Source organism: Lagopus muta, chromosome 5 (assembly GCF_023343835.1).
Source record: "Lagopus muta isolate bLagMut1 chromosome 5, bLagMut1 primary, whole genome shotgun sequence".
Lineage (NCBI taxonomy): Eukaryota > Metazoa > Chordata > Aves > Galliformes > Phasianidae > Lagopus > Lagopus muta.
Window position 1 is genome coordinate 34,325,818 of NC_064437.1, and position 69,809 is coordinate 34,395,626.

A 69,809-nucleotide genomic window follows, 5' to 3' on the forward strand; every position below is an offset into this window, starting at 1 on the left:
CTCAGATTCCACTGAAAAAACCAAGCAAGCAATAACTAAGCTTTCTGTTTAGCTTTCATCAGAATTCACATACACATCTGCTCTGTAGCAACAGCTCCACAAATAAACTGCATTTCCAGTGCTATGTTGTCCCTGGTCTTTACCCATGTTAAATGCCAGGTGACCAAAAACCAGGGCTTTCTGCTCTTTATGCTTAGTTCTTTGTATCTTTGGGTTTCCAGTGTACCCACGGGCATTACTGATGTGTAAGGACATGTCAAAGAAGGAGCACTTGCAGAAGGAAGTGAAGAGGAAGCAGGAACAAATAATTTTATATTTCATTATAAGAATAAATTACAAAAATCAGTTGATCGTATCTTTGTTCATATTTGAGTTGCTACATATTTGGATGATGAGCTAAATTTTTGGTAGTGGTGGTAACAGCCAAATCTGCCTCAGTGTAGACTGGGTTTGGAAATATGGTAATGGAAGGGAGACCAGGGAGGATGACTAGCCAGGAGCTGCAGATATCTTGGTCTAGGCCCAGGAAATGCCCCAGCACAGTTGTACTGACACCAAAGCATCTTAGCCAGTCTGCCCTGCGCTCAGTCCAAAGCCCTAGAGCTCCACTCTAATGCAGCTGCCCAGAGAGGTTGTGGATGCCCCATCCCTGGAGGTGTTCAAGGCCGGGTTGGATGGGGCCCTGGGCAGCCTGATCTGGTATTAAATGGGGAGGTTGGTGGCCCTGCATGTGGCAGGGGGGTGGAAATTCATGATCCTTAAGGTCCTTCCAATGCAGGCCATTCTGTGATTCTGGATCTCAGGTGCTTTTGTATTCCTCCTCTGAAGTTCAATTACAGTTTGCAGTAACCTCTACCTAAGAAGACATGGTGGAAATTTCTGATAATTTAGGGTGATCCCATTTCTCACATTTTGTGCCAGGCTGAAATGTTGCAATTTTCCTGCTCTTTTATCTAGCTACAGCAAGAATACAGGGCACTTTTAGAGTGCTATAAATGCTCTGAACTGTGCCTGATTGTATACACTTCTGTGGGACATCCTCAGGCTTGTAAATACAAAGGGAAAGATATTTGAGCTGTTCCCCCAGCAAACTGCAGAGCTTCATATCCTTAGCTCATGTGAGCTGCAGCTCCCTAAACACCTGTATGCACAGTCTGATTTTACCCCCGAACACACAGGCACGTGAACAGAGTTGTTTCCTATAGCCATAGCTGCTGTGACTTGCATAATTTTAATGGTCACCAAAGCAACAACAGTGATAAACTGACAACTGTGAAAGCAACTAGAAGCATAACTCTTCCTCCATAAAAATGATCCATCTTTACAGAAGATGATTTCTAAGAACAATTACTGCGCTTAACTAATGAATGCATCAATTAAGAGGCTGTAATTCCCTTATAATTACGGTAAGACAAATTTAAGGCATAAAAATATAATCTGCATTCTTTGAAATGCCCCTGCTGTGAGCTATGCAACTAGATTTAGTGTATGCATCTGTACCCAAGAGCTGAGGTCAAGTGGTGACTGTGATCTCAAATCTTTTAACTAAATACAAGCTGTATGTTCATAGCTCTTAGGAGGGATTTTACTGCTCTGCTTTTCCTGTTGAAATACTCACATCCAACCACAGCCAGCCACTTGGTCTGTGGTACAAGCATGCCATGCCTGCTAGTCCCTCCTGCTAATAACCACATATTAGACAGTCTGCCTCCTTGTCGTGGTTGAAGGTGTCTATGCCTTGCTTAGCAAGCTCTTTGAGGAAGGTGTCCAGCTGCTCGTGCTCACTGTAGGCTAATGTGTGCAGACAGCTGCTATTGTCGGGGAAATAGGCAGATTCAGCTCCACTCACTGCTTTCTCTGAGGCTGGAAAGATCAAAACCAGAAAAAACAGCTGAATTATGCAGCTAAACCCAGGTGTGTTTATCCTGATTTTAAATAGTCACCAGCATTCCCATTTTCCAGGCTAGAAGCTTCAACTTGGAATAAAAGTGACTGCAGAACTGTGTTTTTTTTTTAAGCCTTAGGAAATAAACTGTTCAAGTAACAACAGCAGTCCACAGTAAAGTACTTATAATTAAACATACAGGAGAAAGGTTGGTCTTTTGCTGTATGTGTGTGCATGAATATTTATTTTTAAATTATGGCAATAGCAGATTCAGACAGCTGTTTCGGGTCACAGACTGCTTGCTGGATGCAGTGGAAGTGTACTTAGAACCCTTGGGCTGCCACATGATGAGATAATACTGCTGGCTAGGAACAGCTGCTGGCTTTTATGGTTTGTACACACAGCGAGTGGTGCAGGTGGTGGCCAGTTCTGCTGAGGCACTTTGGGTACAGTTGCAAGATAAACTGCCCTTTTGTGCTGCTGCTGCCAGTCCAGCTGGTCACACAATCACTGCGCCTCACAGCATTTGTGTCAAGATGCACCATCCCACAAACTTAATGGGTACAAGTGCTTTTTGCTAGTCCAAGCTTAAATAGCAGCGCTCACCAGCACAGACCTTTGTGGTGGTTTTAAAACAAGCAAGATTTCTGGTCCTGTAGACTAGAGGCCAGTCCAGCATCAGCTCTCAGAGTCTCACAAGTGCCAGCGAGGTTCTTCCTCTTTCTCACCCTTTTTTTCCATCCCTGAGTCCCCCACACCCATACTAAGATGTTTGAGGGCTACTCACATTCACAGACAGCCAGTGTCTGCCCTCCAGTCAGCTGAGTCGTCCAGGTGAACCCAGTGCTACTACCACAGCTTTCATACAGCCTGCTTCTTCTGAGGAATGAGAAATCGTAACCCTTGGGGAAGAGGGATGGGATAAACACAATTCAGCCTGTATCACAGTAACCATAAGTGCAGAAACATTCAGCCAGCAAAGTTCAATACAAACACTACAACTTCTCGCTATCATAAAGGGGAAAAAAAAGTGTAATGAGGAAATAATGCACCACACCACAATAAGCATCTGTAAATTAATGAATAAAGCCAGCAAGCTAGTAGCAGTGAACTGTGACTATTACCTTGTTGCACATGGGTTTGCAGTACTCAGTGCTTCCAATAGTGATGCACACTATCCCACCATTCTTAGGGGCGATAGGCTGCGGGCACTGAGGCAGATGCTTGCAAACTTTCACGTGAGTTTAAAAAAAGGAAAGAAAAAGAAAGAAAAAAGAAGTGAAAATGGGTAGACCAGTCTCTTCCCAAGCAAACTAAATGCATAGTCATTGACCTGGTGCAGGTGATAACTTCCCCATTACCTGACGTGGGCAAAGCAGGCTTTTTTGTTTGCTTAAAAGCATTCTTTTTTTTTTTTTTTTGGCAATGCCCAATTTTTCCATCACTTGTTGCTGTGAGAACAAAGTGCCTGGCAGCAGAAGTTACGCTTTAGAAGTGGGTCAAAGAGGCCTTTGCATTCACAGCATCAACATTCAGCGCTGTTGGAGTTAGAACTACTCAAGCATGTCCCAGAACAAGACTGAGGTGCCCATTCCCAGGTCCAGCACCACCGCAGGGCTTCCCTGCCTCCCAGATGCAGTGGCAAGCATCCTTGCTCTCTAGATTCCTGCTGTGATTCCTTTTCTTTTTAATTTTTTCCCTAAAAAAATGCAGGGACTTAGCTCATGCTGAATGCAGTTCAAAAATATATATATCCTGTGGCATCTTTGCTGCTGCTTCATTCAACACCCAAAGAAGAGAAGTGTGGCTGCAGTAGGGGTCTCACATTTGCCTTGCAAAGGTTGCAGAAGAGTAAGACTGTCTTTCAGTATCCAGATAAAGCGATTGAGTGAATCTCGTCCATCTTTTTTGGCCATTTCAGGAAGGCATGTTGAATATTTCTATGGAGTTAGAAGGGAAAAAACAATACATTGAGTAGGAAAAGCCTTGGAATAAATTTAAGAATAGATAGGGTTCTTCATACTGGGACTGAGAAAACACATCTTTGTAAACAGTTGTATGTACCTCCTTTCTGCATAATACATTGGTTTGTTACTCCTGTTTGTGAATGCTAGTGTCTCACAGAGTTCCTCTTTGTGTAAGTAAACATAGGCATTTGTGAAATCTCAATCACAGAATCACAGAATGGCCCGGGTTGGAAGGGACCTCAAGGATCATGAATCTCCAACCCCCCACCACAGGCAAGGCCACCAACCTCCCCACTAGACCAGGCTGCCCAGGGCCCCCATCCAACCTGGCCTTGAACACCTCCAGGGACGGGGTGAAAGTGTAAACAAAGAAGTATCTGTAGTTTTATCTAGCTGTTGTTCTATGTAAGCATGAATGTATCTTTCACTCCACATGTATGTGCATGTGTGGATAGAGAAAAACTGTGGGAAACTCCTCAGGTGACTGCCATCTCTATAACAGACCCCGGTTAGTGTGTACTTAGACATAAGAAAAAGTCCAGCTCAGCCCTCTGTGTCAGCCCTCAGCACTTGTCAACAACTGGTAACCGAGCTTTCAGAGACATCAGTGGAAGTGATGGGCATAGGTCATACATTAAAGAAATACTCTTTCTACCATTTCTACCAAGGTTAACTGGCTGGTCACTCCATTGTGACATACTTGTCCCACACAGGGTAAGGCACAAAGTCACAAAGCAGAGGCTTTCAGTGGCTTTATTTGCATTTAAACTATTTAACACTATTTAAGGGTTGAAAACATTGCACAAGAGGTAAAAGAGATGGTTGTTTATGTGCAAGCTCCTTTGTGTATGCAGAGCAAAGTAAAACTGGAAAACACATCTATAAGGCTATTTTTTGACTAGCAGTAGTAGGATCAAAGACACAGCAGGTCAGTGCCTGCACTCATACTCTGCTCCTTCTTCTCCTCCCCTGCTGTCATGCACAGGAGCACAGAATCACAGAAACACAGAATGGCTCAGGTTGGAAGGAACCTCAAGGATCATGAATCTCCAGCCCCCCTGTCACAGAGCAGCTGAAGGAGACAACAGCAGAGCTCTTCCACAAGATCATCCTGCTTCATGTGCCTGCCCCACAGGGCCCTGTTGCCCCAGCCAGCAGCAGAAGGGATCTGTGTAACTGCCCTGGTTTAGTCCTCTTACCTGAAGGCTTTGAGTCACATTATCTATGGTTGTACTGTCGCAGTCACTCTGACTGGCAAAAGCTCCAGTTTCAGACAAATCTGAAAGACATACAGAGATGTATATAGTTAGTTGGTTAATGAACCCTTATGGCACCCACATAAACCCCAAACTTCATATAACAGTACTTGCTTATGAGAATCGTGCCACTGAGCTGCAGTCTTAGTGCTGCCTTGTATACCTGAGGCAACTGGGTATTAAGTGGGACTAAACTGCACAGTCAGCAATCTAATTGCATATTGGTGGCTACTCAGGGCTGTGTTCCCAAGTAGAATATTTCCTTGCTGTAAGATAGTCAGTTTTTAAGTAATTATTATTCACATCAAAAAACAATATTACCTCACCTGAAAGAAACCCTGCTAAACTTACAAAAAACAGCATTCTCCAGAATGGGCAGGAGCTAAACGGCATTTTTGCTGCAGGAGATCAGGGGCTGGCTACCTACTGCTGGTGGAGCCTGGAAGATTAAGTGCTGGAACCAGACAGACCGCTACATGTAAATAGGTGTCTGGTTGTTTGCACTGTGCCTATCACCAGCACCTGGTTTGGATACAGTATTGCCCAACTTGCCAGGAAGCCACTAGGCAATTTGCAGAGTGCTTTGAGGAGGATAAGGGGAGGGTCTTGTTACCACACTGAGATGGGCTGGCTTTGGATTAATTACTGTTGTATTGTAAACATGGTTAGCACATGCTTTCCTGCTCTTGCTCTCTTCCTCTCTAACTCTATTGCTATATCTGTCTCCTGAGTTAGTTTGTCTGTCTCACGTACACATTCATTTAGAAGACATAATTGTACTGAAGGACCTCAGCCTTGTATCTCACTCTGAAAGAGAAAGCTCAGGACAGCAGATAATGGCTAAATAGACTTGGATCGAGGAGCTGTGCAATGTTATCTGGTAGCATCCAGAGTTTAGCTACTTAGTAAGGAAGGCTTCCAGTTTCCATATGGTTTCCATTTCAGGTTATTAAATACAAACTAAACAAAGTGGAGACCCAGGCAGAAGAAAAAAAAAACACAAAATCCTGAGAACATGAACCTATTCTCCAAGTATACCATATCAGTAGCATGGTATTTCTAGATGTAGTTTGCATTTTTTTAAATAGGTCCATGAATTTCATTCACCCTTACGTCCATTCACAGGAGATGCCAATTAATTAGCAAAATTACTGCTCAAGTTTAATCATTTCTACCTTTTACTAGCAGAGTATTTCAGTAATCCAGATACTGCTGACGTGCTGGGAGTGATTGGCTGACTGCCCCATTTGCAGGGGTCAGGTCTCAGTGCCCAGCCTCTTACCGAATGCACAGGCCTGTGCCAACCCCGTGGGGCCCACCAGCAGCACATCCCAGCACCTCAAACATCAGGTCTGTTCTTTGGCCTCTGATAGTATGTAGCCAACCTACAGCTCACATTTTGTGCTTTACATCACCTATCCTAGGGTACGTGCATGCATTTTAAGAAAATAACAACCCCTCCATACACATCACCACCACCAAATTCCTTAATGGTTCTTCCTTTTACTGTTTGTGTAGCACAGTTCAATTTTTTTCTGCAGATATTTGTTTTGGTTGAGACATAGATGTTCTGCTTTCATGCCAGGTTGCAAAACATATTTATTTATGCAGCAGTCTTTCAGGTGTCTTTGTATTTATTTTGCTTCCTTGTTTGCTTCTCTTAGTTTCAGTATAACCCATTATGAGATCCTGAAGCTGTGAAGCCAATGGCAGGGCCTCTGCTGTGCTGACAAAATATGCTTCCTTGTCCTTGTCTTGGAGAGGTCTCAATAAAGGGATGCAGGTAACTGCAACCCACTTCCACAAAACAGTTCTATGTCAGCATGAATGGTGACAGCCTTCTTAATCATAAAAATAATCCTGTATACATTCCTGTGAGCTCATTAGCCAAACAACTTTTTAATACCAAAAAAAGCCAAAGTTTGTGTTTCTAGGCAGACCAATAGGACCTAGCCCCAAACAGTTTACGTTTTTGAGGCTTACACACACACAGCGATCTTGTTCCTTCTGTGATCAGCAATATGCAGCTAGGAAATCACTTTTGCCAATTATTTAAGGTGCATCTGTACATTAAGGTATTTGTCTGCCAGAACATGTTCACGGGTCTAATGAAGTCCATTGATGAACAATGTAAGGAGGTAGGATGCTACACACAAACCTACTACTTACTCTGCTCAACTCACAGTTCACCTAGCACATTAGCATGATGAGTAAAGCTGAAAAGCTTCTGGCTTGAGCAGACGTAGTTTTGTTTGTGACAGACCGAAAGAAGAGAATAAATGACAGCTTTTCTTAAACAATCATCACAGTCATGCATTCTCTACCTCAACATCTGTTTGGATGACAATCTGCAATGAAAGTCAATCTGGAGAAAAATATGGGGTAGCAGGACTTGTCCAGGGCAGACTATCTAACAGGCTGCCGTTTAAAGCATAAAACTAGAGTTTAGTGACTCCTGGAGCCATATGCAGGTGAACCTTGTACCGTAGCATTAAGTTCGTCCTTGTTGCCTGTTGACAAACAAAACTTTTCACAGAGGATAAAGAGGATAAAGGTCCCACATCCTCCTGAACTAAAAAGCCTGGGATTAATTTGTGGTCCTTTGCAAACAATTTACTTACTTCTTTACTTTATAGAACGGTATAATGCGATCGCACAGCAACAACATCCTTGTCATCAGTTTCAATCACAACTAACCCATCATACTCACCAGGTACCCAGAAATGGTACAAGGCAAAGCAGCCACCATCTTCAGCAGCAGCGAGGGTGCAAGTACCCAGATTTAACAGCTGAGTACCTGCACAAATGCCGACATGCTTTCTACACAGACTTGCTCCCTTAGCTGCAGAGGGACGCACAGCCATCTAGTGGTTAGTTCTTTGATGAGAGACTGCTGGATAGGCCAGTGGTACAAATTTTAACCACGTAGTATATGTGTTTTTCTGATGTTCTGCAGTTCTCTGCATTTTTTATTTTATTTCAAATTTAGATAAAATATAATACGCTGTGCAATAAACCTAACATTTGGGAGCAAATATTACTTTAGAGAATACTGTCAAGGGCAAACTTAAGAGTTTAATACCTTTTCAAGTTTCTATTAATGAGAAGGACTAAACAATAATCACGAATGTGGTGAAATATAAATTCATATCACAATTCCAAAAGCTATTAAAATTTAATCACGTTAATAAACAAAAATCCTACAAGAGTATTAAAGGCTAAGTGGAGAGGACTATTATACTATAATGTTAGAAAACAGGAAGAGACACCCTCACATGCATGGTAGGAAAAAGCTTTTTATTGTATGATTGTTTTATAGGAGAACACGTTTCAAAAACACAGGTAATTGAAACACAACAGTAACAGCACATACTTGGTGAAGAAGATTTAAATATTATGTACCTGGTAACATCTTCCACTAAAGAGGCCAAGATACAGTTATGTGATATCCAGCCTTCTCCCATCAAAGCAACCCCTAGCTGTACGCAGTGCTAACTCCAGTAAGGAAATTGGACCCCAGAATTTCCCATTGTCTAATTAGAGGTAAGAGATCTGCTGATCCTTAGTCAGTTGGGAAAGTCATCCATTCCTTTGCCCATGAAAGGTTTGAGGTTCAGCCATTGGTTTGAGTACCTGAGTCATACTTGACCTTTATCAAAGGAACCAATGGAGCAGCAATAAAAAGTAAACTGTGTTTTGTTGTCTTATGTTGATTAAAAACAAGATTCTGTCTTGTATATTTTAGATAATGAAGGACACCGAGGGCTAAAAAAAAAAAAAAATCAATCTCCAAGAAAATATCCTTTCCTTTCTTTCCATTTAAAATCTAAAATTCCTTTGGTTAAATACAAAGCTGTCAAATCTGATTTTTGGAAGCATCCTCATCTTAGTGAACTTCTCTTCCTTTTTGTTTTTAAAAATAGATGGCAAGGGTCAAAACACAAGCTTTTTAGGCACCTCCCATGAGAATTCGTTTCTTCCAAAGTGACCATAACATGCAGTCTTCTGGTAAATGGGCTTTTTTAGATCCAAATCCCTGTGTGAATAATTAGAAAAAAACAAAAAACAAAATCACCATATAATATTCATAGCATTTATGAATAAAATCTTGACATAGATATCCAATTCATAACCTTCACCTAGGAAGCATATTCTAAAGATGTAAACATATCAGTGATTGTGTCCAAATGTAAACTGAGTCACAGAATCACAGAACTCCAGATGTGATCTTGCCAGGGCAGAGTAGAGGCAGGAGAGCACCTCCCTTAACCTGCTGGCAACACTCAGCATAATGTACCCAAACCATACAGCTGACAACAAAACATACATGTGAACTCCTTAGGGCTACAGGAAATGTTCTTTTTATTGAGAATAATGAGTTTTAATAGAAAAGAAGAAGTACATTCCACTCATTTCATAAAATTAAACCTATTTCTTTTTCATAGCAAAATAAGATAAAAAAATATTTTATATTGTAGAAGAAATGTTAAATCACAGCTTGAGACAGTGATGGAGCACCTGGTGTGAAGGCAGGGCCAACTCAGAGAAGCTCAGGTGCGCTCAATGCAGCTGAGTGACCAGGATCCACCCTTCACAGACCTCATTTTAGGGTTGGCAGGGGAAGCAAAGGGATTTTGTTAGAGCTCCCTATGTATTTGAAGTTTTGCAAAGGTAAGTAGCTTGCTGCTTGCTTTTTTTTTTTTTTTTTTTTTTTTTTTTTTTTTTTTTTTTTTTTTTTTTTTTTCTCCCCGCGCTTCTCTGTCCATTTGTGTCATGTTTCAGTATTTTCTCTTTTGCTGTAGCCTGGTGTTTTGCTTTTGTTCTGTTGTTGCTATGCTTTCCGTCATGTTATAGCTTTATGTATATCAATTCCATTTAGTATATTTGGTCAAAGGCTGGAAGTATATGAAACTTGTAAACAACATCTGTCATTTAAAAATACATGGCATGCTGGTGCTACATCAAAGCTATCAACTGTGCAGTCTGACAAAAGGTCTCTTTAGAAGTGCACAGAACAATTCTGAGCTGGCTTAGTAGGATTGTTATCACACTGCTATATCTTACAGTTCTGCAAGAAAGCAGTTCTAGGGTGTGATCATCAAGGTGTTTCCATATCTCTCTGCTTTCTTACCTGACAATGACTCCAGGCCGCAGATCAAAGTTTTTGTGCACGATGTCCAGCAGCTCTTTCTCTGTTTTTTGGGAGGTTCCATAAGTGAATAGTGAGATTGAGAGTGGTTGAGCTACTCCAATGGCGTAAGAAACCTATGGGAAAAAAGTACACCATAGTTAACAAATAAGCATGGTGCTTCAGTGGGCAAGAGTATGCAGAAATCCAAGTATTTTTTTCAAGACCATTCTTATGAAGACTATGCCTGGTATTGGCACTACCTGTATTTGTAGAGGAAAATAATCTTTGTAAACATTGAAGCTTCTGGATAATTTTTTTCCCTGTTACCTATGCTTGTCCCCATGACAGTAAGCATCAAAGTTAAGCTCAGTGAATGTCTGGAAAAGAAAGTCAAGAAAATAGAAGCTAAGCAAAAAGGGCCAGCTTCAAGGAGCTGTAATGTGTCTAACAGGAAGCCTTTCTACTCCCCCAGTCCATCACCAAGACAGCTTCTAGTACAGTGTCTTGTATGATGTTTATTTGAGGTAAAGCTGGAAAGGAACAAACTTTTAGGGAAGAGCACCAGTAAGAACAAACCATACCTGAACCAGAACACGACGACAGAGACCAGCTTTCACAAGAGACTTGGCCACCCAACGGGCTGCATATGCAGCTGATCGGTCCACCTTTGTGTAGTCTTTTCCAGAGAAAGCACCGCCTCCATGGGCTCCCCAACCACCATACGTATCCACAATGATCTTTCGACCAGTAACACCAGCATCACCCTGAATCAGTAAAAGAATTGGGCCACTTTACAAGGCATTTTATTATAACTCTGAAACAAGGCTATGCAGTCTTCAGAAGACTATAATGTATGAGGAAGTTCTCAGTTGTGGATTACTGTGTGATAGCTGAAGGGGTGAGCTCATCTCACTGTGTTGCAACAGAGGCTATAAATGTTTTTTAAAGGCAGATTCGTAAGACAACCCTGTCGTGAATGGTGTTTGGTGATCAGACAAAACATAACACACCTAGGTAGCTAGAGCATTCAGTGCTTGTTTCAAAAGTGTAGGAACAACATGGGAACCTTGGTTTAAATGTGACCTGTTTACAAGATTCAAACTGAATACGGAGTATTGCTCACAAAGTACACACCTGAACCACTGAGAGACTTTATGCTAGGTTAAAAATATACATATAAATAGACCAGTTTTTCATGTTTTTGGACAAAATCTGAAGTTGTGTGACTAATATGCAGTATAATTATTATTTACTGTTGCAAGGTATGCCTATGCAACCTTATACACCATTACACGGAGGCTGACAGTCAACATTTCTGATGCAGTATCATTACACAAACTGTCAGGCAGTTATGTGCTAGAAACACATGTCCAGCTTCACATTATCTGTACATTTATTTGAACTGTACATAACGGGTATGGAAAAATAGGCGGTTAAAGCTATCTTGATTGCATACTTACAAGTACTTGGGATTTTTATTCAATCTCAATTTACGGATCTTTTGCTGACCAGTTGTCTGACCCCAAACCTAATAAATGTTTGAACATCTGACATTCAGCCTTCACCTGTATGGGCAGGCTTGAAATTCTTTTTGTAGAAAATATCATGCTAGTGAAATTCAACTGCTGGAATGTTTGCATAGCAAACAAGTGGAAGGCCAGAGTTGTTCTTAGAAAGACTAAACATACACATATAAGAAAACCTTTGGCACTATTTTTCCCACTCTGTTAAGAATTTAATATGAAGGAACCTTTTGGGTTTCCTATAATTTGACTAAAACCTTAATTTCTGACAGCACAGACTGGCGCAGTGAGAACACCTTACATGCCATGATGAGTTGACTGCAGAAATGACAGAGGAAGAGAAATGGACTGGTAAAAAGTATAATTCGAAAAACTTGTTTTTCAAGAGGCTGCGAGTGTGCTAATACAGCCTGCAAGAGACTTTAAGGAGAGCTGCAATGTCCTCACATCACCATCAGGTGATGCTGTTGGGAAAACTGTGACGCCTGTGAAAACAAGCACAGAGTTCAAGCTATCACTGGACTTGGAAACAATGGGAAAATCCCAAGTGAGATTTAATTTCCATCCTTAGATAAACTGAGGTGAAGTTGAAGACAGAATTCCTTAGCTTGCTTTGTTAAAAACAAAACTTACTGGAACCTGGAAAGCTGAAGATGTAACAGAAAGGGAAATATTTATTTTTTTTATTGCCACAACACTATCATAAATTGCACAAGCCCACTGATGATAGCGATTGTAAGGCCACAGACATGCAAGCAGACTGACCCATACTAAGTAAGCTTAGCCTTGGTTCAAAAAGCTGCAAACACACACTGCAACATACGTGTTTGTATGTGCAAACATTAGGAAAAAAAAAAAGTTTCTAACAAGAGATTGCTGGCTGGCTTAGAAGTACTAATAATACATTTTTAAATGAGTACAGCTGAGTGCACACTTCAAGATTTTGTATGTGTGGTTGTCATTTAGCTTGTAGCTATGATTGCTGTACATGTTGTTTTTTTTTTCCTCCTTGTTACAGTTCAGTCCATTTGTCTGTAGCCTAAAACATCAACAATACACTATTACAGTGATATGATCGATTCAGCTACACACTAAGACTGTGCAACAATGATTAACTTCAACATTTTCCTGCGTGTTCTAATGTGAAGACGTAGAGCCACAGAAATACCTCTGGCAAACTCCAGTAGGTGAATGAATTTGAATGATAACAACCACAAAAGTTTATTTGGAGTTGCTGCGAACTTGAATCTAATTTCAGGAAGGGGCTTTGAAATTTTGCTGTGACAAAGGCAAAAACTTAGAGCATGCTGTGAAATTGTTTTAAAACCTTAATCTCAAAAATCCTAGTCCTACAGAGTGTGAAATTTCTGACTTATACAAGTGTGAGATTAAATTATCCCTCCTAGTTCCCATGTTGTCCAGATAAAGCAAAAGCAATATTAGCCTTCTCACGAGAACAGCTTGCCATAGAATCATAGAATGGCCTGGGTTAAAAAGGACCACAATGGCCATCTGGTTCCAACCCCCTGCTATGTGCAGGGTCACCAACCAGCAGACCAGGCTGCTCAGGGCCACATCCAGCCTGGTCTTGAATGCCTCCAGGGATGGGGCATCCACCACCTTTTGAGAACAGATGAGCACCTCAGCTCTCACTGGTGTGGGACAGAATTATATAGGTCTGAAGATCACGTTCGTTGTAAAAGATGTGAACCTACTGTTGTCCATCTCTTTCTGAGGCATGCTTTCCATGAGAATGGTTTGTTTGTCTCATACAGTGTTGGATTCAGACCTAAGAAACCCAGAGCTGGACTTGTATGTTTGATATTAATTTGACTCAGCTTATCTGCTGAAGTTACATCACAGAGAATGATGCAACCATGCCCTCAAAGCTTACTTTGGAATACAGCACACAAAACCCTGAGTGCCTCTCCCACGTACAGCCACAGTTAGAACTTCCACTAGTCTGCTTGCTTCTCACAACTTAAGAGTGGTTGTGCAGGGCTGGCTGAGCATCTCTGTTAAGGCACACAAACACTGGGGATGACAAGCTGATAGAAGCATCAAAGTAAATGCAAACCTGAGGCCCTCCAATAACAAAACGTCCACTAGGCTGAAGGTGATAAATAGTTTTCTCATCCAAATATTTTGCAGGGACAACAGCTTTAATCACACAGTCCTTCAGGGTTTTGCGCATATCCTCCAGCGAAATGGTTTCATCGTGCTGTACTGAGATCACAATGGTGTGAACACGCACTGGTATGACTGCTCCATTCTCCTGAATGTACTGAACAGTGACCTGAGCAAAGCAGGGAGAAGGAAATAAACAACAAAAAAAACATTTATTCCCTTGTACATAGTTAAGTGTTTCTGGCAGTCTGATGCAAGCTAACCATTTTCTGACAATCAAGCAGGCTATCGTAAGCAGTGGAAACTCTTTCCCTGCTAATTGTAGCTTATTCAGTAGCAGCCTTGGTACTCTGAGTGCCTTTTATTTTTTCTTTAAAATTATATAATGTTTTAGAGAAGTGAAATGGGATGATTTTCAAGGACAATCAGTAACTGATTGGATTGCTACTCTGTTGGTAAAGGAGAAAAACCAGAATGGCAGCATCTTTTACCTGTGTCTTGGAGTCAGGCCTCAGCCAAGAAAGCTCCCCGCTGCGCCTCAGCTCTGCTAACCTGGCATTCAGTTTATGAGCAAGAATAATTGTTAGAGGCATACATTCCTCTGTTTCATCTGTTGCATAACCAAACATCAAACCCTACAGGAGGAGAGAAGAGACTTCAATCACTGTTGAAAAGCGCCAGAACCGAAGGCAACGAGATTTTCTCTGAAACAAAGAGCAAACAGCACCCTCACGTTTACTTTCTACTATTTAACGTTGCAATCTAAGAAGCCTATATTCAGATCAGGTTCCAACATGCTACAGTGAACAACCACGTTCAAGAAACAAACCACGTTCCAAGGATTCTTCGCAGAAGTCCTGAAGGTTTACATGTTCAGTTGGAAACCCAGACAAAAATAAGAAAGTTTGGGTGAAAAAAAAAAAAAAAAAAATCATTGGAAAAAAAGATCTGTTTGAGCTGAACAATTTCAGCACTGCTCTGTCACACGAAAGATGTTTTTACTACTCTGTAAAGACTGTAGAGGCTTAGACTGTCACTAACTCATACCGAAGCTCACATCTGACTTCTCAGAGGAATGCAATTTGAATGGTACAAAAAAGAAGTACGATTCAACAGCTATGGCACCCGAGTCAGATTTGCACTGCAGCATAGCATGCTTCTAGTAACAGCTTCTACTGTTGTTCAGCCCCAGTCCCTGTGTCACAGCACCATTTGTGAAGTAGGGTCAGTAGTGTTTTCTTTCTCCTCACACAGCATATGTTGTGATACAAAAATAACGGCTGGTAGCTATTCAGATACAATGGGAAAGGAGGCCATGAAAGTGCTAAAGAAAGCCAGAAATCTTTTTTGTCTTTTGTAGTCCTTTGTCCCCATGACAGCATAAAAGCGTTTCAATTTTTGTCCGCAAGGTGTGTTTTTTGTTTTTTGTTTTTTTTTTTTTAAACAATATTAGCTTGGCTCCTGGACTCTGATATCCTCATTTATGGTTCTCAACAGCATCGTTATAAACTAGATATTACTACTAATGATAACTACTGTAAATGTTGAACTCATTCATACAGGCATCCGTCAGATTATGGAGTTTTTATGTTAGCCTGTTTCTCTTGGGAACACACTGTAATTATCTGCACATGTTATTTAGCTCACAGAAATGGAGCTTGGACAACTTTAATTACGTGGAATACCTATTATAATAAAACAGATCTCTGCCTCTGGGAAATAAGGGAGAATTAAAAGTACTCTGGCATATTTGCCTTCATTTTACTAATGCTGCAGACAGTTGAAACATTGCCTAATTTTTTGCTGCGTAAAATCTCAAGAGCTTTGTGAAAGTGCTAAGGTCCTTTGTTTATTTCATCTTACAAAACAAGTCTGGCTGCAAGATGAATGGTCAGAGGCATCCAAAGCCAGTCAAAAAAATACAAGAAACATAAGCAAAAATCTTTGTGAGGATCTACAGACTGCATCCTCACTACTACAAACTGACATAACTCTCCTGGCTTATGTGGACTGCCATAATAAAATCCAGCAAAAAGCCTGCCTGCAAAATACTTCCAACTGACTCAATAAGCATATGTTTTTTTATTCTGGGCTAGACCAGGCTAGAAATGTGCAAGTCTTCAGATGGGTTTTGTTTTAAAAAACACAGTAATGATATGAGGTAATCTCTTTCCATTCAAACGTTTTGGATATATCAGGTGTGATGTCACATCTACCTGATCTCCAGCACCAACATCCTCTTCATCCCTGTGTAAATGAACTCCCTGGGCAATATCAGGTGATTGCTGTTCCAGAGCCACTAAAACATTGCAAGTCTTGTAGTCAAAACCTAGTTGAAAAAAAAATAAATAAATAGAATAGTGACAAATAATTTTTTGTCTGTCACAGTTTTGTGGAGACAGGACTTGGACTCGATAGACAGTAATACAGAAGCAAGAGAACAGAATTTTCATTCTGAAGGATATCACGTTTAGAATTCATCATCTAACTGCTATTTCTTGATAAATGTTTGTCGATAGACCTTAACTTTGTGGCAGAGGTGGTAGGTTAGGCAGGATTGCCTCTATTGATTGTTACTGTTTGTTTTCTCTTGCATTGGCACCCTCTGCCAGTTAGGAACTGGAGATAAGTTGTAAAAGAAAAATAAATAAATGATAAGCCTCTCCCAAACAAACAGTATTCAAAACCTCTGTATAAATTCCTATGAGCTGATGTTTTCAGCAATTGAAGAACTTGCTTTCTGATATACACGTAATACATGCAAAGCAGTGTTATGTACCTAACTCTCTTGTAGGATTTCATATGAGAGAAAAAACAGATTTGAGTCTCACAGAACATCTGGAAATGGGAGATTACTTTACATTACATTCAAAGACCAAAAGGAAGATTTAAAAAAGAAATGTGAAGAATTATATACAATGGTAGGAAAGTTTTCCACCTTTCCCTGGGGTATATTAAGAATAATTTGTATTTCTCCAAATTTAGCATTTCCTAGAAGGGTAATTACTGCTATCATTCAGTTAATAAATCACATACACATGTCCATATGCATATGAGTCACTTAAAGAATCCTCACCACTCTCTTTTAGATAGGCTATAATGAGATGAACACTATATGTCAGTATACAATTTTTTTTATCTTTACTTCCATATAGCAACTGTTTTTCTCTGCATCTGCCCTTATAATTTTGGCAGTTAAAAATCAGATTTATGAACTAATCAATTAGCCAGTATATTCTGAGAATCCTGCTGCTGTGTTGTGAAGGAGGCAACCTGCAGATGTGCTGCTGTGATTCTTTCCTACAACAATCTCCCTGGAAATTATACAGCTATAAAAAGATTGCAGCTAACAACAGTTTTTAAATAAAAACCTAGGAAAGGTACAATTATTGTAACAGTATTCTTGGAATATCTGTATCATATTAAGAGATTCGTGGCAAATCCAGTAGTGGAATATGTCCTGTGTTTACATTGTTTTGTCTTTTTTATCATTTTACAAAACACAGATCTGCCCTGGACTGCATGTTCCTCAGTGTGGCCATATGTTCAGATGCTTTGCACTGTGAGAGTCTCCCAATAATTCTGGATGCTGCCGTAGTAGATACATGTAATAATAAACCTAAGTTTCTTCTTCCTTATTTTCCCCACCAAGACACATCTACCAGCTTGTCACATAGCAGGTTCAAGTTCTCACAAGTTTACGTTAGTGGTAGATTCTGTGGCTCGGGTTCACAGTTCAAAGTATATTCTGCCCACTCCCTTTCAGTTTTAACAAACATACAGTGTTTTTTTCTACTTACTGGGATAAAGCCAGAAAGTGTTTCACGTAGCACCACGTAAGCAGCTTTCACACAGGATATCGAGTTTTTATCAGGCTTGCTAAAGCCCACATAAAGAAGTGCTAACAGACCTGGTTTGCAGTTGCTTACTGCTTGCTCTTCAAGGATTTCAGGAGTTTTTCCACCAACCTTTAGCTGAGTCATCATAGCCAATGTGTCTAATTGCATCTCGGACAACCCTCTGGTAATCCACAATAGCATGAGATGTGATTTCCCCACAGAGCAACACCATTCCTGTTTTACATACTGTCTCTGAAAACAGAGATGAAAACGGCATTACAGTAGCAGAATAATCAGCCCAATAAGACAAATAACTATGTCTGTGATTATGGTGATTTAGAGAAATCTACCAGATATATACCATCTTCGTATTTTTATGCATTTTTTTTGCAATATTTATCTCCTTCTACAACCAATTTCTTTACCATGTGTGGGAAAGCATGAAAAAGTCAATTACGTCCAACTCAAAAACGTGAAACTCAAGCATTCAGCATAACTGAGTTATATGTAGAGATGTTCAGGGAAATGTAGTATTAAACCAGGATTTCCATGTCCACTTAATCACTCTAAGACACACAATGAGGTTAAATAATTCTCATCAGTGACCAACTGTTCTGAGAACTTGCCTCCAGCTCAAGGAGAAAGACTTTAAAGCTGAGGTTTAGTTAAAAGAACTGAGAAAATTAGCTGAGGAATGATGGTACAACTCTTTCTGAACAGATAATAAGCAGTCATGGGGACTAAGACTTGAAAATTAGTACTTTATTAAATATAATAAATGTACTGTTTAGAAAGGCATTCAAATATTGAATGATGAAATCCAATGCATTTTTTCTCAGAATTTTCAGTCCACACAGAAAATTAACTATTCTACCCTTCTGAAAGTAACTACCTACAGCTGCTTCAGCCTTTTTAAGAACTTCTGCTGTTTCTCCTCATCTCTCACTCTCTTGAAGACTATATTCTTCATACAGTTTTTGAGAGTAAAATGATTTAGCACGTGACACCAAGCTCTTTGCCAACATATTAACAGTAAAAGAACAGTGGCTGAAAGCAATGCAGCAAACGACTTACCACAAGCAACTTTGGCATTTGGATCCTGTTTGAGATGGGCATCTAATACAGCATCGCTGATTTGATCACAGATTTTATCTGCAAGGCATTAAAACTGTTGTTCAAAACAGGAATCTCAGTACAAAACACAGACCCTTTGCATCTGTTTGGATAGACAGGAATTCTTACATTGCTTATTGAAGTATTTAAGCAAACTAGATAGAAAGTCACATGCAATATCATGACAGCAAGACAAATAGATAGATCAAACAAGGAATGTACTTACTAGTATTAAACTGCTACTACTTATAACTTAAAATCACTGAGAAACAATTGTGTTATGCATAGAGTTCTGATATGAGTTACCTGAGAGGCTAAGAGGTTTTACTGCTTGCCTCTTCTCCGCCATCACAACCATTACAGCACGCAGTCCACAGCAGCAGTATGATAAAAAGGTGATATTATACCACTAACTTCCATCTCACCAGCAGAAAGTTACAATGTACCTGAATAAGGCCGCTGATAAAGCCCGATGAAGAGTTTAGATCACAGATTAGATAACTAATATGCCAGTTATTGCACGTATTAATCGCTTCAATATGGAAAGAATGAATACAAAAGATGATTAGTAAAGGTAAGCTGCATTTGAACATTCTGCCTCTCAGGAATGGAGCATGTATTACTAAATTTGGGACAATTATTACCACACAGGAATCAGACACTATTCTTGTAATTTATTTAGAAGTCCAAATGAGCTTTGCTTAGGAAGATTAGGGACAAAAGTAGCAAGACTTTGATTAAAATGCTTGCTCTCTTCAAATTTTCCATTTTTTACTAGACAATAAAGCCATATTTTCAAGCATTAAAGCAAAAATTATAGATGAAGATAGTTGTTTTTTAATACCTAGGTGCAACAACAGAGTAACTGAGACAGGATGACCTTCTTAGTGCAGGTCCAGAGCCCTGCAGCAAACTCCAAGTATTAAGAAACCTGTAAAGTCTTTTTTCACCACAGAAAGTTTATATGGGAGGAAAAACATTTCTCCCTGTTCTTGTCTCACATGAAGCATATCTTCATCTGCATTAGATGACAACGTCCCATATTAGTTAAAGCTCATTGTATGTGACATACTGCTTATTGAATGCAATCTTCCCCAAAAACTCAAGAAGAACACAAGTAATCCCTATGGCTAATTCATCCTCATTTCAATAGCAGCACCCAGCCAGTACAAAGAGCTTGACATAGATTTTGTGGGTTGAAATTGATTTCTGAACTAGAACTCCCCTGAAATGTCTCAAGGGATCATTAGCTATAGTAGGCAGACTGAGAAAAATGTCTCAAAATCAGGAAAAAAATATCTTACAGGATGAAATCATTCAAGCTCAACTTAGTTCTGAAAGGCTGAAGGAAAGGTAAGCTACCCCAGGAAATCCTAGTGGGTATTGCATGGGGCTCTAAAATCCTGAAAGGTACTATGCTGAGGAGAGTTTCTGTCCGATGGATGACAATGTGAGTAGATTTGACAGCTGGAGATTGGAGAAAAACAGATAAAGACTGAAAAAGTCAAATCTTAAGGGTAAGGAACCACTAAAGCCATTCCTATAGAGCTGTGTAGTATGAATGGTTCCTTCAAGACTGGTTAAAAATTGAACATCTTTTTAAAAGGCAGAAATGGAATTCAACCATGGTTTGTTTAGTTGCGTTTGAAGACTTGTTGGATGAAACTTCATTACCTGTGTAAAATTTCTACCAGAAATCCCCTCTGACGCACGTGAGAATTTTAATCATTGAAAAAATCAATTAGAATAATTTATAATACCATGCTGATGGTCTGATTTTGGATTAAAATAGATTGAGACAAATCGCTTTGGTAGTTCATTCAAAAATGGACGGCTGGTGCAAGAACCAACAGTCCTAGTGCAGTTAGGTACTTTCATTGACACACACAGGGGCAGCTATCACCATTCGAATGAGAAAGCAAGCAGGATGATCAGCTGCTTAACACATATGTCTATTAGTAAAGGTCTCTAATGTAAAATAAAACCTGGCATTTCTATTTTTAGTGATGCTTAGCAGGCTTTGTGTGCTTTTCATTCTGTTATTTAAATTTATCGTCTCAACTGTCACAGCTCTCTTATAGCTGCTGAATGTGACAGAATATGTTTGTGTTTTTTGTTTTTTTTTTTTAATTTTAAATTCACATAATGAATTGCTATCCAGTAAGACACATACTGCAAAAACAATGCCTAGCCTGAGGATTTCTTGACTGAACAGGAAGATATTAGATAACTGTGAATTCTCATCTAGAAATCCAGTCACACCACAGAGCCAGCCTTGTGGCAGAGATGCCAGCTAGCCAAAGAAGCAGCTTTTGATAGCTATAAAAGGGATGAAAGGGTCTGATGATAAACCATACTGAAATGTTAAGTTGCCAAATTGTAGAGTAAAGAAGGTATTCACCAACAAATGTGATCTCCACTGATTGGGAGGATCTCCAAAGTGTTTTGCATAGTGGACTAGAAGTTTGTTGTGTAAATCCAGACTACAGTAACAGCACAGCAGTTGTAAGTGCTATCTCCTTAAAAAAGAAATGCTCTGTAACTGAAGACAGTTCTCAGGACTCTCCATACATTCATCAGAAATAAAACCTACGAACAGCAACAACCAAAACTTTAATTCAAAAAGCTTCACCCTTTGAAACTGCAAACAGGTACTACCACACTTCTAGCTTTAATCATGCAGTAAATATCATAAACATCAAACATTTCAAACCTAAGGTTCATTTTCTTAAAAACCTGTGATTGTCGAAATAACTTAGGGTAGCACAAATTTTAATACTTTATTTATGTCAACAGCACTCGAAGGTGAAATTATGCATTCAAAATATGGTAAACTGAGCAATTCCCAGGATCTTTTTGTGCAAAATTAAAAGTTCATAACACAGATGCCTATCTTGAGCACGTCACTGAAAAATGAGCTTTCTACCAAAACCAAGGTTCATTGGAAAGACTTTGAATAGCTGAATTCCACTGCTTTTCCTTCCTTAAAAGACTCTTGAGGACTACTTGTTGAAAACAGCTGCCACACTTAGTATTAACACTGCTGCAGTGTTAAAACAGCTTTTCTTACATGTTCTCTTGTTCAGTACGCAGTTTACTGAATTATTACATCAGACGTGTGAGATTCAGCTGACTGGAAAGATCTGCACTTTCTTATTTTTTGGGGGGAAGGGTTTTGGGGTGATTTTTCTTCTGTGAATATTGACACAAACATTTTTTAATACGGTTAATAGTCAGAGAGTGCTTTTAGCAAGTGTTCTCTCATATTTTTAATACTTACTGCAAAGCTGAATGACATTCTGTGTGCAGGCAAATCCACCTGGTGCCATGCCAGAAAGGGGAAGGAATTAATTCTAAATAGTTTGGCACCTGTAAGACATTGTGGGTCAGAGTAGCACACAGTGCCTTTCAAAGCACAATGAAACCATTGTGCAGCACAGACACTTCTCCTGGATGAAGAGAGAACCTATTTTATCAGAGAGGTTGGACTAGATGATCTTCAGAGGTCCCTTCCAACCCTTACAGTTCCGTGAAGCAAAGTGAAGAAATGACAAAAAACAGCCAAGAAAAGAAAATCTGCTATTCATGTGCTTTTATTACATCAGAAAGGAGGAGGTTACGTGTAAGCCTGCAGAGAGTTTGGAATTTGCCCTGCTAAATGCCAGGATTAAAGACCTTCTGGAAAGGAGTTCAAAACTTCATGCTCAAATCATTCTGAAGAAGTGGGTCTGAGAAGGTGGGATAAACAGATTTCTCTGGATTTTTTTCTTTGGGGAGCATATATAATGCCTGTGTATATTAATCACTGCCAGCTATTTACTTTTTTTCAGCTATTCTGCAGAACTTGGGCTTCTTAAGTACACACAGCTCAAAAGCATTGTACAGATACAAGGCTGTTGTCTTTATACACAAATAAGTAAGCATGCAATTTCTTCTGCTTTGTTTATCATGAAGGTATATGTGAGAGCATTCAACTCAACTGTTATAATCAGAACAGCTCAGATTTCTACCAGACAAGGATCTGGTTCAGGATCTTCACATAATACCTTTGAGCAAAATTATGTTACCACATGCAGAAAGGAAGTAATCAGGAACATTCAAATTATCCATTGATAGCAAACAGAGGTACTAAAAACTCCTAATAAACTTCTAGCACTACTGATAGCAAAATCAAAAGCTCAACTGCTGCCTCGAGCACTGGCCCCAGTTTTAAGAAACAATCAAGATTTTCCTGGGAGACAAAAAGCTAATGGTATATCCTTACGTCTAGTGTAAAACCACAGACAGGGAAAACGTCCTTTGGTCAGGTTGTAAAAGTCAGTTTGCTATTACAAACTAGACCTGTTGCCGAGACCAATAAGATCTACTGCTGGACCGTGATCAGGAACAGCCAGAGTTATTTACTGTTATCCTGCTATACTTGATCTGGAAAATCTGGATATTTCTTTTCCCATAGGTGTATATCAAAGTGTATATTTTTTAGGAAAATACACCACCGAAAAAGTTAGAGTAAATGTCAACTTTATACTCTCTGCTCTGCAATAAAGCTCTTTGGGTGTGTGCATCTCAGAGTACCCAGTGATCCAGCAGTCTCTGGCAGATGAGACGATGGTCACAAATCTCACTGGTGGTAACATTTTGTCAAAGGCCTGGCAGGTATTTCAGAGATGGACAACATTCACAGGACTTAAAAGAAGACCCAGGAGAGTTTGTGGAAATAAAAAAGAAAATCTAAGTAACTGAAACCTGGGTCATATTCTAACACAGGATCCAAGACAAAAAGGGACCTGATAAAGAAAAGAAGCTAATGGACAAATAAAAACCTGGGGCTGAGCTGAACTATTTATCTTCCTATTTGAAGACTTACCTTTTAGAACCTCAAAGAGATTAAAAAACGATCAGAATAGCATTAGTTATGACTTGTCATCGTCAGAAAAATCACTGTCAATTTAAGATCACCCTACAGCATGCTATTTTTCATATGCAACTATGTTGTTCTGTGGTTGCTGGATGTAATTATACACAAATTTGAGATGGACTTACGGACGAAGGACTGAATATGGTTGTCATTTTCTGATGGTGTTACATCAGAAAGAACTCCAACTTGCTTAACCTGAAATTGACAGCAATGGACTCAATTGCATCAGCCACAGACTTGACCTGCACTAATAAGTTAATATTATAGAGGAGTATCAGAATTACAGACGTTATATTCTCACTGCTGACCTTTATGTTCTCTATGTTATCCCACCCATTTACGATGTAATCACAAAGAAAAAAAAAATACCTTGCTATAGCAAAAAGTACGTGATACCACACCGCCTTCTAAAACAAACATGTTTTTCAGGACATCAAACAGTCTGTTGTCCCTTGGACTCGTTTGACATAAAGTACGTGTTTTGGGCAGATGACCATTTGTTTCCAATAAAATTGAACTTATCTCTGGTGACCATATATACATTTTAGCAAATATCTGCCCACTATTTGCTTAAGCAATTCCATATATTGCATTAATACCCAGATATTGAAATGGGAGAAAACATGTCAGCAACTTGGACATGTGCAGATGCAGGGACCACCGATTTTTCAAGTCTTTAAAATAGACTGCTTATGGGTGACAGTTTTAGAGCACAGCCTACATGCAAGACAGTTTCACAGTGCCCATAAGGATATGGAATTTGAGAGGCAAGCTATGTACTCTTATCCATATGTGAAACTTGAGCCTATCAGAGGTACAGTAATGCCTCCACAGTAATACAGAATAAAAAAGCAAATAAGATGAAAAGGAAGGAGTAGCAACAAGGAACCCCACTGCCCTCCGCAGGGTAACACACCCAGCAAAGGCACAAAAACTCCTGTTAGAAGAACTCTAGTTGCAGCAGTTCTATAGTCTACATGGAAAGGTCCAATGGAAATGTAAAAAGCACCCTGTTAAACAGACTTTCTATAATAACACTAATAGCAGATTCATTCTTCTTCGGACTTTTATTTCAATGAAAGTATTTTTTCTTGAATGCATTTGCCATAGCGGCTTCTTACCTGGATGTCCTTCTCCTACTGACTCTGATGTGAACATGAAAGCTCCTTCATCATCCAGCGTGTGATCGCATAAACCATCCACTGGCCCATTCATGGCTGTGATGCTTTTCCTGATGGATTATTTTAAAAAGTGGTTGAGGATTTCTGCCTTCAGTGCCTTCTGTTAAAAGTGAAGGTTCTTTCTGAGCAGGACTGCCACTGTGTTCACTCACTACCTGTAATACTAACTCAAATTTTAGTCTGTGAAATCAGCATGGGCTTGTATCTGTGTATGCATGCAAGGAGTATGCATGTGCCTGAAGTCTGTATCCCTACCTAGCCTGATCTGTCAGTCTCTGGGCTGCTCCTATATATGGAAAAGTGAAAGTGCCTAGAAAATCATGTGAGGAAAATGGAAGAGCCCATTTCTTGGCAGGGGAGTTAGTTAATTTGGGGATATTTCACTAATTAACTCAGTTCTTGGAAACACTCTGGATTCAACCCGTGCAAGATTAAGTATCGTAGGAATTCAAATGAGCGTGAAGTAATCCAGGAGTACTGGTGACGGTTCAGTTCAGCTGCTTCTCCACTTTGCCTCTCCCCCAATTCTGGGACCTATGCTGTGTTTCCAACCGTGTGTTGTGGTTTCACAGGGATAGATTAAAAAAGGGTAAATGCATGCCTTTCGTAGAAAAGACTGGAAGAAGTTTGTTCTGCATTCTGTAACTGTATTTTCCTTTTCCTTTTTCACCTCTGGAAAAGTAGAATTCTCTCCTAAAGTATTTTTTTTTCATTTTCATTCATTACTCCTGTGTGTTTGAGACACGAAACATTTGATAAGATACAGCACATGACAAATTTCTCGTTTATGCAGACCTCTTCTTGCAACCTTTGCTCTCCTTTTCATCTGCCTTCTCTCCTGTTAAGATCCATCTTAATTTTCTTCTTGAATAATACCCTCACATTACATTCTGTAATCCTTAGAAATAGACTGACTGCCTCGGCTGAGAACTCAGTACTCAGTTCCACTACGAAAAACGACTTCAGTCAGATGGCTAGTGTCTGGGATATGCCGGTGGTATGACAGGTATGAAGGCAGACTGCATTTTGTGGATATATGTCTGTAATTCTGAATGCAAAAAAAAATGCAAACATACCTATGAGGCAGACCCAGACCATGCCCAGCACTACTGCACCATTATTAATATAATAATAATAATAATAATAATGTTTATTTGTTCTTAATTCATTTACAGAAATTGCTCTAGCCTCAGTTTCAGATCAAGTTATAGATCTAACAAAACCAAATTTTCCCTTCACTGAACACTAAGTTATACTCTCTTAATCATTCACTCCAACATTACAATACAACACCTGGTATTTGGATTGAAACAAATAACATAGCACACGTTCCATAGTCCTGAAATGTTGACTGCAGTGACATCCTTACTACTCTTCTGTTTAAAAAGTCAGTTTACCTCCAACTCTTCATGTTATTTTAGAATACCCCTGTATACGGTCCCTTGGACTTAAATTTCTGCATTGCCACATATTTATGTAAGAATTCATTAGAATTTTCACTTTCTACCTACATTCCTGAAAATAATAATCAGTTTCTGTGAATGTTCACCAGTGATCTGCTGCAGCATTGGTCCACCTCTAATTATCACGGAGATGGATTAGTCTTTTTCCAAACATGCTCTCTTGGTTTTCTATTGCATAGAATTCATGTCACAGGACAAAAAAGTACCAGTTGCACTTAACAATGCAGAATTCATACACCAGATAACATGAGCCATAGCTTTCTGTGGAGTAAATTTTCATCATTCCACTGACACTAAGATTCCATCCCAGCCTGAATATATCCTGCATTGATATCACAGAGAAAGATAGAATTAAACAAAACAAACAAACAACAAAAAACAACAAGAAATGAAGATCAAAGAGTAACTAATTATGTTAACTTTAGTTAATGCCTAACGTTCAAAAATTATATTAACTTTTAAAGTAAAACAATGTCAGCGGCATGCACGTGTTCTTAAATGTAATTGTTTTTTTCTATGGAAGTACAGAATGGATAAAACACCTCTGACAAAAAAAAAAAAAAAAACCAAAAAAAACCCAAAACATAAACACAAGAGTTTTAATTCTGATTCTATGGTCAATCCTCCAGCAAAAGAAGACAAGATCGAATATTCTCAATCTGCAACCCTCTTATTCTGTATAAAAATAAAAATTGCAAGCTCTTAAAATGCTAATTAGTGCAATTAATTGGACACACGAGCAGTGAATTTGCAGATCTGTTGTTTATCCTGCTTTTGCAGTTCCTTCTTTTGAATTAGTTTCTGCCTAGTTAAACACATTGGTCTGTGAGACCTTTGGGGGGTCAGCCTTCATTAAATAGCCTCTCTGCAAATAGTGCTTTTTAGAAATGCTGCACAGCTGCATTTCACATAACTCATGTAAAACCTTCACTTGGAACTGCTTGCAGTCGCAATTTTACTATCAAGAGCAACACATTTGCTATATGGCCATGAAGCATCTCAGCATGCTCTTTTCTAGGACATCTTCCAGGACTCTAAATGAGCGTAGGGTTAGGTAATGTTTAATTTGGCTTCAATTCCCAGACAATTTGACTTGCTAAATATTTGTGAAAAGCTAAGATAGAGCTCTAACATCATACAGTTTTGGCACAGATCTTCTGCCTATGAGAAGAAAAAAAAAAAAAAAAGTTTATAGTAAACAAAAGATGGATATAAGCATTTTTTTTTTCCCATTGCATTTTACACATAGAGACTCACCTATCAATGCTACCAATGCAACTGGCTTCCAACATTTCTTTTTACTTTCCTGCATAGTCAACAGGTTTGTGATACCAAGCTCTAGCAAAGTCAGTTTCTCTTCAAATCTCTTTATAAACCCTATACAGCCTATCACTGTGTTAAGTATCTTTAGAGTATATTCCATGAGTTTTACTCAGAAGATATCTAGTGGCAGAATTTTCTCAAGCTGTATAACTTCTGTGCTTTGAAATGAGGAGAGAGATAGAAAAACTAAGGCAAAAATAGCACTGTCCTCTGTATTGCTGTACCTATTTATTCATGTTAACAAGAACCACTGGAATAGCAAGGCAGCTCTTTCTATTAATTGGAAGAGGCTGGTACCATTCCACACTCTTGTTACTTTTATTTGTAGCAGTTCAGCAAAATTACTTCTCTTCTAACTACCTCCTAGTTTATGTAACATTTGTCACCTGTGAGGAGGCATGCTAGGTTTTACTGTAGCCTTGAGAAAGCCCAGGAAATAATGAAACAAGATTTAACTTAGAAAATTACGACTGACTCCAATTGATGCTGCTGATTCTCTGGGCAGATATGACTGATTAATTGCTTTGACCCTAGACCTCTCAATGTCGTAGGCTCACCAGTTCACTTTACTTGCTTGCCTTGCTCTTTCTTGCCCTTATCTGTTTTTTCTCCTCTATCCTCTTCCCTTCTTCTTGTCTTGCTTATATCCTTCTGTTTGTTTAAGACACGTTTCCCTTTCTTCTTTCCTTTTCGCTTTTACTTACTCTTTTTATTCCTTTCTATCTCCCCATGCTTCTCTACTGATGTCTTATTTACATTATAAACCACTTAGAATGGAGCCTAAATGGATGAATTATATCTATAGAAATGAAATAAAATGAGCTTGAGTTGAATAGCTTACATGTAAAACTATCACTGCAGAAGGAGGGAAGATCCTCCAGATCTAGACATCTTCACTTCACCTACAAAAGAATCATGTTTTCTCTGGAAGCAATACACATTTAGACTCTATTCACTCATACTATTTCACTGCAGCAGACACTTTGAAGTGACTTCTTTCAAACAATGAGGAAACCATATCAAGGACTCAGAAGGTCTTCCACATTATTAGAATCAGTCATGGTAATACCATTCCTTAAACTCTTTAATTTAGTTCTCCCACATCAACTTTCAAAAGCTTAGTAAAACAAATTGATCTGTAGAGCTCATAGACTTCATAAGTAACATTCCACTATCATTAAAGGATCCAACCTCACACTTAAAGACGCACAGAAATACTTCGTGCACACAAATAGCACACGTGGAAATGTTCTCCCAAGTATTTCTCTTTTGTTCTCTTAACTTCATCATCAGATATTACTGTACTCAAATTACCTGTTTAACAGGCTGACATGAGTTGTTCAGTATATTTGTTTTGAGGGAGGTGGGTGTTTTGTTTTTGAAGCTAACGTAAGGAAGATTTGTTTATTTGGGTTTATTCCTTCTGCATGAAAAATGACAAGCAGAGCAATAGAGCTTGTGTAGCAGAATCTCAGCACAGATCTCACACCTGCTTCAGAACTCTCACCTCTATCTAATATTTTCTGAAAATGAATGTAGTTCAAGGCTTCTTGGATATGCAGGTGCAGAATTTCACTGGCCCATGAACATTTAGGACAAAATCAAATATTACTGGACAGAAAAAAAAAGATTGTTATTGTAGAATAGAAGGCAGTATGTGTTCTGAGTTGGGTGTTTATCACCTCTCTCCTTTTCACACTAGAACATGGGAACTCCTGTCACCTCTGCAGACCAGTATAAGTAATTCACCTCTTAACCACCTTGAGTTTTCTTCCAACTTTTTTGTGAATATCAATTCCAGTTACAGCTGTTTATCAGTGTGCATTTAATCTAACTTAGTCCAGAGCTGCTTTAGCTTATCAGTGATTCTCTACAATATTTCACATCTACGTTCCTCTCTATGCTCTAAGAAGTCTTTTCAGGTTATTCCACAATGAATACCAAAGAATTTTCTACCCATTCCATATGCTTATTCTCTTCACGCCTCTTTGACTTCCAATTCTCCAGTCTGACACAACATTGAACCACAGAATGGTTGAAGTTTCTACTACAATCCGCTCCTCCAAGCAGAACAAACTTGAGCAGGTTGCTCAGTGCAACGTCACTACGTATGAAGGCTGCTCCAAAAGTAATGCCTCCTATTTTATGTTGGTTGTATGGCAGTAGAAGTCAAACGTTCTCACCAGTATTTGTTGCTGCATGACGGACAGCAGCAGAAGAGCAGTCTGACAGAATAGTGTCTGTCGTAGAAATGCATATGAAGAAAAGGTATGGAAATGTGTTTCTTCTCCATGCAGAAAAAATTACATCCACTCACACTCATCGGTGCTTGCTGAACAGTTATGGAGACCAAACAGTGAATGTAACCACAGTGGGTGGTGAGGTGGTGTGTTTCAGCAGCGGTTATGGCAAAATGAAAGACAAGTCACATCGCAGATGGCCGTACAGATAATTTTAAAAGTGCAGCATGCAGGCTCTTGCTCATCGCTTGTGAAAATACATAGCTAGTAGTGGTGACTATGTTAAAAAATAACATTTTGTAGTTCAGAATTTGCTCTTTCAAATAATGTTATTGTGCTCTTTGTATCTATTGCAGTTTCCACAGAAATAAATAGGAGACACTGCTTTCAGAGTGACAAATGTAAATGATTAAGAAAATTAATTTCAGTCCTATATCAAAGGAAACAGAAGTCTTTTCTGGCAGTATTTAGCTAGAATAAGTTAAAAGTGTCTGAGTTTAACCTAATGTTCCTTGTCAGGAAGCCAGATTGGATTCCACAACTGTGTTCTTGCAGATAGGTTTCTGCAACATGGCTTGATGTACTAGAGTCAATATTTGTTTCAAAGTCCAAAGACCACCTGTTCTGTAAACATCTATGAACCTCCACTGCAAAAAAACTCTTGGGTGAGGACTAATTGAATGCATCAGTTTATTCCCTAAACTACTGAGGAAGTAGTAATGGTTTACATATATACACTAATAATGTCACGAGACATGTAAATGCAGAAGGTTGTACAGATGCCAAGCTGCTAGAAGACTGCTGTGTTTCCCTAGCCAAATTGTTTTTGAGATACAGATCTATGACCGCAGTGGGGTTTAGTCTGGACAGGTGATTAGCCATGTCATTAACAACAGGGAGTCCTAACTATTTACTCAGAAAGGAACTATAGTTTTGTGCATATCTGATGTATGATCACACCCCATGCAAACCAAAATTAAGGGTTGTGCTCTGTTTCCTGTCAGATGACAGCCACCCGAACCAAACAACTGACCGTGACAACTGGAAAAAACATTCAGGTAAAATACATAGATGGCTTTCTGTAAGGTTAAAGGGAGACCATTTATAATTGAACATTTTTTCATTCCTGTCCTAGGCATAATTTCAACAACTAATGGGTTAATTTACTAAATTTAACAGAAAGAAAACAGAAAATAAGGTACTATTAAATTCTGCCTTGTGGCACTGCTCTGAGGAAATAACACTCCCAATGAAAATAGAATCAAGGCCTCATTTAACTTTAATGAAAGCAGAATTTAGTCATCAAGGTACCTTCAGTTATTTCCTAAGGATCACATCAAAGTTGTTGCTTCATGGCCTTGGCACATATTACATAGGTCACTCTGAAAGTAATGTCTCCTATTTATTTCCACGGAAATCAGAACAGATACAAAGAGCACAATAACACGATTTGAGAGAGCAAATTCTCAGCTACAAAATACTATTTTCTAACATAGTCACCACCATTAGCCAGTCATTTTTGCTAGGGATGAACAAGAGCCTTCATGCCACACGTGAAAATCTGCACCAGTGTAGGCGGCCCACTGTCACCGCTGCTGAAACACACCACCCGCTGCCTCGCCATGCTCACATCCACTGTTTGGTCTTCAGAAACATTCAGCAAGTGCCAATGAATGTCAGTGTGCCATTTTTTATGCATGGAGCAATTCAATGACACATCTTTGCTTCATATGTCTTTCCATGTCAGACGTCATTTTGTCAGATTGGCCTTCTACTGCCATCTGTTACATGGCAACAACATGGAATGGAATATTGGTGGGAAAGTTCAACCTCTGCTGTCATACCACCAATATCCATCTTTGATGTTGTGGGCCAACATAATATAAGAGGAGGCACTACTTTTGGAGCAGACCCTATAGTAATCCATAGTCACCCATATGTGCACCGTTTATGGAATCACAGAATCATAAAATCATTTTACGTTAATTTTGCAAGACTGAAAATGACAGCATGATGCTGTGAGTTTCAGATTCTGGCTTCCGTCGTTATCTGAAGAAAACAAGATACAAAATATATCCCACAATTTTGTTAGTCATTGTGCCTATCAATTTCTTTTCAGAAACACTCCTATCATCATTGCTGTAGAGCTCAAACAAACTACCAATGCTCTGAGATGTGCATGCAACTGCTGAATACATAACCTCATTGGCCACGTCTTTCAGAACCCCTCTCAGCCTGACCTGGTCACCAGAATTGGTTCAGCTAGGTTGCCATTCAAGTACTATTTTCACATACTTGAGCTGGGCAAATATATTAGCGAACAACAAACATCATTATCTTTCATCAATGTCTGATAGATTTCACCGCACCTCGTCATTTAGCAGTTGCAAATAAACAAGTCCTAAATAAAACACAGCCAAAACATTCTTAGATGTCTGCCTAACCAGAGGATGCTAGATAATGGATGAAGGGCATGTAGCATCAATCAAGACGGAGGCATAAATGGTACTAGACAAAAATACAGACAGTAACTGGGGCAGACAAAAATTTCCATGGATTCCTATTCATAGATGGAATATAGAATGGAAAAATTCAGTACCATCAAAAAGATTGTCAGGCTTATAGACATAATTGCCATATCATTTATTTTGCTGCTCAGTGTTTTACAAACCCTCTGCCCTGAAATTAAGACTCAGGATTTTTTTTTTTTCAGTATATGTCAGATTTCTAAATAAAAAACCAATGATATTTCACAGTGTGCTATTGACATTTTAAATCGTGTTCCAGAAAGACTGGCTTGATTTTTTTATTAGTTTTGAAATACATTATGGCGATGAAACTCTGGGGAAGAGCAGCAAAAGCTCACAAGATCCACAGGGTGAGATCAGCCGCTTCCCCCCATGATTTCTTTTGTTTTCCAAAAATTAATAAAATTATGAGGCTAAAAATTATTTCATAGCTATCTAAAAAGAAAAAGTGTAGGAGACCTCTGCAAATGTCTTTTTTTATATTCACATAGATGTAATTATATGCATAAACATTTTTTTTCTATAGCATGAGGAATTTTTTCCTATGTTTTCATTTCTAAACAAGTGTTTTGACATCACAAGCTGCTTGAAAGCACCTAATCATGAACACATGTTGAAATGACATGTATGAGTTGCAGGTGTTTAGAATAATTAGGCACTAAATTACAGTTATGCTGGGTGCTCAACAGAGTCATGTTCTCCATGCCATTGTTTTTGCAACTGAATGCTTATCATGAGAATGAAGTGCAAATAATAGCCTTTCAGAAAGAAAAGTTTTATAAGACAAATGTAGAATTATCAAAGTTGAAAAGTATAAAAACAGAAAAAAGATAATCTTTTATTGATCCTCTCAAAATGATTGGTTATAGAAATGTATGTATGCACTGGTTTCTTACTCTGTATGTTCTCTGTGACTGACAGTCCAGTCACTCGCTACTGGAAAATACAGCAGAATCACCAAAGAACACTGAGACTGTCCAGACACTCCTTCAAGACATGTAACAATTTTATCTTTCTGTACAAGTGAATATTTAACCTTCTGCCAAATGGTACTAAGCCTGCCTGAAAAGTGGGACTTGTGAGGTGACCCTTAACAATAGGAATGTTTTTAACAAAGAAAAATGTCAGGATTAAGAATGTCATACCTTTCCTGCCGTAGTGGAAATGCTAAGTCATAGCCTGAAGCAGTGATAGAGCACCTGGTAGGAAGGCAGGGCCAACCCAGAGGAGCTCAGGTGCACTCAATGCAGCTGAGTGACCAGAAGGGCTGGAGCCGGGATCCATCTCTTACAGACCTCATTTAAGGGTTGGCAGTGAAGACAAAGGGATTTTGTTTGGGGGTTGATGCCTGCTTGAGGCCTTTTGAAGGTGAGTGAAGTCTTTGTTTTGTTTTTGTGCGGTGTCTGTGGCTGCTGCGTTGGAGGATATCCTCATCTGTTGTGGGTCTTTGCTACTATGGTTTTCATTGTGTTATAGTGTTATACCTGCTGTACCGTACTGTACCAGAAGTAATAAAACAAACAGAAACAAACCTGGATATGACCTAGAATCGATGTTTACGATATAGGTTAAGACTACAAATTCTAGGGCTAAGAGTGTTTATTTGCCATTTTTGTTAGTGGAGTACTCAGCTTATGCTCATCACGAAATGGAGTTACTCCATGTAACTCATGTTAGATCTTCTCAAGAAAGTAAACTTGTTTTATTTATGTAAAGGGTAACTAAAGCCTTAAGGGTAAGAGAAGGGAAAAGAAAGCAGCAACTCTCTTTAACTTCCCAAATACTACCTTACATGGGTAGGCATAACGTTAAAAAAGTGCAAGAACTCTTCTTTGGTGTATCTCCTCCTTCTTCTACTCTAATATTTTTGCATCCCTTCACTTTTTTCCCCTTCCAGTTTTTACTACTAATGAGTTTGTATTGGGGTACTTAATTCTAAGTTCATACCAGTCATTAATTCTGTCTCCTAGGCACAAGGTACTTTCTTTTGAAAATATTGAAGTAGCACCCACCATAAATCAACTATTCAAAGGTGTCTTTTTTTTTTTTTTTTTTTTTTTTTGTATCTCCAGGAATCATAGGTTGTAAGAAAACACTATGCCTATAATTCATCTCTTAATTTACCATTTCAGATTGCTGTGAATGCCTTATCATTCCAGTAGCAATGGTCAGAGCATGAGTTATTGAGAGGTGTTGGGTGATCCGTTCTATTTCATCATCTCTCTCTATCTTCAGTAGCACAAAGTATGTTTCTGGGGTTCTGTAAATCTTTAGAAGCAAGGTCGCAAAAGAGATTGCAGTGTGTAATTATTTTGAAGACACGTGCACAGATTCCCACACAAACGGCATGAATGTTTTACTAGGACTGAAGTGGGAGCTCTGCTGGTAGCTTCAGTAAGTACAGACCTGCTCTCCACAGAAAATAAATATTCTTGAGACAGAATGAAACTAGAATAAAAAAATGAATTTACAGAATTCACGAATTCAGAATACAGAATTCACAAGTATTTGAACCTATTCAAAACCTGAAGGGTTTTTGCTGTTCCCAAAATTGAATATTGATAAATATGAGGAAACTAATTATCTTCCCATGCAGAGCAAAATATAGACTAGCAAATAATGGGAAACAATACTACACTGTAGGTGAAGAGTCAGAGCAAATATATAAGAATATACAGGTATGTTTGTAGTCTCCTGTTGATTTTCTTTGTTTGTTTATTTGTTTTTTTAACCAAGTAAAGCTTGGATAAATTCTGAAACAAATGTGTATATTGTGAAAATATGTTGAGTTTCACAGACAAAAAAATCCTTAAAAATGCACATAGGAAGGGTAGAGGGAATATGTGTTTAAGTTATCAATGGCTGAGGTCTGAAAAATGGTAAAAATTTCTTCCTAACCTTATTAAGAGATCAGTGTCTATATAAACACATTCTATTAACAGGGTAGAAGAGAAATTACTTACTATAGTATTTTTGCTAAGACACCCACCTGTATAGTTTTAAAGTACTGTAACACGATAACTCAAGCCCAAGAGAGAAAAATAATAATGGTGTGCTATTTCTATACGCTCTGCATATATGCATACATATGATTACTGAAAAATGTTGAAGAGCAGCTGCCTCAGAACTTCACAGCAATCCCAGCTCCAGAAATTTTCAGCTGTCAGTGCCTAAGGGTAGCTTTTCAGTGCAGCTAGGTTTACAATGAAACAAACAACAAATCCTGTCTCCAGGGTTACAATTATCAGTTAAGTAAATAGCACTTTTTAAACTTATCTTCTAAATACATCAGTGGCAAAACCAAAATTGCTCAAGATAACAATGAACCAAATACAGGTGTGTCTGCATGTAGCCAGTCATTTCTAGAAGAAAGTCGAGTCAGGAGGTGGGGTAGAAATGAAGAGGAATGATTGGAGAAGCCCAACACACTCCCAGGAATGCGACTTGAAACTGAGCAAAGGGGAGCTGCAGTGCCTTGCTGCTGCTATGGCAATCATTTATTGGAATGTTCTCTCCCTCTCTCACCCTCCTCAGTGTAATGGATTTTCTTTCTTCTGCAGTATCTTTCCCTACAAGTAGTTTGAATCAACTGTGTTGAGCGTGTTGCGAGTTCAACGAGTAAGAGATGAGTTCTCAGAGGTAGAACTCATGCTTACACTGGTAGAGATCAGTCCTCTTACTAATCATTTCAGAAATTTCAGGGAGAACAAAGAGGGTTACTTTCTTCCTGCCAAAAAAAAAAAAAAAAAAAAAAAAAAAAAAAAAAGAGAAAATTGATAAAACTCACTTTAAAAAAAAAAAAAAGGCAGACTAAGTTCATCTTCATTTAGCTTATGCAAGACCACACTTAAATTGCATACAAACCAGTAAAAAAATCATTTATTTTGTCAAAATGAAAAAAAAAAATGAAACCATTTTGCTGGGCTCTAACACCAATGGGCTGAACATCAAACTAAAACAAGATATTTTTCACAATATTACTTAACCAAGGTTAAATGGAAAAGAAGTCATAACAGTATTTCCTCTTAATAGACCCAAGAATGACTCCACACAAGAAGTGACAGACTCTCCTTGGTGAGTTTGTTAAGACTCTTAAAACTTCTTAATAGCCTTTAGAGAGGTTACAATAATTCAGTTAAGTTTGTTAATGATAATCCTAACTACTCTATATTTATCCTAAGTCATACTCAAGCTTCGCATCGGTTTTAAAATATTGTTGAAATGTTAAAATATACCAGGTGCAGAATGTTTGGAAGGAAGGGTTTTGACTTCTTATTGTAGTATATCTTTGTGTGTCAATACAGAAATGTCAATGCAACCTCTTAATAAATAACAGCTTGCTTAAGGTTGACAAGAAACCAATGGTTAGCCTTTTCTACTTGTAACATCAATGCTTCCCTGATGCTTTACTTTCAAGTAATAATACAACCATGCTTGGTATTAATAATAAATTGGTTTTGTTTTTCTTAAACTCACCTTCAGTTAACTCACGTTCAAACAGACAAATTTAATTAATTTTCAGCAAATGAGTTTGATTTAACAAACTAATGGTCTCAAATGGTTCCCAAAACAGCGATTGGCTTTGGGTGCCCTACATCTGAAGATAAAATGGAAGCACTCAGCATCTCCATAATGGAAATCATTTTTCATGACGTAGCATCTTTTACAGTAACTTCAACAAAAACTTGGTATAAACCCCAACAATTCAGATTTGTGTTATACACTGACATTAGTTTATGGTTATAATGACCAAGGTGCGAGCTCCCAAATCCTGTGCATCAGAGTCCCCTGCTCCTTATCAAGTCTCCTGTGCTGTGACAACTGAATGATATTTTTCCTGTGTCTTGACCTTCTTCCACCACTGTTAGCCCATAGTATCTATATAAATGTTTATGGTAGTCTAGTTTTTACCTTCCTCTGAATTGAAATACATAAGCATAAAAAAAAAGACTTACAATGTTTATAATGGTTATGCCAGAAACCAATTAAATCTAATAAATAAAAATCAAACAATATGGTAAGGTATTTTAAAATGCACTTTGGTCCTTATCAGCAAAAAGCAGGATTAGACTCTTTTCTAGCTGTAGCTGCTATATCACACTGCTTTTTAACTAAGCTAAAAACAGGAACAAATTCGAAGGAAAGCAAATAATAGCTGGCTTCAAATAGAAGTAAACTGTCTTAGCAAAGTTCAGAAGAAATCAGTTTTACATTTTATCTGGACAAATTCATCCAACTCTCGCTGCCATTAGGAAGTTGCTGTGTGAAGCTTTTGGATAGAGAAGGATGTTTCTTTATACTGTGAAAGAGAATCACCACTATTAGAGACTGCATACTTAATAAAATCTACTGTCTTAAATGATAACATAGAAATGTTCTTGCTGCACCATGGTATTTCTCTTCCTAGGAGAAAAGCTTCTCACATTACCAGGCTGAGTTTCCCTCTTTGTGAACCCACTGGTAATTAAACTATTCATTTTGTCCTATTTTGGGCTTCATATCTGTTTTCATCCTTATGTTCCAGTGTTGTTGGAATGAGAACAGCTGTGATTGGACACATTACTATCAGCACGTTCTCTGGAGGGTCTGTACTTGGGGTCTTATAACAGCCTACGTAAGTCTGCTCCTGTTCTGAAGAAAAGAAATATTGCAAATCCATATATTTTCTGTCAGTATTTAGTATAATATTTTCAGCAACGTGTCCTATTATCTACTTCTGAATTCCATCTTCTCCATTTCATAGAAGTGTTTTTAGTGAAAAAGCAAACATAAACTCCCATTAGATAATTACACTTTGGGTTTTTTAGAAAGTATGGGTTAAACTGTCACATCACCTGTAGTAATGATGAAATACTACCTTTTTCCTTGTTCTGCACCTGTTCCACAATGAAGTTTAGCAGGAAAGGTAATGATTTTAAGCTGCCTTAATTTACTTCCGCACTTAGACACCTAAGCAGAAGTCATCTTTGTTGTGAACAGCAGTAACATTTCCAAATTTCCTACAGCTGTTTTTCACCTACAGCACTGACACATTTACCCTCTGGTCCCATATTTAAGACGAGAATTATTGTGAAGCAAGGAGAGGCAAACTGGGCATATCAAATTATGAAGAACTGGAATTCCTTTAAATGACCTTTGAATATCTTATATCTTTATGTAACACCAAAGAATAGGTAAGCTAGAATCTGCCAGAGAATTTTTGACAGTTGCTAAAGGAGTTTTCTGCTAAAAGCTTCCATTTGAAAACTCGAGTTTGGGTTTTTAGGGAGGGAATGAGAAACAGCAACTGAAAAATCACAAGGAAAAGTTAAAAAGAGCTGAAACAAAACGAGAGATGGTTTGTAACTGACAACCTTTTTTTTTTTTTTTTTTTTTTTTTTTTTTTTTTTTTTTTTTTTAGGGCGCACTCTAGTGGACACACAACAAACTGGAATGAGGATACAAATGTTATGGAAGAATAGATAATGAAAGCCACTGGTTGGAATTAGTGATTAGACTTATTTATTAGCATGTTTAAAGTTGTCTTAAGTACTTAGGCAATATGTTTAAGTTATATATGAAGGCTGAAGTTTCCATAGTAAACATAACAAAAGGACTGAAATAAAAACACTGGCTCAAATGAAAACCTTCATCTATTTATCCAGCCAGTCCATTCAAGGCTGGCACAGGAAGTTGCTGTGTATACATCATTAATATATTTTAATTAGATTAATAATGATATTTAGTAGAGATGATCAACACAGTGCAAATTCAGTAATTTTAAGATCTGACTAACCAAAATGAATATACTGACTCCTGCAGCTCACCTATTATCACGCAGTAATCAGTAAAGATTTTAAATTGTAGAGCAAACAGTTAGTGTCATTGAAAAGTACCTCACGATTTCTGACAGACTGACTTCTTTTAGTACATGTTTCTACTAAGTCCTTCCAGTACTTGAAGGGAGCGTGTAAACAGGAGAGGGTATGACTGTTTGTGAGGGTGGATAGTGATATGACAAGGGGAAATAGTTTTAAACTGAGACGGGAGGTTTAGGTTTGATTTTCGGAGGAAGTTTTTCACATAGAGGGTGGTGAGGCACTGGAACAGGTTGCCCAAGGAGGCTGTGGATGCCCCATCCCTGGAGGCACTCAAGGCCAGGCTGGATGTGGCTCTGGGCAGCCTGGTCTGCTGGTTGGTGACCCTGCACATAGCAGGGGGTTGGAACCAGATGATCATTGTGGTGCTTTTCAACCCAGGCTGTTCTGTGCTTCTATGAAGTCACAGAAAGTTATTTCTTAATGGCATAAATACTCTGATTAAATTTTGCATTTAGTTCCATGTATGAAACTTGCTTCACCTCCTGATACACACAGCGTTCCTTCTTAATATCAGAAACCTTTCAAATTCATGTCAAGTCTTTTCAATCTTTTTTTTTACTGTATATTCAAATGATGATATTGTAGCCCCTACTCCAAAATGATGTTGATACACAAAATCTGTATTTGTATTAATTTTATTTTACACTTCAAGAATCAACAGGTAATCAGTGAAAAATGTATTTATTTCTTTTATCTCAGTTCCAGTTTTCTTTCTCCAAGTCAGCTGTGCCAGCTACTGTAGTTTAAGAACAGAGAAGAAGCATAGCATGCCAAAATTAACAGGCTTTATAGGAGCACCCAGAAAGCCAAGAAACCAAAACAACAGGTATGTGTATAATCAGTTTTCTATACGAAGTACACTAATTAAGGCATAGCCCTTCAGGGCTAGCTAGTAATGAGTAGAAATAGTTTTTACTGCTTTCAGATCAGATGGAACTTTCTTGTTCAAACTCTGGCATTAAATCAGTTGCAATCTAAAGACAAAAACAAATATATCAGTTGTAAGCATTAACATTGTACAAAGAAGGAAAAAACGTATAATACAGACTAGTCTTCATTCATAGAAATATGCATTCTTCCATTCAGTTAAATATGATGAAGCTTTATCACTAGTCTGATTCTCAGATTCAGTAAGTTTGGATGATGTGTTAGGTCTCTGAGAACAGACTAGTCTCAATGCTAAAGGTGAACGTAGTTTCATTTCATTGATCTATTCTCAATTCATATTTTAATACAAAAATTTTAGCACTGCAAAACCTGCAATGACATCACCAACAGATTTATGTAATCCAACTTTAGACAACTTGGGGCATGAAAACTTCATGGATGATGCAGAAGACAAGAGAAGGTCATCTGAGCCAACGTGACTTCAGCAAGGGCAGATTGTGCCTCACCCATCTGGTGGCCTTCTATGATCAGTGGATAAAGGAAAGGTGGTAGAGATTCATGCACCTAAACTGCTGCAAGGCCTTTGATACGGTCCTGCATCACATTCCTGCCTCTAAATGGGAAAGGTATGGTTTGGATGAGTGGACTGTTCAGTGGATAAGCAATTGGTCGGGTGGTTATTGGCAGAGGGTGGTCTCTGTCCAGGTGGAGGCCCCTCAGAGGTCCATCTTGGGACCAGCACTCCTCATCATTATCAATGACCAGGACGGCACTATCCAGTGCACTCTCTGCAAATCAGCAGGTGACACTAAGCTGAGTGGTGCATTGATGGAACATAAGTAAGGGATGCCATCCAGAGGGATCTGGACAAGTGTGAGAAGCGGGCCAACATGTACCTAATGAGGTTCAATAAAGCCAGAGTAGGGGCAATCTCGGGTAGAACTGACTGAGAGCTACCCTGGGGAGAAGGACTTGGGGGTTCTGGTGGATGAAAAGCTTGATGCAGTCAGCAGTGTGTGTTTGCAGCTCAGAAGGCCAAGTGCATCGTGGGCTGCATCAAAAGAGGAGTGATCACCAGAGTGAGTGAGGTGATAGTTCCTTTCTGCTCCACCCTTGTGGGCCCCATCTGGGGTCCTGCATCTGTGGCAGAGTTGCTGAAACTAGATGGCTTTTAAGGTCCCTTCCCTTAATGGGAACCCATTTTATGGTTCTTTGATTCATTTGCACTTCTGATTTTGCAATTCATTTATTTAAGGACACAAAATAGTCCTGAAGCCTCACGTACAGTTTTTAATATTCAGTTGCCAGTAAACTATAAAAAATAGGGCTAGGTGGGACTTAAAGGTCCCATCACATTTACCTCTTAGCAAAATCAAAATAATTGTGAAAACTTGATCCTAGGTATAGTCATAAATATATTCACAAATGTTTTTGAAGAACCTTTATAAAACAAGTTGTTAATAAAGCAACCCTAAGCTTAAAGCACGTTAATACCACGTTTAAGTTCTGAGTTGGAATGAAACTGATAATGTCAGAAAACAAGTGAGCAGATGGCTAAGGTTAATAAAGGAAAAAGGGTTCAGATGTAGTATTAAAACCAATCCAGCAAAATTCCAATTCACACTATCGAGACTGTAGCTGAAAAAAGATAGATGCATCAATTTTTATCTCCAGTGATGTGCATAAAAGGCATCATCTGTTAAACGTACTGCCACGTTTACAGTCAGTGGTGGTTGATTTATACCCTCTCATGTACTAGCATTATCAAGCACAAAGTGGTTAAAAAAAATAAATAAATAAGGTGTAGAAGATGCTTGCATATCACAATTTAGATTCTTAGTTGCAGTGCTGTGCAGAGTAAGTACTGTTACGCTGGCACGGGGCTCAGATAACATGATTCTTAGCAGGTCTTTGCTGCACTGAGCACTGTGTGTGCTTGGTATCTGGTCTTTTACATGAAATAGTTGTTCTGATAACTGTGCAGCAGAGTGCATTCTGCTGCACAAACAATATACTTCAGACCAATCAGAAAAACCTAGATAATTTCAGTCAGAAGCAAGTCAGTGATTTAGTCCATGTTCTGTATGATACCTGCTCAAAAGGCAAAGTAAGGTTGCTTCCTCTCTGAGAATATTAATACTTCCAGTCGTGACACACAACACCATCGAGGGGCATTTTAAGTCTTGGGGATTTATTCGCTCAGCATCACATGGTGGTGTCTCAGACTGCACCAGACAACAGGCTAAGGACAGCGTGAAGACCGTGGTCAAAATAATATCCCTTAAAATTATAGGAACGAACCAGCAGAGGGTTAACTAGAACAGCAAGCAAATATCCCATAATTAATTATTTGTAATCTGTTTCCCAACACTTAGCTCAGACAGTCCATTCTCATCTACATCTTCAACCGTGGACAAACTAGGTGCCCCTCCTCTACCTGTAAGTTCAGCTTACATAACTTACATTTTCCTATGGTCTTCTCATTTTCCCATGGTAATGGAAATACGTTTTCAGTTAAAAGTATTCTGTGTCATGAGTAATCATCTACAGTGGATACTTTAAATACACTAAAACATCTTTTACGTATTAATGTAAAAACAGTACTTCAGATGCATACCACATGAATGTTAGCGTGTGAATGGGGTCTTTGTATGCCTGTCAAGACTATTTCTTGAGGTTTTCTTTTAAATTATAGGATTCTTTTTTCTTCTATTTATATACGTACATACTTCTGTTACATTTACACTGCCATTTTTCTAGTTACATGCTATCAGTATTTCAACACAGAGCTCTAAAAATATCTCTGAACTGTTGTGCTCCGTGTAAAGTTAAGAAATATTTCACTATTTCAATATTCCATATTGAAAATTCAAATATAAAACCTAGACTGAAAGGAAGCATTACACATCCTTCCCTGATGTTTGCTTTTTTTTTTTCTTTGCGTTAGTTCAACTTTTGCTTCTAGGTTTCTGCCTTGTGTTCTGTATTTAGTGACTGGCTGGGGGTTGAAACCAGATGATCATTGTGGTCCTTTTCATCCCAGGGTGTTCTATGATTCTATAGTCATAGTGAGGCAGTGGGTGGGGTGTTTCAGCAGTGGCAACAGCAGCAGTGGGTTGCCTCCATTGATGCTGATTTTTACAGTCATGGCATGCAGGAGTTAGTTCATGGCTGGCAAAAATGCAGGTAATGGTGGCACTGTGTTGAAAAATAGCATTTTGTACCTGTGATTTTGCTCTCATGTAGCATTCTCGTGCACTTTGTTATATGGAAGTGAATACCATGGAAATGAGTAGGAGGCTTTTGGAGTGACCTGTGTAGTAGACTTAACAGCAATGATATTTGAAGTCAGTTAATGACTCCTCAGTTGCATTTGAACTACAGATGAGATGAAGACCGCTGCAGCAATAGCTATGTCCTCAGCTGTAGGCAGTTTAAATTTATTTGGTTACGTAACAAAGACTCGATATATTTTTGCTTCATGTTTAGCAAAACAGACATCTCCAAAAGGTTTCTGCCTTGTGTTCTGTATTTAGTGACTGAATCTGAAAAAGACAGCTGATTAACGATATTTCCAAATCTTTATTAAGCTTTGGCTTAAACCTCGGGATCCTGCTGCTGCAGCTGCATTTTCTCTTCTTCATTCTGCAGTTTCAACTTCTCCCGTTCTTGTTCCTATCATAAAGAAGACAGCTGAAGATAGCGTATACACTTTTGATACTCATTCCTCACACCCCTTAGTAGTTAATATTTATTACGTCCTATCATTTGGATTAGGCTCTTTGAAGTTTTGCACAGCAAGTAGTATTAATTAATCAGATTAATCCATATAGATTCTAGGGGAAAAAAGATAGGTAAGGTAATTAACTACAAAAGACAGTCTACCACTTTTAAGCTACTTTACATATGAATCTTAAGTTAGTTGCTCTTCAGCTTTGACTCTTCATTTTTGGTAACGTCTTACCATGCAGCAGGTAAGTTTTTTTTCCCCAGCTGCCTACTAGTCCTTCATTTATTATTTCCAAAACATGATGTTTAAACACTTGTTATCTTTTTTTTTTTTTTTTCTAAGTGACTATAATCACTGCAATAGTAGTCGTACGATGACTACTATTGTGGGAGAGCTGCAAGTTGCCCCAGCATCAATGCTACTATAATTATGTATTATTATTAACCTGTCGTTGTTCTTCAAATCTCTGTTGTATCATCAGCTCTTCTTCCTTCATTTTTCTTAAAGTTTCAAGTTCTTCCAGGGCTGCCTGCTGTTCTTTTTCCAGTTCAATCCTTTCCAACGTTCTCTATTTCAGAGGTAACACAAAATCAATTTTAAAAAACAGCAAAACATAAAGAGAGATTAAACGGCATTGATTAGATTGCCATGAAATGCTTTGCCCAAGCTAGATCCACCTTTTTTTCTTCATCTAGAGTTCTCTTGTAATTGTAAATCCAGTTCGCCAAGTACTGTATGGGGTCTGCAGGCTGACGCTCCACAACCTCTGCCAGACCCTTTTTTAAGCAATCTCCCAGGCAGCTCTTGAGGTATTGAGACTCCATTCGCACCTACTGACGATAAACCAACAGCCATTCGTTACCAACTGCAGAATTCAGACCACACAGTCATTTGCTCACCTTCCTCCACCCACCCCACTGCCTTTCCCAATAGGCTGGGGAACAGAATTGGTAAAAAAACAAGCAAACAAATGAGGAGTTTTGGGAGTATTGACTGCATCACATGCTGAATGCGATGCTAATAATTTCATCGAAGCTAATTTAATCAGGCCATTACTAGGAGAAAATCATCTAAATGGGGTAGCGGTCCCGTCCCGTGCCGTTCCTACCAGCCCGCTCGCACGGAGCGTCCTCCCGCGTTACCGAGCAACCGCACGCCCTGCAGGCGCCTCGCGATCGGAGTAAGCGGCCGGGCGGTGTCGCTGCTGCTCCGCCCGCTGCCTTCGATCGGCCGCCGCCATTTTGCATCCGCTTCCGCCGGGTCGCGGAAGGTTGTGAGGACACCGCGCATGCGCGCAAGCGAGCGGCCCGTCTGAGGCGATGGCGGGCGGCGGCGGCGTGCCGGCGGAATCCCGCGTGGGGCAAGTGGTATTGCCCGGCGACGTGCTGCTGCCGCCCGCGCACGCCGAGCAGGACCCCGAGCGGTTGCCGCTGGGAATCAGCGCGGCCCCGCGGGGACGACTGCTGTGCGGGCCGGGCCTGCGGCGCTGTGCCGGCGGGCTGCTGGTGACCAAGTGCGGGCTGCTGCGGCACCGGCAGGCGGGCGGCGGGGCGGCGGCGGGCGGCGCCTATTGGGTGGACTCGCAGCAGAAGCGGGTACGGCGCGGCGGCGGGCTGGGAGGGAGAAGGGGGGGTGCCGGAGGGGCGCGCTGACCGCTTGTACCGCTTGTACCGCTTGTACCGCTCGCAGTACGTGCCGGTGAAGGGAGACCACGTGATCGGCATCGTGACGGGCAAGGTGGGGGATGTGTTCCGGCTGGATGTGGGCGGCAGCGAGCAGGCCTCGCTGTCCTACCTGGCCTTCGAGGGCGCGACCAAGAGGAACAGGCCTAACGTGCAGGTAACGCTGCCCGGTGTGCGGCCTCTTACCTTAGCAAAAGGTGTTTGTGCCGCTCACGCGATAATAAAGATTAACGTGGCCCGTGGCAACCTTCATCGAGGTTTTACCGTGGCCCGTGGCAGACCTGATAAAGTACTGCAGTAACAGGCCTGGCTTTTGATGCTCTTAATGTCTGGAGAAAGAGAAACTGAAGTTTGGTACTTTAAAGAGGAACAGTTATTGTGTGCCATATAATTCTGTAATCTTTGGTAGTAGCCTTCCAGATTCTAGTGGAGATATGGTTACACATCTTTAGCATTCCTAAAGATGTCGTCAATAGAAGAGGAGAACACTTCCTATTATAACAGCTCATTTCTCTATCACCTAATTCATTTCTCTATCACCAGTAATTAATCACCTAATCACAAAATGGCCAGGGTTGGAAGGGACCTCAAGGATCATGAAGCTCCAGCCCCCCTACCACATGTGGGGCCACCAACCTCCCCATTTAATACCAGAACAGGCTGCCCAGGACCCCATGCAACCTGGCCTTGAACGCCGCCAGGGACGAGGCATCTTCTCAACTTCTCTGGGCAGCCTGTTCCAGTACCTCACCACTCTCATAGTAAAGAATTTCCCTGAAGATCATCTAGTTCCAATGTCCTGTCATGGGGAGGGTTGCCACCCACTATGCAGATCATACTGATCTTACTGCCCAGGGCCCCATCTAGCTTGATCGTGATTGCTTCCAAGTATGGGGCAGCTACAGCTCTGGGCAGCCTGTGCCAGTGCCTCACTGCCCTCTGAGTAAAGAATCTTTTCCTAACACGTAACTTTTACCTCTCCTCTTTTAGTTCAAAGCCATTCCCCCTTGTCCTATCACTCCTAGGCTATATAAAAAGTCACGCCCTTCAAGTATTGGAAGGCTTCAGTGAGGTCTACCAGGAGCTTTCTCTTGTCCAAGCTAAACAAGTCTAACTCCCTCAACCTTTCTTCACGTGAGACGTGTTTCGGCCCTCCTCTGACTCACTCCAACAGCTCTGCATTCTTGTGACAGGGCCACAGGTTTGGACACCGTACCCGAGATGGGGCCTCATGACGGCAGAGTAAAGGGGAACAGTTATCTTGCTCACCCTACTGGATACCTCTGTTTGGATCCAGCCTAGGATGCTCCTGGCCTTCTGAGCTGCAAATGTACACTGCTGGTTCTTGTCCAGATTTTCATCCAATTGACAACTATTTTGCTGTCTTGGTGCATGTTTATCAATGGGATGTTTCTTACAAATGTGCAGTATGATCTTCACTAATGCTTTTTTGTTTTCTGGCACTGCTTGCTTTAGGTGGGAGATCTTATTTACGGTCAGTTCCTTGTAGCAAATAAAGACATGGAACCAGAGATGGTCTGTATAGACAGCAGTGGAAGAGCAAGTGGAATGGGAGTAATTGGGCAAGATGGCTTCCTCTTTAAAGTTTCCCTAGGTCTGATAAGAAAGTAAGTACTAAGAAATCCAGTTGTGCTAACCTGTAAGTGTTGTGGTTTAACCCAGCAGGTGGCTAAACACCACATAGTCATTTGCTCATCTTCCTCCGCACACTCCCCCTGCCTTTCCCAATAGGCTAGAGAAAAACAATTCTGTGCAGCTGAAACTAAGAGAGGAACATTGCATTTTTAGATAGGATATGCATAACTATCTCTAATCCAAGTAGTGTGAACTAGCCAGTAATCAAGCTATGTGGTTGTTCTAGTGCATTGATGCCAGTTTTACTGAGTAGAGGGTGCATGTACATTGAGCAGTGCGTGATTATCACAAAATATGAGTTAACAGTGATAAGTGATGGTAAAACTTCGTGTTGGTTTGATGCTGAGGGGAGGAAAAGTAGGCATCTGTTCTTTGAAAAGTAGCTATTTCATACCTGGGTTTTGTAAATTATTTGGTTTACGTGTCCTATCATCAGTGTGAACAGGTAAGTTATTTTTCAGCCTTGTTCTCGGTAACTCTTCTGACTAATTAGAGAAACAATTATCAATACACAAGTGCTCTCCTCAGGTGCATGTATTTTGAGAGAAAAACTTAAATTCTGATATGGTATGACTGTTTTGGATGGACATGCAATTTGAATCATCTTACCTTTTGGAGTTGCTCTTGTGATGCCAGTGCTGCAGCTTAGTTGCTGACTGATAATGATGTAATAGTTACCAAACACGAGCATTCACTTTTTCCTCTAACTCTTACTGATCTTATTTTACAGACTCTTGGCTCCCAAATGTGAAATAATTCAGGAACTGTCACAGCTGTACCCATTTGAGCTGGTGCTGGGAATGAATGGAAGAATATGGGTAAAAGCAAAAACAGTTCAACAGACTTTAATTATAGTAAATATTTTAGAAGCTTGTGAATATATGACTGCGGAGCAGAGAAAACAAGCGCTTGCCAAACTGCCAGGGAATTGAGTAAGAGAAAATTTGAGCATTTGTGAGAACTGTAGAACTCTGTGTTTATTTTTGTATTCACATTTATATTAAAAGTCGCACTAAATGAAGTTCCAGATGTTTTTGGTGGTTCTTCAATTCCCTTGATGCACTCAGCTGGTTCTACCTTATTTAGGATCACTTGTGATTATGAGACACTGTCCACTGTTGTGGATTTTGACTGGTGTGGAGATGGGCTTGAAAAGCTTCAATTAACTGTGGGTTTTGACATGCAGTTTTCAGTTTTTCCAGAAGAAAACCAGACAGTTTATAAGCTGGGTATATTTGGTTTTGCTAGTTAATTTTAGAGCTTCAAAGAGTACGTGTTAACTTGGGGGAGCTGAGAGCATCCTGTGAATCATCTGTTCTGGTCAGGTGTTCTGTATAAGTAGTGATGGATTGATCTACTGCTATCTTAGAGAATTTGAGAATAGAGACACAGGTGGAGAAATACAAGAAAGGAATTGTAGGGTGTACCTGAGAGTAATTACAGTGTGCTTCAGGCAAGTGATCAGGTACTGCTGAATGCATCGTCCCAGTGGCATTAGAACTTTCCCTGAAAGATAACCTGGCTAATAGTCTTGATGAAACAGAGTTAAGAATATCACTTCAGTATGTACATTTGGGAAACATAATGGCTAAATGGAGGTGCTATGAGGGCTGCTCTGAAAGTAATGGCTCCTGTTCTATTATTTTGGCCCACCGTGTCAGAGGTTGATGTTGGTATGGCAGTACAAGTTGAATCTTCAATATTCTGCTACACGTTGTTGCCACATAACAGATGGCAGTATAGGGGCAGCATCTGACATGGAACTGCTTGTGAAGCAAAGATGTGAAATTGAACTCCTTCATGAAAAGAATTTGCACTCATTGCCATTCGTTGATGCTTGCTGAATGTTTATGGGGACCAAAGAGTAGATGTGAGTATGTAGCCCGGAAGGCCAACTATATTCTGAGCTGCATTAAAAAAGGAGTGGCCAGCAGGAAGAGGGAGCTGATTGTACCCCTCTCCTTGGCTCTGGGACCCCCAGTACAGGCAGGACGTGGAGCTCTTGGAGCAGGTCTAGATCATCCACTAAGATGATCAGAGGTCTGGAGCACCTCTCCTCTGAGGAAAGGTTGAGGGAACTGGGATTGTTCAGGTTGGAGAAGAGAAGGCTCTGGGGAGACCTCATTGTAGTATTCCAGTACTTGAAGGGAGTGTGTAAACAGGAGGGGAACGACTGTTAAAGAGGGTGGATAGTGATAGGACAAGGGGGAATGATTTTAAATGGTTAAATGTTAAATAGTTTTTCCGGCATTAGGGGGATACAGTGTCATTCTGTTGTATGAATAGTTTGTTTCTGATGTTTTAAGTAAGTTCCCTGGAGTGGTGGTGTAGTTCTTTGACAGCTGCTTTCTTTGGGAGCAGTACTTATATGTATTCATCTAAAAGTCTACAACAATGAAGTTTGCTGTTTTAAGCAATTACCTGGATATGTCTTGTGGTTCTTAGCTGAAGGACTTGGTAATCAGTATTTAATAAATTAGAAAAATGTTATAATTTGAATAAGCCTGCAAATGTCTCTTAATTCCAAATAGAAATGAAATCTTTCCTACTTACTCAGTCTTTTATCCAAAGTTCAGTCCACAGTATTTAATTAAATGTTTCCTAGTCATCTTTCTCATTTAGAAGTTGCTTCTATTCATAGCCACATCTGACTCATCTTTAATATGCTTACTTAGGGCTTCCCCTGATTCAATAAAAACCAAACTTTAATGGTTTCCTTCTGAATTGTAGCCATTAGATTCATAATTCCTTTGTTTCACTGCCCTTTCTCCTTAGCATTTAGGGTACCGTTCATCTGCTTGGTGGATCTTTCTTAAAAAGGCTTTTAGCTTTTCCTGTCTCTTGTGCTCCCAGTTGAAGTGACTTGCACCCACATGCTATAAATACTTTTAAGCTTTTAATGTCTCGAGTGTACGTTACTACACTGTAATAAGGATTTCACTAAATCTGTTCTTCTTTGTTGTCTCCTCAAATTAAACTAAGCAGAGCCCATGGAGGTTTTTTGTTATTAGGAAAAGAAAGAGTCATAATAAAAGTATTTGCCAAATCATATCAGGGAGCTAATTCTAATGGGTTTTGTGAATGGTCTTGAATCATAATGGTAAAACCACAGGAAGTGGGAATGGCATGGATCATTTCCTCAAGAGTTGTGGCTTCAAATGAAATTAGCCTTATCTTCCCCCCTTTTGTCTAAGCAACCTCCCTTCCAGAAGTTTTGAGTTTTAAGCCTAATCTGTATGATAAATGAGCATTCACTGATGGTAAAATTCTGCTATTTGTGGTGCAAAGTAGCAACTGGTGGCTTTGAAAGTTTTCTATGTTATTACTGCTATGTTTTACACCACCTCTTATCATGTCTTACTGCCAATCATAGAACCGTTTGAGTTGGAAGGGTCCCTTAAAGGTCACCTACAGCTTGATCAGGTTACTCAGATCCCTTCCAGCCTGACCTTGAATTTCTCTAAGAATGAGGCATCCACTACCTCTTTCGACATCCTTTTCAGTGCTTCACCACCCTTATTTTAATTTTTTTCTTTATATCCAGCCTAAATCTCCCCTCTTGTTAGTTTGAAACCTGTTCCCTTTGTCCTGTCAGAACAGGCCCTGCTAAAGAGTGTCCGCTTATTTCTTTTGTCTTAAATCTTTCTTTTCAATATGTAAAGGTTGTGGAGTGATAGATACTGAAAGGCTGCTATTTTGTCTTCTGCAGCCTTCTCCAGGCTGAACAGCCCCAACTCAGCCTGGAGAAGAGAAGGCTGCGGGGTGACCTCTTTGCAGCCTATCAATACCTGAAGGGAACCTACACCCAGGAGGGGAGTAAACTCTTCAAAAGGGCTGACAACAGCAGGACTAGGGGAAATGGTTTTAAGTTGAAGGAGGGAAGATTTAGGTTGGATGTTAGGGGGAAGTTCTTTACTAGGAGAGTGGTTAGGCCCTGGAACGGGCTGCCCAGGGAGGTTGTGGATGCCCCGTCCTTGGACGTGTTTAAGGCCAGGTTGGACGGGGTCCTGGGCAACCTGATCTGAATGTGTATGTTTGGTGGCCCTGCTAGGCAGGGGGGTTGGAACTACATGATCCTTGGGGTCCCTTCCAACCCGGGTGATTCTGTGATTCTGTGATTCTGTGAACTCTCTCAGCCTGTCCTTGTAGGGAAGATGTTCCATCCTTTGGATCATTTTTGTAACCCTCCTCTGGATATGCTCCAGCAGATCTGTGTCTCTCCTGTACTGAGGAATCCACATCTGGATGCAGTATTCCAGCTGAGGTTTCACCAGTGCAGAGTGCAGAGGATGAAAGTTACCAAATTGAAGAAGACTCCAGATGAATGTCAGTATGGACACCGTACATATTCCAAAGATGAGCACAACTGCTTAAAGATCAAGTTCTTATGGAATTAAATGGAAATCATACATTAAAAATAGATGGCTTTGTCTAGGTTGGTGTGTTGCACAGAGCCCAAGAGTAAATGCTAACACAAGCTATAGGTATGTGGTGTTGAAACTCAGCGTGATAGTAAAATATACTTGTTTTACTTTAGCATGTGCAAGTAGTTCAGTGTAATAGGAGGATTAGGAGCTTAACTCTAAGGCTACAGTTAGTGTGGCTGTACCTCTTCTGGATGAGATGTTTACTGTGCCCAACTACTCATTACCACCTTACCAATAGCAATTTTCTGGGACGTGTATTTGATGTCTAGCCAAGTTTTGTCAGAATGACCCAGATGCTTTTCATGGTGGTGGTGTTTTGTTTTTCTAACCCAGTTCTTTAGCAGAAGAGATCATGGAAGTTTTCTCTGAAATTGTACAAACGAAGTGCTGCTCATAGCATAAATTTGTTAGAGAAAGCCCCATTCTCTTTCTTAGTGCTTGAACAATTGATTTTCAGCAACAACTAAACTGTTAAATTAACAGATTATTTTAAGCTTTACAAATTGGCTTTGGAAGAAAGGTGGTACAAAATGGAGCTCAAAGCAAAGCCTTTCTGGCATCAAGATGCCAGACTGAAGAACACGCAGAATAACTAATGACCTCATCAGCTCTTTCCAAAGGATAGCTAATGTATTACAATAACTGATAGGCTTTTCTGTGATTCAGAATGTTTATTAAGCTATTGCCAAAAAGAGATGTGTATGAGTATCTGTATATCCATTAAGACTTACTAATTCTTACTTCCTGTTCTTGGCCAGATGGACAGTGTTGCACCAATCTCTGCCTGGTCTTTCACTGTGAACTGCTCATCTGGGTAAAACGTTTCAAAAGACCTGTAGGCCTTTTGTTTTACTCAGTGACTACTGTACCCTGCTTTAACTGAAGATAAGTCTGTGTCCAGTCTGTTTTTATTTGCAAACTGTACAACCTCCAAGCAAGATGACTTCTGCCTGGTCCATTTGAAAACTTTGTCATTCTGCATCTGTATATATAGGCCATCAGAAGGACGGACAGAGGTGAAAAGTTCAAAGTTTTACAAACTGTATTTTTGTACGTGTGCATCTTAATTAGTCCAGACTTAATTAACCTGTAAATCCTTCTACAGACATGGGATCTAGATACTGCCCTAGCCTGTCACTGTGTTGCCATATTGCTTCTGAAATCCCCTATTTCTCGATATAAACGACAATCTTTATGTAAGCCCTTTGTCTAAAAACACCCTTGGTCTAAAGCTGATCTATAGAAGCATGATCCAACAAGAAACATAATTAACTTCTGAAGTAACGCAGAGCTCTGTCATTCTGTACATAAATTGAATGTTTCGTAATGCTACGGTCATGTTTTAGCACAGATACTGATACAGAGCATGCCAAGGTGGCTTATGTACTGGCATGCTGGGGAAATTTAATTGGCTGATGGACAGTTGGCAGAATTATGCTCTTCATTCTGCAGTTTCTTCACTATGAGAGAGGTGAGGTGATGGAACAGCTGCCCAGAGAGGCTGTGGATGCCCTGTCCGTCCCTGGAGGTGTTCAAGGCCAGGTTGGACAGGGCCCTGGGCAGCCTGGTCTGGTATTAAATGGGGAGGTTGGTGTTCCTGCATGTGGTGGGGGGTTGGAGCTTCATGATCCTTGGGATCCTTCCAACCTGGGCCATTCTGTGATTCTGTGAAACTGCCATGCTACTTGATTACGAAAGTAGGAAGAGAAGAATTCAGCATGGTTTTAAAAATCATCATTCGATACCCAAGAACTAGATAGTGTTGGTACCTGCTGCTCTTTGAAATTTTATTTTGTATTAGGGATTTTATTATCCTCTTGTTTCAGATGAAAAATGTGCAAATAAGGTCTGTGTGGACAAACTAAACCAATACAGATCAATAATAATAATAATGTGACCTTATCCAGAGGGGAAAATAGAAAAATAAGGGAGTTAACTTCCCATTCAGCTTTCCTGCCAAAACCTCACTATGTTTTCTAAAGTAATGAAGGCAGCGATAGTCAAATGAGGTCGAGGAATGGCTGCTGTTATTCCTCTCACACAACATGGTAACTTTTCATGTCTGGAGACTCGGAAGGAGGTTTTTAGATGACAGCATTTTCATGATGCCATTTGTCTTTCACTTCTACATTAATTAGAAGCATGTGTGCATTCAAGCGTTTTCACTGCTTTATGAATCAGGAAGATTTTCCTGAATTTATTCCAAGTGTGCAGGTTCAGATTTTTCTATGTTTTTCTTATTTCAGTAGGGACAAATGAAGGTGGGGTCACTGCTGTGATTAAATGCTCGTTGTTCTTGCTTGATGCTCCTCAGGGGCTCCTCCTTGGAGCAAAGAGTAAATAGGATGTTTTTTGTCTTGTGAAAGCTCTTTTCTCTTGAGAGCACTGACTGCCTTTCAACCTGGGGGGAGAAGGGGGGGGGGGGGGGGGGGGAGGCCAGCTGCCAGACTGTTAGAGGTGTAATGTGCAGCAGTATCACTGAGGAAAGAATTGGTGGTTTTTTCGTTTGGCGTGGTGACAAAAATAATGGAACCTCAATTCCAACATTGCTAAATGTTGGTAACTGGAACCTCAATCATAAAAATTGGAAGAATGGAATGTGGACAGTCTATAGAAGTTAGGTTTTTAATTATTTGATGACAGTTGAATATGTTACAAGGGTGGTTAGTGATAGGACAAGGGGGGAGGTTAAACTGAGACACGGGAGGTTTAGGTTAGATATTAGGAGGAAGTTTATCATGCAGAGAGTGGTGAGGCACTGGAACAGGTTGCCCAAGGAGGCTGTGGATGCCCCATCCCTGGAGGCATTCAAGGCCAGGCTGGATGTGGCTCTGGGCAGCCTGGTCTGCTGGTTGGCGACCTGCACACAGCAGGGGGTCAAAACCAGATGATCATTGTGGTGCTTTTCAACACAGGACATTCTATGATTCTGTGTTTGTCCATTGCACTTTTAACATGATGCTGTTTTCCTGAAGACCACTCTGGCACAACAGCAGAAATGCATGAATTCTGGTATTGATTTTATTTAACAAACAATGAGAAAGCCATTTCAGTGTATTGTGATTGGGTATGGCAGAGCACCTACCTGAGCTGGTTTAGGAGCCAAAGTGGAGAGGTTTTTTGCTCTCATGAATTCCTTGCATTTCCAAAGAAATGCAGCTCCAAACCCAACAGTCCTCCAGGTTCCTCAGCTCCTTCAAGAAATCAGTAGTGCTGTTCCTGCTTCGAATTTTTCTTAGGCTTTTCCTTATTTTTAGTTGCCATTAACCACATCTGAGTGACTTCCCTGAGCACTGTGATGCAGAAGGGGCTCTGTCCTGCGGGATGATTGGATGGTGAGGCACTGGAACAGCCGTCCAGAGAGGTTGTGGATGCCCTGTCCATCCCTGGAGGTGTTCAAGGCCAGGTTGGATGAGGCCCTGAGCAGCCTAGTATACTGTTGGATATGGGGGGTGGCGGCCCTGCCTGCAGCGGGGGGTTGGAACGTGCTGACCCCTGAGGTCCCTTCCTACCCAAGCTGTTGTGTGATTCTGTGATGCTGCTGTCCAGGACTGCCTTGCACGCAGGCAGCACAGCGCAGCACCCTTCAGACAGAGTGTGATGTGGGGCCTACTGCCTTTCCTCTTTATGTTTTGGTATATGGCTGCCAGCGCTGGAGCCCTGAAGAGATAGGCCTCAGAGCTGCTGACTGGAGGGCTGCCCAATGACCACGAGCAACAGAGGAACAGCTTGCTCATTAGGTGATGCTGTGACACGTTATTGGCAAGCTAATCTGGGCAAGTATGTTCTTGAATGAGATGTATATGTAAGCATTTTAAGTGCCCCGTTAATCAAATGCTTGAATGATAAGGTCACTGCATTCTCGGGCTTTGCTCATGTTCTTTTTTTTTCTGCCTTAAACATATTTAAACTACGTATTTGGGGCTTTCCCTCTGGTTCGCCAGAAGCCAATAAAACCCTACCGAGGACAAGAAGGGATTAAGAATGGAGCAGGAGCTCTCCAAGCTTTCGCTAGCGGCCTGAGGCGGGCGAACCCCGCAGCACGTGGTCAGAGGGCGGCCGGGGGGCGGTGCCAGGCGGCGGCACGGAGCGGCGGCGGCCGCGTGAGTGCAGGGTCGGGGGCTACCGGGGGGCCGGGGCGGCGGTGCGGGTGCCCTGCGATGGCTGCGGGGCCGCTCCGAGCGGCGGGCGACGCGGCAGAGTGCCTATGTCAGCCCTGCCGGGAGGCGCCGCCGCGGCCTTCTGACCTTGCGCTACCCCCAGGGGGTGAGGGAGCGGGAGGTTGCGCCCGCGGGGCTGATTCGCCCATCCTTGCGGTGTGATGTTTGGGCTGATCGCCGTTTTGTTGCGTCGTTTAGGCGGAGAGTGAGTGGGCGCAGTGAAAGACAAAGGTCCTGTGTTTCGTTCTTAGCTCTGTTCCCAGCGCCTCGGCGCGATGCCTGGTGCGCTCGGGCTGCAAAGCCTCGGAAACCCCTTTGGACTGCTTCGAGCTCTGCTGGCCTCGTTCTAATCGGAGACAGAAGCAGGCACTGGGTTCAGAATGGGGGTGTGCCCAGAGCCTCGTGCTGCTACTTGGTTGATGCTTGGTGCTGCTGCTGCTGCCCTGCTGGGTGGAATAGACACTTGTATTGATTATCCTGTATTTCTGCTTTTAGTAGTAAATTATTCTGCTGTTGGAACAGTGTGATGTGAGGAATGTGGAAACTGAAATACAAGGAAAGCAAAAATATAGGGGGGAAATATGTCTTAATTTGAGCTTGACTGTGCAGTTCCTGCTGGAGGGAGCAATTGCTGCCATTTACCAGGCCCACAGTTCTGTGTTTGCCATACTTTGCTGAGCATAGCAGATCTGTTGGTATTCCCCTATTTTCTCCTTTGCAGACCACTATGGTGCTTAGCTTTTCAGCTGTGGACCCCAGCGGACCCAGCTGTGAGCTCAGTCTGTGGTATCTACACATAAGCACTTCTTGCAGTTCTGTGCTTCAGTGCTTCATCCCACCTGTGCAGCATCTCTGCATGCTGGTTGAGCAGAGATTTGAGTTGTCCCAGGCACATATTGAGCAGCCCATTCCCTCTGAATATCACACAGAAGATAGAAAATTGGAAGATTTTCCAAGTGTAAGAGATGCTTAAAAGGAAAAAGTAGACGAGATGTGGGTTTGTGGCATGTCTTGAAAACATTATCCAAATGGAGAGTACAGATTGCATGGTTTAACAATAGTCTTCCTTTCCAAGGAAAGAGTATTGTTCCCTTGCTTGACACAGTAACTTTCTCTTCCAATCCCACCCAGCTGAGTAGAGCAGTGAAACGTGCAGGTTGGGGAGAAACCTGGAAAGAAGGCTGCTGCTTTTGACACAGGGAGTGATTTGCAACAGGATCTTTGCAGTGAAAGAAAGAAAAAGAATCACTAACATTATAAAAAAAAACCAAAGGAAAAAAAAAAAAACCTAAATTCATGCCTTCAGAATGTTAGGAGGGTGCTGTGTATGTTGATTTTGGCATTCAAAGGACATTGCGGGTTGGCAGGGACTGCTGGTCCAACCCCTGCTTAAAGCCAGGCTGATCTTGGAGTTGGATAGGTGGGTGTATTTTGCAATCCCTAAAGGTATTTAAAAGCTCATCAAATCCTGATGAGCGTGTCACTGGGTTATTGGGAGTTGTAAATGTTCTTTAAAAGGAGCTAATTACAAAGATATTTATAATCTGGTGACTCATTTCTGGTGGTATGTCTCATAAAAAAGTAATCAGCTCAAACCTGTGCTTGGGATGTGCAAGTTGTGACAAATCTCCGAAAGACGATTAGGCTCATGATGGGAGGGAAGAGAAGGGATGAAGAAGCAGCGGTCAGAATCAACTTGTGAGAGCAGTTTTTGATCACAGAATCACAGGATGGCCCAGGTTGGAAGGGACCTCAAGGATCATGAAGCTCCAATCACCCACCACATGCAGCCTCCCCATTTAATACCAGACCAGGCTGCCCAGGGCCCCATCCAACCTGGCCTTGAACACCTCCAGGGATGAACAGGGCATCCACAGCCTCTCTGGGCAGCTGTTCCAGCACCTCACCACTCATAGTGAAGAACTTCCCCCTGACATCCAACCTAAATCTTCCCTCCTTCAACTTCAAACCATTTCCCCTTGTCCTGCTGTTATCTGCCCTTTCAAAGATCAGAGGATATGTGGCAGTGCAGTCTGCCTTGTGGCAGTGCTGGCTGAGTGTTTCCACTTCTGCTTGTTCTTAGGAAAAACATGCAAGTAAATCTGTGTGTGCTGCCATGACTCTGACAACTGGAATACACAAATTTTCCAGTGTTTTTTGACACAGCTGCAGCAGGTCGTGTTTATGCTGCTAAAATAAATGTTTAAGGATAGCTATCCTCTTAATGACATTTGTGGGTGGCAGGGAAATGAGACATCTAGAGAACCATGTTTCAATTGGTCTTCTTGACGCGAGGTGAAGACCATCAACCAACTCTTACAGCAGGGCTGAGACTTGGCTTGTTTAAATTTGGGTTAGCTAAGTACTGACAGACCAGAAAACAACTCGCTCTTATCTTGGGAATCTCTGATGGTCACCACAAAACCACACCAAAAAAAAAAAAAAAAAAAGTCTTTTTTTTTTTGTTTTCTTTGGCTTCTCTCTGCAAAGAGAAGTGCTCCATCACTTGTGGAGGCTTTGAGGACTGGTGATGTTTGCAGAACCGAGAGCTCTGATAGTTCTGGAGAAAAGGAGGCTCTTCAGCACTGCGGAGGGTGGCATTTTTTAACAGGCTGACGTCTCCTTCGTTGCTGCCAGGGCTGTTTTTGTTGTCTGGGCGCGCGGAGGAGGGCAATTAGAAGTAAAAAGGACCGAATACAGAAGGAAGACACTTATTGTGAAAATGCGCGGCTCTAAAAACAAACCAAAAAACTTGAGCGCGGCTTCTAACTGCGTTCTCAGCTTCACGAGCGCGGAGCGATCGAAGCGTTAAGCCCGGCTCGGCGGGGATTGGACAGCTGCTCTGGCGTAAGCGCTTCGGGCCGTCACAGAGCGCATAGCCCAGGAGGAGAGGCAGGGCGGCTGAGCCCCGACGCTGCCCGCCCGTCCCTCGGTGCGCTCCGCTCCGCCGCCCGCTGCTGCCCGGGGCTCTGCTGGCTGCCTTGGGTGAGTGCGCGCCTTCTGGAGCCGCTCGGGGTGCCCCGTCCTGCCTGCTGCTGGGGGCGGTCATCGAGGCTCTGATGGAGGGACAACGCTTTTGGGGTGGCAGAAGGTTGCGGTGTTGCTTGGTAGGGGAGGAAAGTCGGTGCGGTGCATGCCAAGGTGGTTTATGTACTGGTATGCTGGGGAAATTTAATTGGCTGACGGACAGTTGGCAGAATTATGCTCTTCGTTCTGCTGTTTCTTCACTATGAGGGAGGTGAGGTGATGGAAGAGCTGCCCAGAGAGGCTGTGGATGCCCTGTCCGTCCCTGGAGGTGTTCAAGGCCAGGTTGGACGGGGCCCTGGGCAGCCTGGTCTGGTATTAAATGGGGAGGTTGGTGGCCCTGCATGTGGTGGGGGGTTGGAGCTTCATGATCCTTGAGGTCCTTTCCAACCTGGGCCATTCTGTGATTCCATCTCCTTGCTTGTTCAAATAGCAAAAGATCACACATCTGGATGAGTTTTTTTTCAGTTAACAGAGCCCGAGGAGCCCAATTAGACCAAAGAGGTGTGTTGGCTAAGATAGTGATCTCTGTATCGAGACTACAGCTGGGTGATGTGAAATAATGGAGGGAAGCTGGCTTTCAGCAATGCTAATGATGGCAGCACTAATGATAATGGTCATAAAAAAAAAAAAGCAAAGCGGGAAGTTGCTTGTTTAGTAGTTGTCACAAACTTGGCAGCACTTTTGTACACAAATGAAATGAAAGAATTAGGAGAAGAGCATCTCCACTAGGCAAGATGGGAAAGAATATCTGGATCTGGGAGGGAATGGGGCTATGGCCTTTTGGTGTGCCACGCAGATTGGAGCATCAGGGCAACACACTTTCAATTACATTTTGGTTGTTCTGAAAGCTGGGGTCAGGATGGTCTCTGATACAAATTAGATGCACAAATCAAAAAATGTCCTTACAAGCACTTGAAAAAAGTATGTAGACAAAGCAGATAAGGACAAGGAGAGTTTCCCCATGTTACAAATAAGCCATGAAGTTAGGTTCTGTTATCTGCACCTTGTTTGTGTAAACTGCCCTTGTTTCCTGCTCAGGCTCGTCATCCAAAATCCCAGTCTATCTCTGGGATTTTCATGTTTCGAGGTACTGTGGTCCTGTCTTCCTCAGCACCAAGTGTAGCATTATATGGTGCTACCAGGAAAAAAAATCTTTTTTTCAGTATACTTCTAGCTATTTCTGCAGGTAGGCAGGCAGTTCATTGTATTTGGTTCTCAGAGGCATTCTGGAACTGGTTTTAAGGATGGAAATAGAGATTTTCACCTGGAAAAATCTGGGCAATGTGTCTGACTCGAAAAGTGGAGTCTACTCCTGGTTTATACTTTCTGAATTCTAGCAGCAGTTAGCTGTGGAGACAAACGTGGTGTGTGTTTCTGGTCTGTTGCCAGTCACAGTTCAAAACAGTGACGTTTTTCCTATGTTTTTAGGGGAAAAATATTATCTTCTGTTCAAAACTGTATATACAGGCAGCAATAGTCACCTAAAGAGCGTGTCTGGGAATGGGGTCTTGCAGATGGCTGTAGAAAGTATTTGATTCTCTACTGTGTAAACCTAAAGTTGAGTGACTTATGAGATCTGCAGCCCTTTGTAACACCTAACTGTTGTGATGTAAACGAGCAGTGACTTTTTACCCTGCTAAAACTTTTGTGACTTTTGTACCAGTTCTTGCTCACAGCTGGATCTTGAATTTTATCCCAGGCTAAACTTGCTTTCCTCTTCCCTCTCTGGAAGGTGGCTGTCAGCCCTTCCCAGTCTTGTGAAACCTATGCAAAGGTCAGGATTGGGTACTGGAGTCTTCAGCAGGGAGCTGCTGGTTAATAAAACTGCCATGAAACCAGAGTTGCTGATAACAATGAGCAGTTCGTGCTTTTTAGATGTGAGCCAGCATATCTAATGGCTTCCATTGCAGTGTTATCTGTTCTGATCAATGGGTGTGAAATTAAGTTGTTTGTTCCTGAGGTGATCTAGGTTTGTAAGAGTGGAAGTTGATCAGGATATCGAAAGTGGTGTCCAGGGCATGTTTGTAATGTTAATTTTTTTTTGTACCTAATGAAATGGGTTGCAAGTTTAAATATTTCTTTCTGTAGAAAATACTGCTGAGCTCTGCTCTTGGCTCTGTGCCTGCTTTGGTTCATACACTGAACTGGGAACAGGAAAGATTACCAGTTCCTCCTTATCCAGCATTATTGGTATTCAGTATTAGAGCTGATGTTTCTTTTTCTTTCCAGAAATGTCCTTCCTACCTGACTTTGGCATCTTCACTGTGGGCATGTGGTCGGTTGGTCTCGGAGCCATCGGTGCAGCCATAACAGGGATTGTGCTTGCCAACACTGACTTCTTTTTGTCCAAGGCAGAAAAAGCAACACTAGAATTTTTGGAGGGGATAGAGCTAAAAACTTTGGGGTCAGGTAAGATTCTGGATGTTTGAGCTGTTGTTTGATATGTTTGAGGAAAGAACCTCTTTATGACCAAGGCTGGAAATGCTGAAGAACAGTGAAGTGTGCATAGAAGGTTTAATTTTCCTGAATCAGAGATTATCTGTAGGGGATACAAGATTTCATGCAGACCAAGTGAGGTGTCTAAAGAGTTTCTCTTAGTCTTTTCTAGTTTTAGGAAGTAGTTGAGTGTTCTTGATAGCAGATGATTCTGGTGAAGGAAAAGCAACCGGTATTTCTAGAAGGTCTATTTCAAATTATAATACAGTTGATGTGTATAATTTTCAGTATGTGTGAAGACACACACTGAAAAAATCAATAAAGCAAGTAATACTGTTATATACATGGAAAACTTCTCTGAATGGTAGAATTAGAATTGTATTTGAATGTGGAATTCTCTGCAATGCTTCCAGTTGCTCCTTCAAGGATCAATCATTGTAAATAAGGGTGGTTGATATTATTGTTGATGCTTTTTTTCCTCTATAAACAGAGCCAAGAACATTCAAAGCAGGTGAACTGTGGAAGAAGAATGGTGCAGTGATCATGGCTGTGAGAAGACCTGGATGTTTTTTGTGCAGAGAGGTACTTACTTGCTGAATTTGGGGGCTAATTAGGATGAGTTAAGCTCTACTTTTATGGATTCCCTTTGAATAAAGGGAAGAGGTGAGCAGGATAGTTATCATACACATCTGAAGCATCTGAAAGATACTATCCTAGCACAAACTGGTTACTGGCTAACAATGTACTAGTTTTAGTTTTCTTTGCAGCAGGTGTATAGATTGAGTCTTGAGTATTTTCCTTCTGAAGGTGATTAATGCTTTATTTTTACATCTGCCAGAGATCTAGCAGACAGTAATTAGAAATGGAGACTACCCAAAACTCAGTTATTTATGAGTCTTAGGAGCTAGTCATAGAGATTTATTTTGGACATATGGAATATGAGCTAGGTACTGTCTGGTCAAAAGCAATCAAAGATTGGACTGGCAGAAATCCATCAGATAAAGCTCACCTGCAAAAAAACAGGTCGGTGAAGGGGATTCCCTCACTAATCTGGATGCTGAATGGGTGCTGAATGGGAGGCAGGAAGGCAAAGATTGTGAAGGTAAGGAGAATGTGTTACGAAAACTCCCTGTTTCCTCACCAGCAGTCTATGTAGACTTGTACTGGTTGATAACAGGGTGGGTTGAGAAGCAGGATTTGATCCTTAAGCTGGCATTAGGCTTCTTGGGTGGAGGTGGAAAGTGACACTTAGAATGCAATTTGAATGTAAGATGTGCCTGGAAACAGTTGTAATGTGCAACTTGGCCGTTATTTTTCTCATAGCTAGGGGGAAAAAGTTATTATGTTCTTACTTGCTGCTCCATAAAATAGTACTTACATATTGTAGCCACTTAAGTAAGGTATCTTCTCCCGTCAGTAATATCTGCTTAAATATGTGTAGGACTAATGGAAGGCATTAAACTACTTTGTCCACTGAACAGGTGTCGTGTAGACAGAAGGAAAATGCCCTGCATGCCTGTTTCGATACAGTCAGACTGGAATTGAGTAAAGTTTTTTTTCAAAGCTCTTTTCCTAAGTCATAGTAAAAAACCCTTTTCTTTCAGGAAAAATTTGGGAAGGAAAGATTTAAATTTTCTGATTCTTGCTTTTGTTTCAAAATTTTGGATTATTAACAGAGGCAGTCACTGTATAGCTCAGCTAAATATGGCAAAGAATTATTTTGTATTTTAAATGCAAAAATGATTGAAATACATTTTAAATTCTCTAAACTGAAGTTATTTTGGGTTGCTTTTTACCCAAAGCATTTTTGTGAGTTGATGCTTGACTTTATCCAGGTAGAAAACTCTCTAACTCCAATATGGTGTTAAAAAGCTGACATTACTTTGTTCCTCACACCACGTACCAGGTGACTCAGTAAGTCAAGTGCACCTTCTCAGAGTTCATGGTCTACATTTAAACACTTAATGCATACATATGCAGTACATCAGCATGCATATTCATTCTTTTCTAAGAATTCATTAATGTATATTAATATCCCTCTGGGGGATGCACAGTTGCATCTAAGGTGGTCATAAGACCACCTTCTTCCTCCCCTTTATTTTTCCTTCAGCTTCAGTGCAGTGACCTTTGGCTGACCTGTAGCTGTTCTTCCACAATTTGGCAAATTGCCATTACTTTTTAATGCCATAATGAGCAACGTTCTGTCTTGATACACTACAGCTCAAAACAGTTTATGTGGAACTCAAGAAATAAGTCCTTGCCCCTGGTGGGTGCAAAGATAAATCATAGAATTATAGAATGGCCTGGGTTGAAAAGGACCACAGTGCTCATCTGGTTTCAGCCCCCTGCTGTGTGCAGGGTTGCCAACCAGCAGACCAGGCTGCCCAGAGCCACATCCAGTCTGGCCTTGACTGCCTCCAGGGATCCGCAGCCTCTTTGGGCAACATCAAGTAGTCTTATTGTGAAGCACTTCTTTGAAACAGAGTCACTGAGAAAAACAAGGCTGTCCACATACCAGAAAAAGCTGGATTAGAAAGTCTTAGAACTAGCACACATTGATTCCTTTTAATAAACTGATACATTGGTCTTTCAGCTGATATATTGATCCTTATTGCTAGGACATCCTTTATCACAGTTGGTTTCCGCTATCTTCTACTTTGGGAAGGAACTCCCAACTTTGTTCTTGCTGACAGTGCCAAGAAGGAACATGTATGTGCCTGGACTCAGAGTTTATGTAATAGAGGAGCCTATTGCTCTAGACTGGAACATCATTTCTCAGACACGTAGACTGTTACATCCCAATACAAACTTGATTTGTTGATTATGAAAGTTTTGAACTGTATTAAAAAAAAAAATCCAGACAAAATAGCCATTAGCCACCCACGTCCCCCCCACCCCATTGTTTTTTTAGGAAGAACATTAAGGCAGTTTGTTCAAGGAAGAATATAAAATAATTAGCAGATATTTATGAGCAGAAAAGAAAGGTGTGACAAGCCTAAGCAATGATCCTTTAAGCCTTACACTTTCCTACTTACTGTTTCCTTTTGATGTTGATTCATCCTTTTCATTTCCTCTGGAAAATATCAAGAGTAGTGATCTATAGTGCTATGCTTACCCTTTCAGCTACTGATATCTTTCTCTAATGTCTTTTGTCTGTTTGCCCTATCTATGTACTTATATTTCCTAAATTCTGGATAACCCACACCCACAAACCTTTGAGTTAAGGCATAGCACGTAGCTGACTGACAGTGTTCAAGCAAATGTCCTTTTTTTTTTTTTTAAACAAGTGTAGAGTTCTTTTGTGGACTTTTGTCCAATAAAAATGAATTATCTCAATTGGAGAAGCCTTGGAGACCTTTGCGCAAGCTGTGGGAGCAGGGGTTTCTTCAGCAGAACAAAAAGGCAAGGAGATGAATGGCAATATATATGTATTTATACACCAGAAAAAGTAATAAAGCAATATTGCTTCTGAGATAGTGAAAGTGTATGAAGAAATTTCTTGTTCATTTTCACTGGGAAATCTAGGGAGGAGGGTGCGTTTTCACTCCATTACTTACTCTAGACTTATATATTATGTTCCTGCATTGAACACTCAAGTGCTTCACACAAAGCCTGACATCATTATGATACGTTTCTTTTTGGGTAAAGATGTGAGACCCAGGCCTGGGAAAGGTAGGTGATGTACAGGCAGGATCTTTTTACTGTTCTGTAAATGCTTAAAAAATAGTTGAAGCTGTGGCACAAGCAAAGCAAGCATAGAACTTGGAATTAACAGTGTGTTTTCTCTAGGATTTTATTATTTTTTCCAGAGAATGCTCCAAAAGTTTTCTTTCTTGCTTAGTGAAGAAAATTGCAGTAAACTTAACGAAGACCGGCCTACAAGTAGATCTTTAATGTCTAACCTACAGATGAGTCTCTATTTTGCACCTGAAGCTAGAATTTATGTGTTTCAGATGCTCTAAAATTTAAGGTGAAGCTTTCTAGCTTCCATCTACTGCCTGAAATGTTCTTTTTTTGTTTCATAGGAGGCTTCTGAGCTTTCCACTCTGAAACCTCAGCTGTCCAAGCTGGGTGTTCCTCTCTATGCTGTTGTAAAAGAGAAGATAGGGACCGAAGTTGAGGATTTTCAGCATTATTTCAAAGGAGAAATCTTCCTGGATGAAAAGGTATAATGAAATCACTGCTATTTTCCTTTTTTTTTTTTCTTAATACCAAGCTTATGGATATCCTCTTTGAAGAGCTTGTATGATACAGATAGAAAGTATTCTGAATGAAACGTTGTAGTTCAAGAGGTTAAGTTTCCCCTCCTTGTATGGGAACTGCTGAGTCACGGCCTGAACCTCTGATTGATCACCTGAGGCGAGCCATGAGTCAGCCAGAGGAGCACAGGTGAAGGCAATTCACCTGTGCTGCCGGAAGGGTTGGAGCCTGGCTCCACCTCTCCTAGACCCATTTAAGAGCTGGCTACCAGTGGGGATGGATCTCATCTGGAGATCCTCTCTGTGGGAGTTGTGTGAGTGAGCCCAGGATAGGGGTAAGCTTTCTATCTATTCTCTTCTTGTTATCGTAATCTGCTTTGCCAAACTCTCTTGTTTATTTTGTAATTACAACATCTTAATATTCATTGTTTACACACCTTCCTCTTTAACAGATACAGTCTGTTAATATTAATTCTGTTCTTGCACTGTCCTTGTGACTTGCTGTTGTTAATAATGTATGAATCAAGGTCTGAAGGTAGAAGACAATTAGTTCAGCAAGTGCAGCTCTAATTATGATGTGGCTTGTCCCATTATCATAGAATGCCATAGGATGGCCTGGGTTGAAAAGCACCACAATGATCATCTGGTTCCAACCCCCTGCTACATGCAGGGTCGCCAACCAGCAGACCAGGCTGCCCAGAGCCACATCCAGCCTGGCCTTGAATGCCTCCAGGGATGGGGCATCCACAACCTCCTTGGGCAACCTGTTCCAGAGCCTCACCACCCCCTGTGTGGAAAAACTTTCTCCTGATATCTTACCTAAACCTGCCCTGTCTCAATTACATAGGCACATACTGTATTGCCAGTTTAATGTCCTGCAAAACTACAGGCCTGCTTACTCCTTAATACAGAGGACGCGTTTAGAAATCATCTGGCTTCTGAAAGAAATATTCAAAACTGATGAAAAGATGCCTTTATTTACCATTCTCACTCTGTCTGTTTAAAAGAAACTGATTAAAAAAGAGGGTTGATGAAATTTTAGGACTTCAGCACCTATTTAAACAGCACTTTTATTGCTGTAGTTCAAAAATGAGAAAAAATGCACATATCACCAAGTGCTCTTTGTTCTCAACAGTGTTGGTGTAGATGATTGTGCTTAAATAGCTGTGGATCATAGTTCAAAAGACACATAAAGGGAGGCAGTAATCCTAGTTGGCCGTGTGGAAGTAAACGGTCATGTGGTGTGTAAGAAATTAGTTCAGGTGCAATTTCTTTACAGCTCTGCCTGTTCATCTTTTCTATTTACGGTCCTTTTTGGATACAGGGTTGTAACGTCTCCTGAATTTAATTTGGGAGAAGTCCTTTTCACTTTGCTGTTTTCTGTTTAATTGCAGAGAAGCTTCTATGGCCCACGCGAACGAAAATTGATGCTGTCAGGCTTCTTCCGCATTGGAGTCTGGCAAAATTTCTTCCGTGCTTGGAAAAATGGTTATAGTGGTAACCTGGAAGGAGAAGGGTTCACTCTGGGAGGAGTATATGTGATTGGAGCAGGAAGACAGGTAACAGCAAACCTGCTGGCAGGTTTCTCTTTTGTAATTACTCATTTGCTTATCAGCTGATCTCTTCTGAGGAGCCTGGGATTAGTGTATGACTTTTTTTTTTGTGTGTGTGTGTATTTATATAGGGTATTCTATTGGAGCATCGTGAGAAAGAATTTGGTGACAAAGTCAGCCTTCCATCTGTCCTTGAAGCTGCTGAGAAGATACAGCCACAGGTTTCATCAGCTGAAAAATAGTTGCACGTTTTTCTGATCACAGCTTGAAATGTAGAACATATCTGTTTCTTGAATGTGCAATTTAATTGCTTCTTAACTATTTAGTGATTAGTGCCGAAGAAAGGTTCTCTTTTCAAATGTAATAACTGGGGAAAACCCTTTCAGATTTTTTGTGGCTTTACTGTCTTTCGGGTGGTCAGAGTTGCAGCTGACTTTTTGTGTCTGACTGTATTAATGAAAGGCTGGGTCTAAAATCTGACGTAGCCTAGATGTTTTCAGTCAGAGACAGTCGGTTGAAAGCCTGTCTACCTAGGGGAGCAAAACCTTGCTAAACCTGGAGAAATTAACCTAAGGTTGAAGGGTAATAAAACTTTATGTGGATGAAATGTCTTCACTCTTTTTTTTTTTCTTTTTTTTTTCCTTAACACATAAACACATCTGTATTTCTAAGAAATCATCTGGTCCAATTCCTGTCTCTACGCAGAACCACCCAAAATTCAAACTCTACCCAAGTGAGTTTCTTGTTAATTAAAGGTTCTGAGAATTCCAGCTGTTTGTGTGATTGCCTGTGAGGAAGATAGAAGACATCTAATGTTCTCTCCAGAAGATAATTGTGATATGAGAGCGAGTTCCTTTTTGTGTTTGTGATTCTAAAAAATGGGAAACAGTATGAAAAAAAACAGACTATGTAGAGCTTCCATTTCTAAATGTTCTGCATCAAGTGTCCTAGAATATCCTTAACCAGCTGGCGTATGTATGAAATAACTTTGGGAGGGGGAGAAAAAATGTGGGCTGGAACATAATGAGATAGCAAAATAATTAAACAATTAATGTTTTGTCCTGGCAGGATACAATTCATACCTGTCATTCTACTCTTCTGGCCTTAAAATTTATGAAACTTTGCTGCATCATTGATACAGAAGGCAGGGATTCTTTGTACCTCTGAAACTTTGGTAATAAGCCTGTTATTGTTATTTTTGGTACTAGTATTGTTTTGTTATATTGTTATTTTGCCTAGCCATATGTATGGTCATGCATGGTGATGACTATATGAAAACTAAAAGCCTAAACTTCACAAGCGCTGAAGAGTGGTATTGATTTGTGTTAAATCAGTTGTGCAAGTTCTGCAATTACGTTGTTATGGGTAAAATCCTGACTTAAAATGTCTAAACAGACCTAATTTTAACTAATATGCACTCTTCATAGTTTTTTGTTCACTGTTGCCTGAAACAGCACTAGCATTGAGGATTTTGGGACAAAATCTATATTCATCTGTGTCTTCTTCCATATTTGTTTCACAAAATCTAGTTAGATGTTTATGTGCATGTTCTCAGTTGTACTGACTGTCTTGGTTAGTTTAGGTGCTTGAATAAAATAAGTGTCCTGGTATTGTATGAAGGTGTTTAGGTTAAAAGCAAAAAGCTTTAGTATGGGGTTCTTAGTTTTTAGGTTTTCAGAACCTGATGCTTGTGATGGTGTTAAGGAGTTGAGACACTAAATGACAGAGTGGAGATGGGCTCCAATGGAATCCAGAGCAGCCGGAGAACTGCCATGAGTTTGCCCCAAGAAGAAAAGAATTCTCTGAAGGCTCTTTGTCCTGTTTTTGTATTGTTTTAAGAAAGTACCGAAACGTGAGTGCTCACCTAACAGTTGTCTTTGACAGGCATGTTGTTATTTGGAGTGCAGGTGGTAGGAAACACAAAAGAGATGATGGAAGAAATACCTGAGAGCTGCTGTTTCTTACCGTGCAAGATGCTACTAATAAAAAGGAACTTACAACAGGAGCAGACTTCTGCATCACAACTCTTACTGAGTTTTGAGTTGTGCTTTACTTGCAGTGGGAATGGGAGGCTTTGTCCTTTGCAGAGGACAGATGCTGCAAAAAGACAGGCAAGCAAGTACTGAGCTCAGAGAGATCTGGATTTCAGGCCTTGTTCCAGTGGCTGTTTACACATTTTACGTAAACAATCCTTGGAGTATGGGCTGGAAGACAGATAAATTCCAAGAAATGTCATGTCAAGTACTTCAGAACTCGCTAAGCCATGTACTTGAAGTTTTGTTGGATGTGCAGTTGAATTTCACCCTTTCTGGCAGAGTTTGCCTATGGTTCTTTTGAGTCAAAGTCCCGAAGGTCTCTTATGAGATAAAAGCCACTGTGTTGCAGCCCTGCTGTTATTCCAACAAAAAGGCTATTGTTTTGTGGCCCTGGAAATCAAGTCAGGAAACCACTAGGTCTAGCATTTAGAACATTTAGCCAAAGGGTAATGGCTGTTAAGTATGTACGTCACTAATGCTATAACATGATGAAGCATACGCTTAAGCATAGAAATGGTTTTAGAACTGCAAGTTCTCTATGCTCCATCAGCAGAGGCATGCGTACAGTAACCATGTGAGACCTCCAAATATGGGAATGTGCCTTCTGTCACTGTTAACAGCAGCAGTTCGTGTAAACAGCTGAAGGAACAGTGTTCTTCTG

At 40.5% G+C, this 69,809-nt stretch overlaps 5 protein-coding genes and 1 long non-coding RNA gene across 11 annotated transcripts in view; 3 read left to right on the forward strand and 3 right to left on the reverse strand.

The window, feature by feature from the left end:
- Positions 1 to 329: 329 nt before the first annotated feature.
- On the reverse strand, positions 330 to 6,346 carry LOC125693155 (uncharacterized). Its single transcript, XM_048944704.1, has 6 exons — positions 5,435 to 6,346; positions 5,052 to 5,131; positions 3,711 to 3,825; positions 3,010 to 3,116; positions 2,673 to 2,787; positions 330 to 1,863 (listed from the first exon to the last, which is right to left on the reverse strand). Exons 1-6 carry the CDS (start codon positions 5,499 to 5,501, stop codon positions 1,682 to 1,684), a joined length of 666 nt encoding a protein of 221 aa, XP_048800661.1. The 5' UTR covers positions 5,502 to 6,346; the 3' UTR covers positions 330 to 1,681.
- Positions 6,347 to 8,875: 2,529 nt separating this feature from the next.
- Positions 8,876 to 25,227, reverse strand: MAT1A (methionine adenosyltransferase 1A). The gene is made up of 9 exons (XM_048944689.1): positions 24,881 to 25,227; positions 18,803 to 18,880; positions 17,858 to 17,980; positions 16,106 to 16,218; positions 14,381 to 14,524; positions 13,840 to 14,058; positions 10,821 to 11,003; positions 10,240 to 10,373; positions 8,876 to 9,144 (listed from the first exon to the last, which is right to left on the reverse strand). Exons 1-9 carry the CDS (start codon positions 24,972 to 24,974, stop codon positions 9,042 to 9,044), a joined length of 1,191 nt encoding a protein of 396 aa, XP_048800646.1. The 5' UTR covers positions 24,975 to 25,227; the 3' UTR covers positions 8,876 to 9,041.
- Positions 25,228 to 33,735: 8,508 nt separating this feature from the next.
- LOC125693165 (uncharacterized) lies at positions 33,736 to 43,244 on the forward strand. Of its 3 annotated transcripts, XR_007377008.1 has the most exons (4): positions 33,736 to 33,862; positions 38,019 to 38,108; positions 40,054 to 40,180; positions 40,654 to 43,244. It is a non-coding gene; the product is annotated as an uncharacterized LOC125693165 (long non-coding RNA). The 3 variants fall into 3 exon arrangements; XR_007377007.1 differs by having other exon boundaries at positions 40,054 to 43,244; XR_007377006.1 differs by lacking the exons at positions 40,054 to 40,180; positions 40,654 to 43,244 and adding an exon at positions 38,895 to 39,267.
- Positions 43,245 to 43,341: 97 nt separating this feature from the next.
- On the reverse strand, positions 43,342 to 45,672 carry DYDC1 (DPY30 domain containing 1). 2 transcript variants are annotated; one of them, XM_048944708.1, is made up of 4 exons: positions 45,115 to 45,219; positions 44,650 to 44,802; positions 44,418 to 44,540; positions 43,342 to 43,917 (listed from the first exon to the last, which is right to left on the reverse strand). In XM_048944708.1, the coding sequence occupies exons 1-4, from the start codon at positions 45,217 to 45,219 to the stop codon at positions 43,840 to 43,842; spliced, it is 459 nt and encodes a 152-aa protein (XP_048800665.1). In that variant the 3' UTR covers positions 43,342 to 43,839. The 2 variants fall into 2 exon arrangements, with proteins under 2 accessions (XP_048800665.1, XP_048800664.1); XM_048944707.1 differs by lacking the exon at positions 45,115 to 45,219 and adding an exon at positions 45,626 to 45,672 and having other exon boundaries at positions 43,713 to 43,917.
- Positions 45,240 to 48,331, forward strand: EXOSC3 (exosome component 3). 2 transcript variants are annotated; one of them, XM_048944696.1, is made up of 4 exons: positions 45,242 to 45,567; positions 45,662 to 45,811; positions 47,131 to 47,282; positions 48,041 to 48,331. In XM_048944696.1, exons 1-4 carry the CDS (start codon positions 45,292 to 45,294, stop codon positions 48,240 to 48,242), a joined length of 780 nt encoding a protein of 259 aa, XP_048800653.1. In that variant the 5' UTR covers positions 45,242 to 45,291; the 3' UTR covers positions 48,243 to 48,331. The 2 variants fall into 2 exon arrangements, with proteins under 2 accessions (XP_048800654.1, XP_048800653.1); XM_048944697.1 differs by lacking the exon at positions 45,662 to 45,811 and having other exon boundaries at positions 45,240 to 45,567.
- Positions 48,332 to 55,706: 7,375 nt separating this feature from the next.
- Positions 55,707 to 69,809, forward strand: part of PRXL2A (peroxiredoxin like 2A) — a 14,881-nt gene continuing 778 nt past the window's right edge. The window contains exons 1-6 of one of the 2 annotated variants that reach the window (XM_048944698.1): positions 55,707 to 55,840; positions 61,154 to 61,333; positions 61,851 to 61,942; positions 65,386 to 65,526; positions 66,954 to 67,118; positions 67,244 to 69,809. The exon at positions 67,244 to 69,809 is cut by the window's right edge and continues 778 nt beyond it. In XM_048944698.1, coding sequence (XP_048800655.1) covers positions 61,156 to 61,333; positions 61,851 to 61,942; positions 65,386 to 65,526; positions 66,954 to 67,118; positions 67,244 to 67,354 — 687 coding nt within the window. In that variant the 5' untranslated portion in view covers positions 55,707 to 55,840; positions 61,154 to 61,155 and the 3' untranslated portion in view covers positions 67,355 to 69,809. Of the gene's footprint in view, positions 55,841 to 58,753; positions 58,883 to 61,153; positions 61,334 to 61,850; positions 61,943 to 65,385; positions 65,527 to 66,953; positions 67,119 to 67,243 lie in introns of those variants that run through there. The other variant, XM_048944699.1, reaches the window with a different exon arrangement.

Coding starts and splice junctions, on each gene's coding strand:
- DYDC1 (XM_048944708.1), bottom strand. CDS start 45,219: ATGCAAAATGGCGGCGGCCGATCGAAGGCAGCGGGCGGAGCAGCAGCG. Junction 44,541..44,649: donor CTCTAGATGAAGAAAAAAAG/GTGGATCTAGCT, acceptor CCTCTGAAATAG/AGAACGTTGGAAAGGATTGA. Junction 43,918..44,417: donor GATTTGAAGAACAACGACAG/GTTAATAATAAT, acceptor TCTTTATGATAG/GAACAAGAACGGGAGAAGTT.
- MAT1A (XM_048944689.1), bottom strand. CDS start 24,974: ATGAATGGGCCAGTGGATGGTTTATGCGATCACACGCTGGATGATGAA. Junction 17,981..18,802: donor AAATGCCAAAGTTGCTTGTG/GTAAGTCGTTTG, acceptor CTCTGTTTTCAG/AGACAGTATGTAAAACAGGA. Junction 9,145..10,239: donor CGGCCTGGAGTCATTGTCAG/GTAAGAAAGCAG, acceptor TTATTCACACAG/GGATTTGGATCTAAAAAAGC.
- EXOSC3 (XM_048944696.1), top strand. CDS start 45,292: ATGGCGGGCGGCGGCGGCGTGCCGGCGGAATCCCGCGTGGGGCAAGTG. Junction 45,812..47,130: donor GGAACAGGCCTAACGTGCAG/GTAACGCTGCCC, acceptor TGCTTGCTTTAG/GTGGGAGATCTTATTTACGG. Junction 47,283..48,040: donor TCCCTAGGTCTGATAAGAAA/GTAAGTACTAAG, acceptor CTTATTTTACAG/ACTCTTGGCTCCCAAATGTG.
- LOC125693155 (XM_048944704.1), bottom strand. CDS start 5,501: ATGCCGTTTAGCTCCTGCCCATTCTGGAGAATGCTGTTTTTTGTAAGT. Junction 5,132..5,434: donor TTTAGCAGGGTTTCTTTCAG/GTGAGGTAATAT, acceptor TATGTCTTTCAG/ATTTGTCTGAAACTGGAGCT. Junction 3,826..5,051: donor ATGTGACTCAAAGCCTTCAG/GTAAGAGGACTA, acceptor CTAACTCCATAG/AAATATTCAACATGCCTTCC.